General features: G+C 44.5%; 2 protein-coding genes across 2 annotated transcripts; both read right to left on the bottom strand.

Annotated features, from left to right (window-relative positions):
* Window positions 1-26,524: 26,524 nt before the first annotated feature.
* LOC125545661 (NAC domain-containing protein 48-like) lies at window positions 26,525-29,372 on the bottom strand. Its single transcript, XM_048709682.1, has one exon. The coding sequence runs from the start codon at window positions 29,203-29,205 to the stop codon at window positions 28,162-28,164; it is 1,044 nt and encodes a 347-aa protein (XP_048565639.1). The 5' UTR covers window positions 29,206-29,372; the 3' UTR covers window positions 26,525-28,161.
* A 9,336-nt stretch (window positions 29,373-38,708) lies between these two features.
* On the bottom strand, window positions 38,709-39,881 carry LOC125548968 (peroxidase 2-like). The gene has a single exon (XM_048712475.1). It carries the CDS (start codon window positions 39,803-39,805, stop codon window positions 38,834-38,836), a length of 972 nt encoding a protein of 323 aa, XP_048568432.1. The 5' UTR covers window positions 39,806-39,881; the 3' UTR covers window positions 38,709-38,833.
* Between the last annotated feature and the right edge of the window lie 32,208 nt (window positions 39,882-72,089).

Genomic DNA, 72,089 nt, shown 5'->3' with positions numbered 1-72,089 from the left:
AAGTATAACCTTGAGTATTCCGCGTGTGCAACTGTTTTGCACCCGTTGTATTTGAACGTAGAGCTTATCACACCCGATCATCACGTGGTGTCTCAGCACGAAGAACTTTCGCAACGGTGCATACTCAGGGAGAACACTTTTGTCTTGAAATTTAGTGAGAAATCATCTTATAATGCTACCGTCAATCAAAGCAAGATAAGATGCATAAAAGATAAACATCACATGCAATCAATATAAGTGATATGATATGGCCATCATCATCTTGTGCCTGTGATCTCCATCTCTGAAGCACCGTCATGATCACCATCGTTCACCGGCGCGACACCTTGATCTCCATCGTAGCATCGTTGTCGTCTCGCCAATCTTATGCTTCCACGACTATCGCTACCGCTTAGTGATAAAGTAAAGCATTACATCGCGATTGCATTGCATACAATAAAGCGACAACCATATGGCTCCTGCCAGTTGCCGATAACTCGGTTACAAAACATGATCATCTCATACAATAAAATTCAGCATCATGCCTTGACCATATCACATCACAACATGCCCTGCAAAAACAAGTTAGACGTCCTCTACTTTGTTGTTGCAAGTTTTACGTGGCTGCTACGGGCTTAAGTAAGAACCAATCTCACCTACGCATCAAAACCACAACGATAGTTTGTCAAATAGACTCCATTTTAACCTTCGCAAGGACCGGGCGTAGCCACACTTGGTTCAACTAAAGTTGGAGAGACTGTCGCCCGCAAGCCACCTATGTGCAAAGCACGTCGGGAACCGGTCTCGCGTAAGCGTACGCGTAATGTGGTCCAGGTCGTCTCGTCCAACAATACCGCCGAACCAAAGTATGACATGCTGGTAGGCAGTATGACTTATATCGCCCACAACTCACTTGTGTTCTACTCGTGCATATAACATCAAACCATAAAACCTAGGCTCGGATGCCACTGTTGGGGAACGTAGTAATTTCAAAAAAATTCCTACGCACACGCAAGATCATGGTGATGCATAGCAACGAGAGGGGAGAGTGTTGTCTACGTACCCACGCAGACCGACTGCGGAAGCGTTGACGCAACGTAGAGGAAGTAGTCGTACGTCTTCCCGATCCGACCGATCCAAGCACCGTTACTCCGGCACCTCCGAGTTCTTAGCACACGTACAGCTCGATGACGATCCCCGGGCTCCGATCCAGCAAAGCGTCGGGGAGGAGTTCCGTCAGCACGACGGCGTGGTGACGATCTTGATGTTCTACGCACGCAGGGCTTCGCCTAAGCACTACAACGATATGATCGAGGTGGAATATGGTGGCAGGGGGCACCGCACACGGCTAAGGAACGATCTCAATGGATCAACTTGTGTGTCTAGAGGTGCCCCTGCCTCCGTATATAAAGGAGCCAAGGGGGAGGGGGCCGGCCAGGAGGAGGGCGCAGGAGGAGTCCTACTCCCGCCGGGAGTAGGACTCCCCCCCCAATCCTATTTGGACTAGGATTCCCGAGGGGGAAAGAGAAGGAGGGGGGGCCGGCCACCTCTTCCTTAGTCCTAATAGGACTAGGGAAGGGGGGAGGCGTCGCGGCACCTTGGGCTGCCCCTTTCTCCTTTCCACTAAAGCCCATTAAGGCCCATATGGCTCCCGGGGGGTTCCGGTAACCTCCCGGTACTCCGGTAAAATCCCGATTTCACCCGGAACACTTCCGATATCCAAATATAGGCTTCCAATATATCAATCTTTATGTCTCGACCATTTCGAGACTCCTCGTCATGTCCGTGATCACATCCGGGACTCCGAACTCAACTTCGGTACATCAAAATGCATAAACTCATAATAACTGTCATCGTAACGTTAAGCGTGCGGACCCTACGGTTCGAGAACAATGTAGACATGACCGAGACACGTCTCCGGTCAATAACCAATAGCGGGACCTGGATGCCCATATTGGCTCCTACATATTCTACGAAGATCTTTATCGGTCAGACCGCATAACAACATACGTTGTTCCCTTTGTCATCGGTATGTTACTTGCCGAGATTCGATCGTCGGTATCCAATACCTAGTTCAATCTCGTTACCGGCAAGTCTCTTTACTCGTTCCGTAATACATCATCTCGCAACTAACTCATTAGTTGCAATGCTTGCAAGGCTTATGTGATGTGCATTACCGAGAGGGCCCAGAGATACCTCTCCGACAATCGGAGTGACAAATCCTAATCTCGAAATACGCCAACCCAACATGTACCTTTGGAGACACCTGTAGAGCTCCTTTATAATCACCCAGTTACGTTGTGACGTTTGGTAGCACACAAAGTGTTCCTCCGGTAAACGGGAGTTGCATAATCTCATAGTCATAGGAACATGTATAAGTCATGAAGAAAGCAATAGCAACATACTAAACGATCGGGTGCTAAGCTAATGAAATGGGTCATGTCAATCAGATCATTCAACTAATGATGTGACCTCGTTAATCAAATAACAACACCTTGTTCATGGTTAGGAAACATAACCATCTTTGATTAACGAGCTAGTCAAGTAGAGGCATACTAGTGACACTAAGTTTGTCTATGTATTCACACATGTATTATGTTTCCGGTTAATACAATTCTAGCATGAATAATAAACATTTATCATGATATAAGGAAATAAATAATAACTTTATTATTGCCTCTAGGGCATATTTCCTTCAGTCTTCCACTTGCACTAGAGTCAATAATCTAGATTACACAGTAATGATTCTAACACCCATGGAGCCTTGGTGCTGATCATGTTTTGCTCGTGGAAGAGGCTTAGTCAAACGGGTCTGCAACATTCAGATCCGTATGTATCTTGCAAATCTCTATGTCTCCCACCTGGACTAGATCCCGGATGGAATTGAAGCGTCTCTTGATGTGCTTGGTTCTCTTGTGAAATCTGGATTCCTTTGCCAAGGCAATTGCACCAGTATTGTCACAAAAGATTTTCATTGGACCCGATGCACTAGGTATGACACCTAGATCGGATATGAACTCCTTCATCCAGACTCCTTCGTTCGCTGCTTCCGAAGCAGCTATGTACTCCGCTTCACATGTAGATCCCGCTACGACGCTTTGTTTAGAACTGCACCAACTGACAGCTCCACCGTTTAATGTAAACACGTATCCGGTTTGCGATTTAGAATCGTCCGGATCAGTGTCAAAGCTTGCATCAACGTAACCTTTTACGGTGAGCTCTTTGTCACCTCCATATACGAGAAACATATCCTTAGTCCTTTTCAGGTATTTCAGGATGTTCTTGACCGCTGTCCAGTGATCCACTCCTGGATTACTTTGGTACCTCCCTGCTAACTTATAGCAAGGCACACATCAGGTCTGGTACACAGCATTGCATACATGATAGAGCCTATGGCTGAAGCATAGGGAACATCTTTCATTTTCTCTCTATCTTCTGCAGTGGTCGGGCATTGAGTCTGACTCAACTTCACACCTTGTAACACAGGCAAGAACCCTTTCTTTGCTTGATCCATTTTGAACTTCTTCAAAATCTTGTCAAGGTATGTGCTTTGTGAAAGTCCAATTAAGCGTCTTGATCTATCTCTATAGATCTTTATGCCTAATATGTAAGCAGCTTCACCGAGGTCTTTCATTGAAAAACTCTTATTCAAGTATCCCTTTATGCTATCCAGAAATTCTATATCATTTCCAATCAATATGTCATCCACATTATATTAGAAATGCTACAGAGCTCCCACTCACTTTCTGTAAATACAGGCTTCTCCAAAAGTCTGTATAAAACCAAATGCTTTGATCACACTATCAAAGCGTTTATTCCAACTCCGAGAGGCTTGCACCAGTCCATAAATGGATCGCTGGAGCTTGCACACTTTGTTAGCTCCTTTTGGAATCGACAAAAACCTTCCGGTTGCATCATATACAACTCTTCTTCCAGAACTCATTCAGGAATGCAGTTTTTGACATCCATCTGCCAAATTTCATAATCATACAACGGCAAATTGCTAACATGATTCGGGACAGACTTAAGCCATCGCTACGGGTGAGGTCTCATAGTCAACCCTTGAACTTGTCGAAAACTTTTGCCACAAGTCGAGCTTTATAGACAGTAACATTACCATCAGCGTCAGTCTTCTTCTTGAAGATCCATTTATTCTCGTTGGCTTTCCGATCAACGGGCAAGTCAACCAAAGTCCACACTTTGTTCTCATACATGGATCCCATCTCAGATTTCATAGCCTCAAGCCATTTTGCGGAATCTGGGCTCACCATCGCTTCTTCATAGTTCGTAGGTTCATCATGATCTAGCAGCATGATTTCCAGAACAGGATTACCGTACCACTCTGGTGCGGATCTCGCTCTGGTTGATCTACGAGGTTCAGTAGTATCTTGTCCTGAAGTTTCATGATCATCATCATTAGCTTCCTCACTAATTGGTATAGGTGTCGCAGAAACAGTTTTCTGTGATGTACTACTTTCCAATAAGGGAGTAGGTACAGTTACCTCGTCAAGTTCTACTTTCCTTCCACTCACTTCTTATGATCAAACACATGATCATCAATGTCTCACAGATAACGGCATAAGTATCTCAAGCACTCAAAAGCAAACAAAGTTCAAAAAACCACCAAATAAGCAAGAGAGAAAAAAGCAACACTCTCTCTCTCGAAGCCTATGATCTATACATTTTCTCCCCCTTTGGCAACAAGTTACCAAAAAGTTCCTAGAAAATGCATAGTGCTAAGTCGACACTCTCAGGCTTGATCTTCAGGTGGTGGTGGAGTCCGGAGCACTCCAAGGACGAAGCCTTCTGTAGACGTGGTTGGAGTTGAGGCTGAAGTAGATGCTGGAGCTGGTGGAACTGAGGCTGTAGCTGGTGCAGAAGTGGTGGCTCTGGTGTCAGCAACTGGCACTGCATGTGATCTCTGAGCTCTTGGCACTCTGGCAAATGCATCAGTTGTAGTCTTGCCTCTCCTCTCCTGCATGTCATCCTGAAGTTGTTCCACTGCAGACTGAATCTCTGCTTACTTTGACATCCAAGTCATAGAACTTTTGTTCCATGATTCTCTCTAAGCTCTGCTGATTCTGAGTGAGGGTGGCCAGTCCTTGCTCAATCCTCAGTGTGGATGCAATCAAGTAACCAAGCTGCTCTTGTTTGGTTTTCAGGAAATATTCAGATGCCTCCTCTTGAGTAGGCATCTTGGCAGCTTTCTCTCCTTCCTCGCCTTCTCCTTCTTTGGCTTGTGCTTGTGCAGATGGCTCATTCTCATTCATGACAACTTGATTATCTTCAAAATCTGGACGGATGGGCAGGTGTTCCTTGTCCAATAAGTATATGCCTGTGCCCATCTTGGAGTTGATTAACTCCTGAATTTGTGGGGCATATCCACAGCTCCTCTTCTGATCAGCTGCTGTCCTCTTAATGGTCTCTACCATGAGGCTCATCACTTTGAACTTCTGTGGCACATCAAATATATGAAGCAAATTGATCGCATGGCCTCTGATCATCTTGTGATCACCTGACTTGGGCAACAAGGTGTGCCTAAGGATCCAGTTGATAGTTGGCAGCCCTGACAGAAGATAATGCACTGAGCCAAACTTGAAAGTATCAAGTGCTTCATTTGGAATTTCCTTGTACATGTTGGACATAGAGTTGTGGTCCATCTTCTTCTTGGCATATACATCCAAGTCATCTTCCTGCTCTTCTGGGGCATTGATCAGCTGAGCCCATTCAGCAACTGTAGATTGGTACCTCGTACCTTCAGACATCCAAGTTATCCTACCATCTGGATAGAAGTGTGCCGTGGAGTAGAATTGCATATAAGTTCCTCGTTCCACTTTGTGAGCTTCTGCCCAACAAAGTCTGCTACTCCACAAGCATTGAAGCTGTCTTGCACTCCAGGATAGTGCTCTTCATTGTCCTTGATGTACTCCCAATCAACCCATCTCATGTCACAAACTATGGGCTTCTTGTCCAACAAAACTGTCTCATAGAAGTCCTGCTGTTCCTTAGTGTGAAACCTGTAATCAACAGCAGTTCTTCTCCTTGAAGCATACGGATCTGCTTCTCTCCACTTCCTCAGCCCTGAGTCTCTTCTGAGCTTCATGTCCTCAGCCACAGGATGAGCATCATTGTGGTCTGGGATCTTGGGCTTGAGCTTTCTCAGAACATGCTCTTCATCATCTTCTTCAGCAGCTTCAGGCACTGGGGCCTTGTTCTTTTCAGTTGCAGGTATGCTCCTCGTATTTCTCTTTGGAGCTGTCTTGACCTTTGATGCAGCCTTGGGTGCTTCCTTGGGCTTAGATGCAGTAGCCCCTGATTTGATAGCATCACCCATTAGCTTGGGTGCCTTAGGTGCTGGTGCAGCAACCTCTTCTTCTTCCTCTTCTTCCATGATGGAAGCCTTTCCAAGCACTCTGGCTACGGTCTTCTTGACCCTTTCCTTCCTTTTCTTTCCTTCAGCAGCAACTGGCTCTTTGGGTGCAGGCTTTTCAGGAATCTGAGTTGAGGCTCTGGCCTTTGGCATAGGCTGCCTACCTGCTGGCCTTTTGATTTTCAATCCTGGCTTTGTGCCTTGAGCAGCCATGTCTCTGGCCAACTCTCTTGGAAGTTGCTTCCTCTTCTGCCACATAATCCTCATCTTCTGAGTCTGAGGTTCTCTTCTTTCTCTGTCTTGTGGCAGCTTTAGGCAGATTGCTAGGGGTGCTCCTGCTGCCATCATCTGAGGAACTTGAGGGACTAGTGCCCTCACTCATCTGCACTTGCTGCTCTGACAAGTTCTGGCTATCACTTTGGTCTGACATGATGCAAACTCTGACTGCTGACCCTGTGAATAGGTTATAGATGAGATAGAGTGGATAAGCATCACAAAATGCAGAGATTTTTGCAAAAGAATAATTCAAAAACTTAGTTTTAGTTTCCCACTGAAAGCATCTCGGATCTACCGATTTCTAAACTCGGTGATACCGAAGCAGTTTTGGCACCTAAACTAGTGAACTCGGTCAGACCGAGTCACAGTTCGGTGGCACCGAGACTGCTAGGGTTTCACAGAGTTCCAAAATCGGTCACACCGATAAGTAATTCTCGGTCAGACCGAGTCTCACTTGTGCAATGGCATAAGCCAAATCGGTGGGACCGAGTTTTTCAACTCGGTGGGTCCGAGATGGTTTCGGCGGAAACCTAACCCTAAAATTTTCGAATTACCTAATCTACGAGTTCATTGACTGGATAGAAGTTTAACAAACGTGGCAAGAATCATGATATCACAATGTGCTAAGAATCGGATTGGGGAATAGCACAAAGATCGAGTCCATACCCTAGTTCGGTGGAGACTCGCTACGGCGGCAACGGCGGGGTTGAATTTCCCGTTACGGCGACGGAGATCCAGCGACTGGAGGCGGCTGGCGGCGAGGAGACGATCCGGAGACCAAGTTGGCAGAGCAGGGCTATCGCGCGGGCGAAGGGGTTCGGAGAAATTTCCAAATTTTTGCCCGTGACTATATATAGCCCGACCCTGTCGGTGTGACCGAGTGAAACAACTCGGTGGCACCGAGATGCAAAACTGTATACAGTTATTGCAAACTCGGTGTGACCGAATGGTTCAAATCGGTTGCACCGATCAAAAACTAGATCACTTAATGATCTCGGTAGGACCGAAAGTAGGGTATGGTCAGACGAGAATCATAAGAGAGGTTTTGGAAGTTTAAGTCTATGACGAATCGGGACCCCGAGCGCTCCTCACACAGAGTGGTTCGAATCTGACTTGATCAAATTTTGTGATGTAGCATGAATAGAGTTTGAGACGAGAAAAGCATAGATAGCTAGAGGAGGTTCTTAGGCATTCTTGTCCATCCACTTGGCAAAAGGAAATAAAACCAAACAATCAAAACAACAAGTGGATGTCCTCGAATGAGTAAAATATGCAACCAGCATGCTCACACAATAAGATGTCAAATGAAATATGTGACAAGGCATGCACAACAATTCTAGCATCTATCAAGCAATTTGCGATGACAAGGTCATCTATATATGAGTATATTGACTTAGGAGTCAAGTGAGAACACTTGATCATAGGTCATACTCATCGTTTAAGCTCAAGTGGGGTTACCACTTTTACATAAAGCATTGTTGTGTTCACATCTTTAGAGTTGCTTTAGCTCAAGTCTTAGAGTAAAGCTCCCCCTAGATGTGATATCCCCCCTTAGAGGGATGAACTAACCTCGGGTTTTGTCGATGATGACTTCATGTAGATGTTGAAGATGTGGATGCTCAATGTTGATGTAGATCACTTGGATCTATCCATTTGAGTGAATTGCACTTTCAATACCTACATGGGTTAGTCCCACAAGGAACAAACAAGGATATCCATAGACATAGAGTGATGCACACACAAGATGATGTCCATGAAAACTTTTAGGTTACCTTGTCCCTTGTCTTACCAACAAGAGGGTTTGTGACTCCTTGAACTAGTGCAAGATGTGGAAGTTGATTGCACTTGTTCTTGCCAAAATGATAAGAGTGAAGTATGTTGGCGGAGTCACCCTCAAGAACTCTCTAGTTCTTCTTCTTTTGGATCCACACCATCTTGATGGGAATCCTTGGAGTTGTAGTCGTACTTGATGAAGTGGAACTTGAAGTAGTCTTGGGAATCCACTTGACTAAGGTCTTAGGAGCTTCTTCAAATGCATCAATTTCCTCTTGAAGCTTGTCCTTGCCTTTTTTCTTGTAGTCTTGTGGTGGAAGATCATCTTGAGCTTGTGTCCCCTTGAAAGAAGTATCATACTTCTCTTGTTGAGGAACAAACTTTGTCTTGGGGTATTGATCTTCTTCCCACTCAACTCCATTGGCATTGAACTTTCGTTCAAAACCAACACCTTGATTCTTCCGGTGCATTCCTTGCTTGCGCACAATTTCCTCGAATTGCTTACTCCCGGCAAGGCTTTTGTACACTCCTTTCTCTATAATTCCCTTCAATAAGCTATTTTCTTGCTCAAGTGTAACTTGGCTAAGAGAATCATTAGTGGAATCAAGAGAACTACTAGAAGCAACAATATTGGATTTAGCATGATCATTGTTACTGCTAGAGGAAGAATCTTTCTTGTTCTTGTTACTAGACTTGACTTGAGGCATGTAAGTGGATAAGAGTAAACGCTTGGCAATGTAAGAAGAACTTTTCTTGCGGAGATCATCATTGATTGCTTTTAAGAACTCATGCTATTGCTCAAGATTGAGCTTTTCAAAGCGTAATTTCTCATGAGCTCTTAAAAGTTCTCGATGATCTTCGAAGATAGTTTCATGAGCTAACTTCAAGAGTGTTTAGTTCTTTAGTTAGAGCCTCAATCTTCTCCTTATCATTGTCATTCGTTTTATCTTGATTAGCATGATTAATTGATGTTTCATCATAGTATTCATCACTAGAGTTGTCAACAAGCAAATCATCACCTAACAAGTCATCTTCATCACTATTGAAATCAACATACTCGGGGTGTGTTACCTTAGGACCTTTCCATGAAGCATCTTCCAATTCCTTCATTTGGTGAAGTCAAATATGTCGTAGGAGTTGGTTGACACAAGTGCTAGACCGGCAACACCTTCATCTTGAGTATCTTCGGAGTCAGAGTGATAACTTCTCTCGGAGTGGCGTCGGAGTCGGAGCCGGATACCCATTCACCAACATGAGTTTGATGTCTTCGTTTTGTGTAGCTCCTTGATGATTTTTCCTTCCTTTCCGAATCCTTGCTTCTCCGTGAGTATCTTCGTTCATAACGATCATCTCTACTCCTTATCTCTCTTGGTGGTGATTCTTTGCTTCTTCTTTTTGGAGAATCTTCTCTTCTCTTGTAGGGAGCCGTACACTCATTGGAATAGTGTCCGGGTCTTCCACAACTGTCGCAGTTTCGCTCTCGACTAGAAGATCTTTTGTCATTGTAGGACCTTGACTTGAAGCTTCTATCTTTGCTTCTACTCTTGTAGAACTTGTTGAAGTTCTTCACCATTAAGCTCAATTCTTCATTGAAGTTTTGTTTCTCACTTGATGATGTAGGGGCTTCACATGAGGCTTTGTAGGCACCACTTGATTTGTTGTGAAGTTCCTCTTTATCCTTAAGTGACATCTCATGAGCAACAATCTTCCAATCACTTCCGTTGGCTTGAGATCTTTGTAATTGGGCATCATTTGGACCAATTGTGCACACGGTATCATATTTTCCATCCAAGGCTCTTAGAATCTTCTTGATGATGAATCTATCGGTCATCTCTTCACTTCCTAAGCCGCAATCTCATTTGTGATGAGAGCAAGCCTTAGAGTACATTTCAGCGACACCTTCACCATCCTTCCATTTTGAACTTGTCAAGTTGACTTTGTAAGCACATCCAACTTGGATTCCTTGACGGAGTCGGTACCTTCGTGGCATATCAATCAAAGTGTCCCAAATTTCCTTGCATCCTCAAGACGGCTGATTTATCCGTTGAAGAGAATATCACAAGCTTGAGCATTGTATTGCAACATCTTCAACTCATCCGCGGTAGCTTCACGGTTTGGTTCTTTCCCATCAAAGAAGTCACCTTGCAAACCAACACACACAATAGCCCAAACGGCGGGGTTATGTCCAAGAATATGCATTTTCATTTTATGCTTCCAACTAGCAAAATTAGTACCATCAAAGTAAGGACCTCTACGGTGATAATTTCCCTCGCTAGACGCCATACTCTCCTAGGTTGTGAAACCAAGGCTATGACCACCAAAAGCTATGGAGATCAAAGCAAATGGAGACCAAATCTCTAATACCACTTGTAGGATCGAAAGTATGTCTAGAGGGGGGGCGATTAGACTACTTGACCAAATAAAAACTTAACCTTTTCCCAATTTTAGTTCTTGGCTGATTTTAGCTATTGTAGGACAAGTCAAGCAATCATCACACAATTCAAGCAAGCATGCAAAGAGTATATTGGCAGCGGAAAGTAAAGCATGCAACTTGCAAGAATGTAAAGGGAAGGGTTTGGAGAATTCAAACGCAATTGGAGACACGGATGTTTTTCCCGTGGTTCGGATAGGTGGTGCTATCCTACATCCACGTTGATGGAGACTTCAACCCACGAAGGGTAACGGTTGCGCGAGTCCACGGAGGGCTCCACCCACGAAGGGTAATGGTTGCGCGAGTCCACGGAGGGTTCCACCCACGAAGGGTCCACGAAGAAGCAACCACCCACGAAGGGTCCACGAAGAAGCAACCTTGTCTATCCCACCATGGCCATCGCCCACGAAGGACTTGCCTCACTAGCGGTAGATCTTCACGAAGTAGGCGATCTCCTTGCCCTTACAAACTCCTTGGTTCAACTCCACAATCTTGTCGGAGGCTCCCAAGTGACACCTAGCCAATCTAGGAGACACCACTCTCCAAGAAGTAACAAATGGTGTGTTGATGATGAACTCCTTGCTCTTGTGCTTCAAATGATAGTCTCCCCAACACTCAACTCTCTCTCATAGGATTTGGATTTTGTGGAAAGAAGATTTGAGTGGAAAGCAACTTGGGGAAGGCTAGAGATCAAGATTCATATGGTAGGAATGGAATATCTTGGTCTCAACACATGAGTAGGTGGTTCTCTCTCAGAACATATGAGTTGGAATTGTGTATGTGTTCTGATGGCTCTCTCAACGAATGAAGAGGAGGTGGAGGGGTATATATAGCCTCCACACAAAATCCAATCGTTACACACAGTTTTCCAATCTCGGTGGGACCGAATCAACAAACTCGGTCGGACCGAAAAGGTAAACCTAGTGACCGTTAGAGATTTTCGGTGGGACTGACATGCAACTCGGTAGGACCGATATGGTTAGGGTTTGGGCATAACGTAATCTCGGTGAGACCGATTACACAAACTCGGTGAGACCGAGTTTGGTAATAAGCTAACCAGAGAGTTGGTCAGGCAAACTCGGTGGGACCGATTTGCTCTTTCGGTGAGACCGAAAAGTTACAAAAGGGAAACAAAGAGTTTACATTGCAATCTCGGTGGGACCGATTCTCTCTTTCGGTGAGACCGAAAAGTTACGAAAGGGAAACAGAGAGTTTGCAATCCCATCTCGGTGAGACCGAGATCCCTATCGGTAGAACCGAATTGCTAGGGTTTGGCAGTGGCTTATGACAAGTGAAACTTGGTGGCGCCGGATAGAAAGAATCGGTAGGACCGAGTTTGGCTTAGGGTTTAGGTCATATGTGGATATGGGAAAGTATTTGAGGGTTTTGGAGCATATCACTAAGCACATGAAGCAAGAGGCTCATTAAGCAACACCTCATCCCTCCTTGATAGTATTGGCTTTTCCTAAAGACTCAATGTGATCTTGGATCACTAAAATATAAAATGAAGAGTCTTGAGCTTTTGAGCTTGAGCCAATCCTTTGTCCTTAGCATTTTGAGGGTTCCACTTTCACATCCATGCCATGCCAATCATTGAGCTTTCCTGAAATAGTCATCTTGGAATAGCATTAGCTCAATGAGCTATATGTTGTTATGAATTACCAAAACCACCTAGGGATAGTTGCACTTTCAGTATGACACACTCAAAGACTTCCTGAAGAGCAAAGGCTTCAAATCTGGTTCCCTCGACCCCACTCTCTTCACGAAGACATATGGTGGTGAACTGTTTGTGTGCCAAATATATGTGGATGACATTATCTTCGGCTGCACCAATCAGAAATACAGTGAAGAGTTTGGATATATGATGCAAGAGCAATATCAGATGTCCATGATGGGTGAGCTGAAGTTCTTCCTTGGTCTTCAAATACGTCAGCAACGCAACGGCATCTTTATATCTCAAGAGAAGTATCTCAAAGATTGCCTGAAGAAGTTTGGTATGCAAGACTGCAAAGGCTTCACGACGCCAATGCCAGCCAAACATCATCTGGGTCCCGACGACAATGGTAAAGAGTTCGATCAAAAGGTATACCGCTCCATGATTGGTTCTTTACTTTATCTATGTGCATCTAGGCCAGATATTATGCTTAGTGTGCATGTGTGCTCGATTCCAAGCGGCACCAAAGGAATCGCATCACTTAGCTGTGAAGCGAATTCTTCAATATTTGGCTTACACCCCAACTCTAGGATTATGGTATCCAAAGGGCTCAGAGTTTGATCTGGTTGGATTCTCGGATGCTGATTATGCTGGTGACAAGGTGGATCGCAAGTCTACATCAGGCACATGTCATTTTCTGGGACGATCACTTGTATGTTGGTCTTCAAAGAAGCAGAACTGTGTATCTCTCTCCACTGCTAAATCTGAATACATTGCTGCTGGATCTTGATGCGCTCAGCTTCTGTGGATGAAGCAAACACTCAAAGACTATGGCATTCATCTGAAGCAAGTGCCACTCTACTGCGACAACGAAAGCGCCATCAAGATTGCCAACAACCCAGTTCAGCACTCGAAGACAAAGCACATTGAAATTCGTCATCACTTTCTCAGAGATCATGTTGTGAAGGAAGATATTGATATCATACACGTCAACACTGAAGAGCAATTGGCAGATATCTTCACCAAGCCCTTGGATGAGAAGAGATTTTGCAAGTTACGGTGTGAGCTAAATATCTTGGAATCCTCAAATGTCCTGTGATCAGGCACACATCCTAACACTTATACATATTGATGACTTAGATGTGCAACACACGAAGTAAAGTATATCTTCAATCAATGAAGACATACATTCTAAGTGTGAATACATTAATGTGGAATTTGACTTCGGAGCGCCACGATAATTGTGCGCCGTGTCTGGGTCTAATACTTCCTATACGGTGGGTAACGCCACCACAAAATTCGTCCGTTTGAAGTGTTTTACCCATGGTGTTACATTTGTTGTGTCTTCACATTTGGTTTGTCTTCAATCTCAACATGTCTTCATGATTATCTTCATTATGTTGATCATATATATATATATATACTAGTGTTCTGTCCTCTACAACATTCACTTATAGCTATGTCTTCTTGTTGAATCTTTTGAACTAAGTGAATGTGATCGGACCCTAACCTCTCTATGCTTTCTATCTCAAACTCTATCTCTCCAAATCATATGCATTCTATTGAAACTGTCGAATGTCTTCTCTGTGTCCTTGTCAGCAGAAGAAACAGAGACAAACATTAAGTCCATTTTCAATGCTAATTCCTTCACCTGAAACCCGGAGAAGTGGGAACGACCACCCGACAATCCAGGCGTGCGTGGGAACGTGGAACAACCTCCGATATGTTGCATGATGGCCACGTGTTCTTTAGATGTGAATCTCCAGGGGCACCTGTGTAATAACGTTGTGCCGTCCCTGTCCCTATAAATACACGCCTCACCACAGTCATTATCCTTTCTTCCACTCTCGCACGAACCCTAGCGCCACCGCTAGCCCTCGACGACGCCGGCGACGAAGCGCTTAGCTGCCGCGACCTCTCCGACGCCGTCTTCAAGACAGCATAACTTCAACATGCTAGACGCCACACACGGACAATAAAACCGATCACCGAAAGAATACATCCAGTGCATACACATACGTCCTACTCTACCGACACCAATTACGTAGGCCAGTACTAAGGTGTCACCCCTCCTACACGCTCAACCAATTAAAACCAGATTATTCGGCAGCGGGACGATCCGAAACGGTGCAACAGTAAAGCGCCGAGCCTGAACCTCTTTCCACCTCTCCGTCTTAGCACCGTTCCCCTTCCGGGCACTGGGTCAAATAATAAACAAACATAAATCCTCTTTTCCAATTAATCAGGAACACACTCGGCCTCCTTACTATAGATGCTCCGTAACTTATAGATTATCACTATCTGACTATCATCCTACAACCACACAATATCACCAGAGTTGTCTGTCTCAACACAATCACAAGTTGCGAATCCACTTCCCTAGCCGTATATAACGCAAACAATAGCTACAATAAATTGACATGCCTACAAGTAATATTCATTAGAAGTGCCTACCACTGTTCCATACACACAGTCAGATTAAAATCATTAATAGAAAATTCTCCACTCACATTCATACTGCTACCCTACAGAAGATTCACGTGAAGGAATATACTCATATCAACAAAATATGGAAACACAAAACATGCATAATCATTTTCAATTCTACAGTACTGATAGCTGACAAACTATGTTTAAATAAACCGCCACGATTGAGTTCCAGAAATCCGTCCTATCCTAAGAACTCGATTCAACTATCATTCCACAACCACTCATTCCAATGAGAAATGCCATACTAACCTCTTCCCCTTCCTCGCCCAACCTTAATGCTTGTCAAGGTACATGTCCGGTGGGGAGAATCCCCGATATTGGTTCTCAATACTCTATCAGTCATTCCATATATGAATATTGACCACCGAATTCTTACGAACAGCCCCACTCCTACCAATAATAGAATTCTCTCCCGAAGCCCCACCACATCGACTTCTCCATAAGCTTTGCTCAAAGACAAACGCGAACGAACCCTTGTACCAGCCCTTTGGAAACGTATTGAAAAGCCATTTCAGTTTACACAAGGTTCACCGGCGAAAAGAGAACATACCAATCCAGACACAAGGGAAGAGGGTGAGCAGACGAAAGAGCCGGTCCGATGGGATGTTGAGACACACCCATACAAGTTGATCCTGCCCGATGACCTCCTCAGCAAACTAGTACAGACAGATCCCAGAAGAGGATACAATCAGCCGCAAGACAAGAGAACTCCCCAATGGACTCTCGACCGATACTCAAAGAGGAAGCCAGTAACAGTGATAGTTCTGTTCACTAGAATTATAGGAGCCACAGAAGGAATATATGCAGATTGAAAAGACAATACCATCAAGCCGACCATCCCATAGAGCGGGGAAGACATTCACCTAAACTCCAAAAAATTCCATTTCACAAACCCCAGAAAAAGGTCTAGACAACCGCACTAAAGACCCATTGACCAACGAGGCACTTACTTAATACAACTGTTATAATGGCTCAAATACGGACCACAGGCCTGCCAAGAATGACCTAAAAAATACCGACACACCATCAATACCTGCTTATCCTGAGTGGACTCGTGTACCGACCCATCCAACAACCTGTTCAACCCAAGGCGCAAACTCTACATTGTTGACCAACCAGAAATTCAGGAAAGAAAGTAAGAAAAAGAAGTAACAGATCATAAACTTGGGGACTACTCCTCAGACTTCAACCTCTGAAGACGATCTTCCCATACTGATCCACCACCGTCGCAGATGGCACCCAGCACGTTTGAAGCACTGCTATGAACAACACCACAATGGAGCTTCACACAGTTCGGCTCATACACCGTTATTAACACTCTGGAATGGCCTCCAAAATCAATCACGACTCATAAGTACGTTCAAGGCTGACCCAAAGTGGACCATCAGGTCAATCGACTGGAAATGAATGCCATATCGACATACCCAACATACTGATAGAACGACCACCCAAAACCAGAGCCTCAACATCCAATAAAGATCTCCCCGAAGCGCAGAACCAAAGCTGCCCTAAGACAGCCTCTCTTAAATGCCTTTGCCTGCAGAGCACACAAAAAAAATCTCCACGGGCGAAGCCACTGACTACTGCACCTCCTGAAGACAGTGTGCAGTCTGAAGATCTTTCACGTATCTCCAAGACCCCGAGAGTCAAGATGCCTCTGCCACACACCAGCCAAGAACTGACTATTGCTGCCATTCTGCGCAATGATGCCATTGATCTGTCTAGTGATGAATATCTGGCAGATGACGCTCTTGAGCGACTGATCAAGAGCAAAGAAGAAGCAGAAATCTTCAACAATTTGCCTCTGTTTGATGTGGCAATCATCCACGACTTCATCGATGAGTGGTTTGAAACACGCCCAACCTCAGCTTTGAAGATCTGCAACTTCCCATTGGCCTCAGTGTCGCTTTCAATGGCGCCATTGCTTCAGAGTTAGCTATAGCCCAACGCATCGTTGAACTGAAGCAGAAGATTGACTTTGAGAAAGCTCAGTTCAAGAAGCATATGGCCAAGCTCAGCGTGCAAGAGGTCAAGAACTTCAAGATCATGCTGCACGAGCTCAAAGAAGCCTTTCTCAAGAAGCGTGAAGAAGCTCAAGGTTCTCGTGAGCGCATGAAGAGCCTGGCTGACAAGTGTGTGCAAGGCTACAATGAGGCTGAGAAGCGCAAGGCCCTTGGGCGTCCGGGCATTGATCCCAGGATGGCTGCTAAGAAGAAGAAGAAGCCCACTATGGCCGAACCCGACGCACCAAGGCAGGAAGCAGATCCCATTGTCTTCCCAACTAGCATGACTGGCTCGAAGCCAAAAGCCAAGTCTACCGCTTTAGAACTAAAGAAGACGAGGACTGATGAGGCTGAAGCCAGAAAGAGGAAATATCCTGAAGCCTCTGATGTTGCTCCCTCCAAAAAGAAGCGGAAGAGCAAGAAGGAACGGGCTGCTCCCATAGAGCCCTTAATTGTTGAACCTATCTCCATGGTTCTCCCTGCCGCTGAACATCAAGAGCGCCAACTGACTGTCCATGAGCCTGCTTCCACAAAGGCTTATGAAGCTGAAGACATTCCAGCAGCTAATCCCACCGCTGCTGAAGACATGCTGATCACCGACATTGGACCATGACCATGTTGAAGATGATGTAGTTCTTCCTCAGATCGAGCACCAACAGGTATCATCGCCTGTGCTTACGCACAGCGAACTCATCAGCATTGGTCGTCCTCTGACGCCAATTGCTCAGGATGCAATGGGCTGATCACCCACAACAACAACAAGTCACACCACCCCGGCAAGAAGAAGAAGATGACTTTGAGGCCCAGCCAACTCCATCTCCAAAGGCGTCGCCTGCGTTACGCAGGCTTCGCAAAGGACCAAGGTCTCAAGTCTCCGAGTCTGAAGCTAAAACTGCTGAAGACATTCCGGCTGCATCAGCCGATGACACTCAAGAAGAAGAATGTGTCCCTACTCCCCCAACTACTGAAGAAGCTGTTCTCGAGGAGAACGTGTTTGTGCCCGACCCTCTAGCTCATCAAGTGGAGGTAGAAAATCTTGAGGCTGCCACCACCAACACCAATGAAGCCACTGACGCTGTCATGGCTGAAGCAAATGTGGAGCCTACACCAACCTAAGAACCAGAAGTCAGCGAAGCCAATGATGCTACTGCTTCTGTTCCTGCGCCTACTGCTGGTCCTCAGTTTGACTAGCATATTGAGCATAGGCCTCAGGTACAGAAGCCCATGCCACGGTTGCCCAGGTTTCCAGGTCCTGCATCAGCACCTGGATCCTTTAATGTCAATGGCTTCAAAGCAGACAACACCTTCTTCAATAGCTCCAAGAACCCCTACTCAAGGGAACGAATATCTTCTGATCGGTTCTGGAGCTATCCGCAGCGAAGCTATTACTCCTGCATTCTGTACAATCAAGGTCGCATCTTCCCACATATGCGTCTTGACACCGAAGCAATAGCTGGTCTGCCCTGTCTGGAAGAAGCTCTGGATTGCTTCAAAGAGGTTGGATTGTTGCCTTTCGTCACCGACCAAAAGAAATGGAACGAAGAGTTGCTGCTCCAATTTTATGCCACACTTCACATACGTGGTTACAACAGAGATCCAAAGACTTGGGTCCTGGAGTGGATGACAGGAAATGTTCATCACGAAGCCAAAGCCTTTGATGTCATTGAGCTCACTGGTCTGCCCACTCCTGGAGATCTCTATGAACCTGGATGTCAACTTCACAGTGAAGCTATGGAAAGAGCATCTTTCAGAAGCCTGAAACCGCACATGAGTCAGATGCTCAGTATGATGAAGCCTTTGCCACAAGATGCTGCATATCCTAAGGAGTTCTTTGTTGAAGACCTTGAGTATCTGCCAAGGATCTATCACATATAAGGCGAACTCTCTGGCCCATCAAAGGACATTCTCCACATGCAAAGCTGGAAGGTGCAATGAAGACTTTGGTCTTCTATATTCTTCATGGCAAATGCTTCAATGCACAAGACTTCTTCATCCGCCAACTTGCTGCATCAGGATCTGATCTTTTTGGCTTGAAGTTCTACGCTCCATGGATAATGCGGCTGATTAAACTCCACTCCAGCTATCTCATATCAGCCATCTGCTCGCAATCATCGGATCTTTCTGCCTGATGTGGATATGTCCGTTGAAGCCATTTATCCAGAGCCTGCCAAGGAACCTCTTAGTCTTCAGAATGCGGAGCATCAAAGTTTCACTCAGAACATTGAAGGAGTTGAAGCAGTCACTCGTGTTTATCCTCTGGCTGGTACTACACGTGCACCTCATCGTGCCTTACTGAAGCCACTGAAAGCACTATTGCCCAACGACCCAAGAAGCGATCTCGTGTTCTCAATGACCGAGAGCTTCTGGTTGCTCTTCATCAGAAACAGGATAGGCATCATGACTGGCTGAAGCGCCAAATGCAAGCCTCTTGGTGGATGTCAACCGCATTCGCAATCTTGCCACCAAGAATGCCTTTGTTGCCCATGAAACCTGTCGGCGTACATGGAAAGGGCTGACGCTTATGTGTTCTGAGGATGATCTTCAAGAGGATGGCTTCTCTGAACGTTTCAAGTTTGACTCCACACCTCCCCGAAGGACTGTGCTGCGACGAACTCCATCTCTTGAAGACTCTGAGTTCTCTTCCTCTGCGGCAACTGTGAATGCCAGAGTGATCGAGGACGAAGATGATGCCACTTCACCGCCCCCTACTTCTGCACGCCTCGACACTGCCCCAAGTTCTTCTGCACCGCCGAACACCACCGACGACCCTGCTGCTTCACCTACTCTTCATGGGAACGAGTAGATGCTCTATGTCTTCAAACCTTTTTGGTCCTCTGACAAAAGGGGGAGAAGCATATGAGTTTGATAGTCTTCAAGCGGGTCCATATGGGCGTTACTTTATGTTTTGCCTAGTGTTTACAACTCTCGTTTTGATACATTTGGTTCTTTGAGTTGTAACACTTAAACTCGATGGTCGTCTGCTACTTATTTGCTATTTTGTGATGCGATGATAAATTCCGCATGTGCGACGATAAATTCCGCACTTAGATCATTTTGCAGACGTCCATTTTCATTATGCATGTCATTATCTTCACATACCTTTCATGCATGATGAATTGTCATCATAAGTTGAAGAGGATCTCCACAAGTACAACCTGCCATGTGCATTTGCATTCCAAAAGCAAATTACTTATATGCACATCTTCAGGGGGAGCCCTTGCAACTTATGAAGACAATTCCTTATCCTTTACAATTTCACATTTATATTCCCCGTTGAAAACTTCAACTAGTTTGTCATCAATCACCAAAAAGGGGGAGATTGTAAGTGCATCTAGTGCCACCCCTAGTTGGTTTTGGAGTATTGACGACAAACCTAGTTGAGGAGACTAATGTGTTTGTGAGAATTGCAGGATAACACAGGTAGAAGTCCCTCATTGATTCGGTTTTCCTACCAGAGATGACCCCTAAAAATGTATGAAGACATTGAAGTCAAAGGTGGTATGTGAAGACATTCACCTTGAAGACTATGACAAGAGAAGACATCGCATGAAGACTATGGAGCGCGAAGACTTAGATCTTTCGTAGTTCTTTTTCTTCTTTGTTGAGTCATAGGAACCACCGTACTGTTAAGTGGGGTCCAAGAAAACCAGTCAGAACGACTGAAGTGATGTTTAACCAAAATCCTATGTCTTCGAGTGAAGACTATGAGAGCGAATCTTGTTCAGAGTTGGACAAGTCAGCTTTGCTTGTAGCCCAAGTAAAGTTGCCGTGTGTGTTTGAAATCTGACCGTTGGAACCCATGTCAGTTCCTTAGTGACCCAGGGTCATTTCGGACAAATCAGGTCGGGTTGCCTAGTGGCTATAAATAGCCCACCCCCTATAACCATAAACAGTTGGATGCTCAGAGTTAAAGTACGGCTTTTGTCGTTTGAGAGCAACCCACCTCGAAGCCTTTGAGAGAGAATTCCTTGAGAGGATAAAGCCCTAACCACCCAGAGCCAAAGAGTGTTAGGCATCACTTAAGTCTTCTTGTCTGTGTGATCTGAAGACTTATTACACTTGAGGACTGTGAATCCTCCAGACGGTTAGGCGTCGCGTTCTGAGCATCCAAGAGTCATTGTGGATCGCCGGTGAACGAAGTCTGTGAAGGTTTGGAAGTTTACCTTGAAGACTTACCAGAGTGATTGGGCGAGGTCTGTGTGACCTTAGCTCAAGGGGAATACAGAGAGGACTAAGTGTTCTGAGCTGCGTGCTCAGGACTAAGTGTCCGGGACTGAGTGTCCTCAGGTTTAAATACCTATCCTCCCTAACCAGACGTACAACTGTCACAGCAGTTGGAACTGGTCTACCAAACCTTTATCTTCGTCACGCACACTGGTTCTATCCTTCTCATCTCTTTATTTACAGTTGGCTCTTGTAAAGTCAGTGCCTATTTGCTTTATCTATTTGTCTTCACTGTGTACCTGATCCTTACTGCCTAGCTACTATTAGTCATTGTGGTTTCACTTCATTGAATGCTTGACTATTGTCTGTCTAGTGTAGTCTATCTTCCGCTGCATGGAAATAGGTTCATTTCTATCATTTGTCTTTGAAACTTCCATGTTTTGAAGACTTTCATAAAAATTGCCTATTCACCCCCTCTCTAGTCGATATAACACACTTTCAGTACCCACCGAAAACCAATCTAGACCCGTTCCGACACCCTGCCGGAGGGGGCAATCCCTCTCCGGTGGCCATCTTCATCATCCCGGTACTCTCCATGACGAGGAGGGAGTAGTTCTCCCTCGGGGCTGAGGGTATGTACCAGTAGCTATGTGTTTGATCTCTCTCTCGTGTTCTTCAGGTGATACGATCTTGATGTATCACGAGCTTTGCTATTATAGTTGGATCCTATGTTTCTCCTCCCCCTCTTCTCTCTTGTAATGAATTGAGTTTTCCCTTTGGAGTTATCTTATCGGATTGAGTCTTTAAAGATTTGAGAACACTTGATGTATGTCTTGCTGTGCGTATCTGTGGTGACAATGGGATATCACGTGATTCACTTGATGTATGTTTTGGTGATCAACTTGCGGGTTCCGCCCATGAACCTATGCATAGGGGTTGGCACACATTTTCGTCGTGATTCTCCGGTAGAAACTTTGGGGCACTCTTTGAGGTCCTTTGTGTTGGTTGAATAGATGAATCTGAAATTGTGTGATGCATATCGTATAATCATACCCATAGATACTTGAGGTGACATTGGAGTATCTAGGTGACATTAGGGTTTTGGTTGATTTGTGTCTTAAGGTGTTATTCTAGTACGAACTCTAGGGTTGTTTGTGACACTTATAGGAATAGCCCAACGGATTGATTGGAAAGAATAACTTTGAGGTGGTTTCGTACCCTACCATAATCTCTTCGTTTGTTCTCCGCTATTAGTGAGTTTGGAGTGACTCTTTGTTGCATGTTGAGGGATAGTTATGTGATCCAATTATGTTATCATTGTTGAGGGAACTTACACTAGCGAAAGTATGAACCCTAGGCCTTGTTTCCACACATTGCAATACCGTTTACGCTCACTTTTATCACTTGTTACCTTGCTGTTTTTATAATTTCAGATTACAAATATCTTTATCTACCATCCATATACCACTTGTATCACCATCTCTTCGCCGAACTAGTGCACCTATACAATTTACCATTGTATTTGGGTGTGTTGGGGACACAAGAGACTCTTTGTTATTTGGTTGCAGGGTTGCTTGAGAGAGACCATCTTCATCCTACGCCTCCTACGGATTGATAAACCTTAGGTCATCCACTTGAGGGAAATTTGCTACTGTCCTACAAACCTCTGCACTTGGAGGCCCAACAACGTCTACAAGAAGAAGGTTGTGTAGTAGACATCAGTGATGCAAACAATTGTCCCGCGATCCAAACTGATAAAAGTTCGCCGTATGGAGTATCTTCAACCTTGTCGACGTTCAGCGAGCGAAAATAAGCACACATGGCCTAATTCTGTCGAAATTAGTTTGTATGCTTTATTGATACAATTTTACAATGTTCGTTGTTGTTTGTTGAGTTTTGTGGCAGCAAGATTCTCTTGCTTAGGGATTTCCTGCGCGAGTTGCTCCTCTTATTTGTTTCAAATATTCAATTTAAGATATGAATTTCACCAATATATGTCTTTGTGTACGTTCCCTATTGTGTTTTTAGCTGAACCAAATCAGTTATGTTTATATGAATACTAGCTCCTTTTACTTGAGCAAGATCACAAAGAAAGGAATCTATATGAAATTTTAGAAAGCATTCTATATAAGCAACTTCATATTTTGGGATGCCTTTTTACATTTCTTATTAATTTGTAATGGATATGAGCTAACATATCCTATTGTCGGGTATCTGGACTACCATCACTTAATGAAATTGATTTGATCAAACTTTTACTGATGTCAAGTTTTCCACATACATGAGAGTACCATCAGGCATCATACCAAGCATGTTCTTTTCTGTGCAATGCCTACTTGATTAACTGAACTTTTCTTTTCTCATTTCTACCATTTAGTGACATGGATGTTTTTGATGGGGAACGTAGTAATTTCAAAAAAATTCCTACACACACGCAAGATCATGGTGATGCATAGCAACGAGAGGGGAGAGTGTGTCTATGTACCCTCGTAGACCGAAAGCGGAAGCGTTAGCACAACACGGTTGATGTAGTCATACGTCTTCACGATCCGACCGATCAAGTACCGAACGCACGGCGCCTCCGAGTTCTGCACACACTAGTAGAAAAAGGGCCTAATGTGAGACACATTAGTCCCGGTTCAATTTTGGCCCGGTACTAATGGTACCATTAGTGCCGGTTTGAACGGCTATGCATTAATGCCAGTTCGTGTTGAACCTTTAGTACCGGTTCGTGCCACGAACCGGTACTAAAGGGGTGGTGGCAGGCTGGCGTCAGGTCGGTGCCCCACGATCACCTTTAGTACCGGTTCGTGGCACAAACCGGTACTAAAGGGCTAACCTTTAGTACCGGTTCGTGCCATGAACCGGGACTAAAGGGGTCTGACCTATAGTCCCGGTTGGAGAAACAAACCGGGACTATAGGGCAATTTTCAAACTCTACCCCCCCCCCCCCCTACCCCCCCCCCCCCCCCCCCCGCGTGTATAGCCATTTCAGTTTTGAAAAATCAAAAAAAAATGATAAAAACTTTCAAAAAAATAATCCTTCCCTTCGAGAGGTAGTTATATGTTGTGAACGCTAAGCCTTTCATCTGATCTAATAGCTTTGAGTGATGTGGTACTTCTGAACAGGTCAGCGTGGCCCGCAATACCAAGTTTGACCTGTAGGCTTCTCTGTTGATGTATATCAAGTTGTGATCAAGAAGCTCTTGCTGTCATGTGGTTGTATGGAATTTATGCTTGTTTGATACCAAAACTACCAAGTCATTTTGTTGTGCGTTTGAAATATATGCCAGCTACCCATGTCTCTATTTTCTTGAACTGGAGAACTCTTTTGCAATCTACCTGCCTCATGTGTCTATTTCTTGAACTGAAAATTTGACTTTGCCTTTTTTATCTATGTCCCGTTTTTATCCCGAGAGGTTATCTGGTGCTCTTCTCAATATGCTGAATACTCATTTAGCAATCCACATGTGTTTTCTGTTTGTGAGTTTTGACAATAAATGTGGCAGATTATCCTCTCAATTTGGTCACTTGCTAGTTTCACCTGATTGTTAGTAGTGCTTGGAGCAGAACCTGTTACATTGGATGAAACGCTTTATCTGCCATACGAAGTTTATCTGAAGTGTTAGCCATGCTGAGGTTGATTTGGATAATATCCATTTCTTGTACAGAAGATTAAGCATTCTACATAAAACGTGTTCCTGTTGCCTCATGGGTAGATAGCAAGTTATCATTCGTACTAAATTCTATATGCATCAATATATGAGCCTTTCTTCAATACCAGAGTCCGGCATGGCTATGTGGTACCACTTGGTTAGTCCTGCAGTAACATACACATGCTCAGGTTTTTTCATTTGATCTGATATTTCAATCCCACTTCTTGTCTTTTTACAGCTACATCAGGATCTTTTCCCAGTTTTGCATCTTTCTGCATTGTATCATGTGCTAGCTTCCACAAATCTTTGAGAAGTCAAACTTCTCTTTGGCAGTTTCATGTGCCTCCTATGGTGTAAATGTTTTTATGGTTGTTGTTTCATAATTAACTGCTAGCTGGGGATAATAACTTGGCTAAAAGACAAGAGTTGTCTGCTTTGCAGTGAAGATGAAACCTGATAACATATGTTCTTTGATTGTGATGTCACCAAGCTAGTTTGGCAAGATTTGGCTGGCGTTGTTTCTGGGCCTGATTTCGTCAATTATGGATCTTCTGCTAGAATTTGGATCAGTAATAGGAGTAAGAAAATGCTGCTGTGAATATGATTACATCATATTGGTTGTAACAACATCTTATATCATGGGACGTAGGGAGTATAATCTTTGCTTGCATTGTGTCAGACTGGTTTATCAGGTACCCTGCCAGAGGCTGCTACATTTCCTAAAATGTTGGCGAGCAGTGTTTGCTGCTCCAGGAAGGCAAAGCTCTGGTGACTCCCCAGCCCGGCTTAAACTATAGAACGGCGTCCTTGATGGCCCCAGGACACAAGAAATCAGGGAGCTGCGACCGTCGCTGTAGTTTCTATTCTGGCGCATTTTCAGTTTTGCTGATGTGATGCTGGCTGTAAGAATAATAATTCATGACTACTAGATGTTGATGTTTTGAGATGTGGCCTGTTTAAAAGGTCTGTAATGGTCTAAATGTTGTGACACTGTTTTCATTTCGTTTGAAATGGAACAGGGCGAAGAGCCTTTTGATTTTAAAAAAAATCTTGACTCGCTGGAAGAATTGTCGGGCATCTTAGATTTATAAGAATACATTCGAGATCTTTTCAGTTACACTGGATTTACTTTCTTTATTTGGATGACAATTGTGTTGCTGCTGTGGTAAAAATAATGAGCTGTGACAAAAAAACGAAGTTGCTATTTCTATCTGAAAAATTTATCAGGCCATGTTTTCTGCTGTACTTATTACTTATAAATTTATAATGGAAGAAAACTAAATCCAGTTGTTACTGAATGTATATTATGTGTGGTTGCAAGATAACTGGCCATTTGTTACTGCAGTTGCAGCCAATCGCTCAGCTTCTCAGATTTAGGCTACTGATCAGCAGCCACTTGTGTACCGCATGACCCTTTTGGAGTTCCTGGTTACATTTGACCCCATCTATATTAAGTCTACAAGTTCAGCATCTAGATTACCAAAAAAAATCCAGTGTGTTTGCGACACGATACTGGTGATCGAAAGGTCTCGTTGGTCATCTTGAACTTAGTTGTGTGCCTTGGGTGCATAGTTGCAGTTCTACCAGAGCTAAGCATCGTCGACGTAGCACCGCATCGAAACAGTGGCTGTGCATACAGTAATTCAGAACCACCACAATTTTGGGCAGAGTCTTCACAAGACCTACCTAACCAGACACAATAGATGCATGAAGAAAACTGAATTTACAGCCCAAAATTTGTCCTGCGGTAACATACGCATGCTAATGTTTTTTTCATTTGTCTTTACCAGCTACATCAGGATCAAACTGTAGCATCATACATAATTGCAATCCTGAGTAAGAATTTACAGCCCAATCTTCTAAACCAACTGCAACTTGCTAGCATCCCTAATCCCTCCATGATTCCTGAGGTTTCCATCACAGGGCCTCCCCAACCCGATCCTCCGGCCACATGTATATCCATGTCGGCAGGAGAAACAGCTGGTAATGATAAACTGTTGCTACACAAGAGCTCAACTGAAGCACCATTTCGTATTCAGAGAACAAATCGAACAACAAGTCCCACGATCGTATCAGCGGGTTCGAGCCATGGTGAAGAAGAATTTATATGCCCACGCTGAGAGCAGAGAACTAGCAGCTGTGCATGTAAAGTACCTGTCACCCCCTGGTCAGTCTGGTCTATCTTCTTCCAAGTTCCAGCAAATTTATTACACCTGTCCAGCAAAATATGTAATCATCTGACTCATTTAGAAATAGCAACTGCATATCGTGTGACAAAGTTACTATGTGCAACTGTGCTACAGATTGTGTTAGATCATTCTGGATATCCTCAGAGATCATACAATGAGCAACACCTGCATCCTCAGAACAAAATATGGTGTATATGTTATCTCAAAGTAAAGCCTTGTCAGGCAAAAACAACTGAAACTATAAAACCCATCTAGAAACAGAAGCCACAAATTGTGTCAGGATCTTTTTTGTAAGCAAAGCACATCTTAAGTTCTTAGGAGCCATGGTGAGCTGCCAAAGCACATCTTCAGTTCATGACGGCAATCGTGACCATTCTGCAGTAATGCAACAACGAACAAGTTAAAAAAGGAAGGAGTGAAAGGTGTGAATCATAGACGACAAGGGAGCATTACAAAAAACAGATGGACATTCATAAGTTCGGCTGCAGCCTAGAGTACTTCCAGACCCCCGGTAAGAAAATCTAAGCCTGTTTCCAGCCTAGAACAAAGATCTTGCAGGATTAACAAAACTTATGGAGAACAACAGGATACAGCATATATTCAAGGATTCAGTTGCAGTGCTAAATTCAGATAAGATGAAACAAAAGATAGCATCAAACTTAAGAACCACATTATCCACTGCAGAAATTAAGAACCACATTGTGAAACACAAGATAGCATCAAACTTAAGAACCACATTATCTCTGCTGCAGAAATTAAGAACCACATTGTGCAACACAAGATAACATCAAATCAAACTTAAGAACCACATTATCTACTGCAGAAATTAAGAATCACATTTGTGCAACACAAGATAGCATCAAATCAAACTTAAGAATCACATTGCACAACACAACATAGCACCAAATCAAACTTAAGAATCACATTGCTCCCAAACTTGAGCCGTGATATATTGTCATGGAGTATACGCTGTAGAGTTATAATGGCCAGGGTTTGATTTTAGCAAACAATAACCATAATAACAGTAAAGGTAATGACTAGTTTAACTAGAGCGACTTAATCAAAGCGGTTGGTGAGATCTCAGCCGTTGAGAGTAGTCACTATCAGCCCCTGGGTAACTGAACAAGTAGAGGAGAGGAACATCTTCAGAGATGGCCGCTGTATGTAGGAGCTCTGTTAAGCGCACTGACTTCCATGGCCGGATCCTAGCAGAGACGGCGCCGCTGCCGTCATTGAGCAGGGCCAGGGAGCGGTGAACTCTTCCAAGCTAAAGTTCAATTCCGGGTCCGCACCAATGTGCGCCCAGACGTCGTCTTCGGCCGACAGATTTGGTGCGGGAGGAGGGGGCGGGGGAAACAGGACGGGCAGCAACGGAATTGGTGGGGGAGGGGGCGCCGGAAACAGGAGCTGCCGCTTGACGGCGGGTGATTCGTCCGCGGCGGACTTCCTCTTGCGCGCGGACGCCGAGTTCTTGGAGGCGGACTTGAGGAAGCGCGGGCTCTGGTAGATCTTGCAGAGGCAAAGAACCGGCCTCGGCTGGCCGCCGTCGTCGTGCTGGTCGACGCTGAACTCCGTCATGAGCCACTCCGGCGGCTTCTTGTCCTCCTTGGGGTTGGGCGTGTACGTGAACCTCTCCAGGCGCCCGACGGCGCGGCCCTCGGCGCCGACGACGCCGTTCCCTCGCTCTTGCTTCCATGTGCCCTTGCCCCCTCCGACGATCCGGCACTTGCGGCTGTCCTGGGCGCTCCTGGGCTTCACGAGGCTGAAGAAGTACCAGTTCTTGCTCTCCCCCTGAGCCCTCGCCGGGCCCGGCAGGCGGCCAGCGACGAGGGAAGCCGGGTCCGTGGCGTACACGTCTGCCTCGTGGAAGAACTGCTTGGCGGCGTCCGGGAGCGGCTGGCCGGAGATTCTTGGGCGGAGGTAGAAGGAGACGAGCTCGCGGTCGGTCGGGCAGAAGGCGAAGCCGGGCGCGGGCTGAGGAGGCGGAGGCGGAGGCGGAGGAGGCGACGCGACGGGCGGAGGCGTGGTGGGTGAGGGGGCAGGGGCCAGGAGGGGGGCGGCGGCGACGCCATGGGCTAGGGTTTGCGGCGGTGGCGGCGAGTGGTAGGGGGAGAGGAGGCGGTGGCCGGTTCCCTCCCATTCGAACCACGGGTTCGGGAAGGAGGCAGGCTCGCCCTCGCCTGAGTAGAAGGAGGAAGAGCCTGCCGGCGGCGACGCCATGGGCGGGCTAGGGTTTGAGGCGAGGAGGAGGGGGGCGCGCCGGAGGCAGAGAGAGGCGGCGGCGGCGGGTCCCGATCTTAAAAGGACGCGCGAGCTGTGTTGTGCTCGGAGTCCTGGCCTCGATCGCGCGTTTGCTGTCACGCGCGCCGCTCGTGACGCGTGGCCCTCCCCAAACCCAACCCAAGTTTCTCCAGCGTGCGCTTGGTGATATTGTCCACCTCAAACCCACAGATCAATCTGTCATTGACATGGACCTGCTTTTCAATTCCGATCATCAGGAGGTCTTTGTCCAGCTAAAGTGAGCCATCAAAGCCCTTGACAAAGTATTCATGGAAGTGGAGACAAATGAGGCTGGCTGGGATGCGCACATCAGCGAGGCGGGTGTTCTAAATAATGCATCGACAATGTCACACACACTAGGGCACTAGTCATCATAGAAGGGTGAGCTTAACCTGGCATAGACATCACCATGACTATGGGTTCCGTGACTCGGCGCTAGGACTAGTGTTGCCATGAGCAAGAGGCTGTTGTGAGCAGCTAATGGCATCCAAGAGGAAGCGATGTGCACGACCCTTTCTATAGAGCGCATAGGTCGCTGGCAAGCGACATAGCGTATACTCCCTCACGCGCTACTATTTCTATGGGCCGGCCCATTTCGGGGTTCACCCCAACCGGTTTTGGGAAGGGAACCGTTTTTTCCTGTTTTTTTTCTTTCTTTCCTTTTTCATTTTCATTTTTCTTTTTTACCTCTTTACTGCTTTATTTTTGTTTTTTATTTTCTCTATTTTCATTTTTATTCTTGTTTTTCAATTTGCGAAAATCATTTAAATTCGTGATATTTTTCAAATGATGAACATTTTTTAAATACGTGAATATTTTTGTCGAAATCACGGTTTTGATTTTACAAATTTGTGAACATTCTCTTAAATCATGAACATTTTTTAAAACTCACGAACATTTTTTTGAAATCATGAAATTGTTTTAGAATTTTTTTGAAATCATGAACATTTTTTGAAATCAATACATTTTTAGAAATCATGAACATTTTTCTAAAATTCATGAACATTTTCTAAATTTGTGAACATTTTTTACAAATTCGTGAACATTTTTTGAATTCCCGAGCATCTTCTTGAAACCATGAATATTTTTTTGAATTCATGATTGTTTGATTCAAAATTAGCAACTTTTTGAAATATAGAACCTTTTGATATCCTAAATTATTGAAGAAAGAAAAAAAGAAAAAGGAAAAGAAGAACAAAAAACAGGCGGCGTCCTGGCCGCAGATGGGCCTGCCCAGAAGGGCGCGAAGGGGAGAGCGGGGGGGGGGGGGCTTGTTTCCTTTGCAGCACGTTAGGGTGTGTTTGGTAGCATTGCCAACCTAGCATGGTTGTTCCCCTATGATATATGATCAGTGTAGACATGCTGAGTGCAAGCATTTGCTGTTGTTTGGTTGCGGTGTATGTGCTGAGACATGCTAAGCTCAGACTCTGTTTGGCAGCTTGCATTTGTTTAGACATGTCAGTTGGTACTGTAGCAACTGGTATTTTCAAATAAGTGAACAAAACATTAAAAAAATGTGAATAATTTTTTGAAACATGAAAAAACAACATTTTTGAAAATGTATACATTTTTTGAAATTCTATTTTTTAAATTTTTTTTGAAAGTTTAATCTTTTTAAAAAAATTTAAAATTGGAACTTTTTTTGAAAATCTTACCAAAATTTGAAAATCAGAACATTTTTTGAAAATTTTAACATATTTTGAAAATCTGGAGATTTTTCAAAAATTTGAAAAACTTTTGGTATTCTGAAGATTAAATTATTTTTTAGAAATTCTGAACATTTTCTAAAACACGTTGTGGCTCGCTTTGCTCATGCATGCTGACCAGTGAACGGCTGTTGGGGTGTTCTCTCTTCGTGCATGCTAAGAGCGTATTTGGGCTGAGCTCGTGCATGCCGAGGAGACCCATGCAGGCTACCAAACACCCAAAAGTGGTCGAGGAGGAAACTCTTGAGCTCATATACTCTCCATGCACTCTACCAAACACACCCTATGTGCTGTATAGCAGTTGTCCATGTGCTCTACTACTGAAGGAGGGGTAGGGAGGCGGGCTGGGGTTTGAGAGGAGGAGGGGGGGCACCGGAGGCAGGGAGCGGCGGCGGTGGCGAGTCCTGATCTTAAAGGACACGCGAGCTGTGTTGCGCTCGGAGTCCTGGTCTCGATCGTGCGTTTGCACGCCTCTCGTGATGTGTGCCCCTCCCCCCAAACCCAACCCAACCCAATTGGCGGTAGCACGGTTTTGACTTTTTTTTGAAGCGTGTATGGAAGGCCAAGGTTCGCGTTTTTTTTGGAGTTACATACGCATCTAGTATTGCTAGTAGTATTTGCTTGGGCCGTTTTTCTCCCTAAGAAAAAAGAGTCATTTGTTCATGTGAATCACCCCTCCATTTTTTTGTTCATGTGGATCATAGTTGTCTATTGATAGGTTTTAAGATACAATCTCAAGATCCCCACTCGGTCTCTTTGACGTGCTCATAGGTAGTGGGGGAGCTACAAAAGGGAAGTTGGGCGGGCTGGAGAGCATAAAATAAGCCAAGACATTCGACCATGGTGGTGGGCAGTTGCCGGACACTGAGCTCCTCTGCTGAGTGCTTTTATCGAGGAACTACAGAACGAATGCTTCAGTGAGGCTGTTGCGTTCCTGCTCTGCATGTACGCACCCCATTGAGCCTTGCTGAAGCTCCGCCAGTGTTCATAGGGGTAAGGATGCATGCGCGCGGTCATAAAGATGTGTGTATGTACGTGTTCGTATGTGTCTGCGTCTGTATTGTGTTTCTCAAAGAAAAAAGATTAGCTTATGCAAGTCTTGGCTGATCCTCGGCCTCGCTGCTCCTACTGTGACTAATCACATTTGGAACACCCGGTTGGCCTCAACATCAACAACTGGCCCACCATTGCCCTTGCCATCTTGTAAAAAATCTGGGACTCTTGCAATGCCCATGTTTTCTGCAATGAGCACCTCTCTGCGTTCGGCACTCTTAGAAACATCATTTCAGACTATTCTCTTTGGATTTTTCGGGTTTAAGGACCATGTTAGTATAGAGGCCACTATGTATTGGCACCTTTATCTCTCCTCTCGTTGTGTAAACTTATGTAATTAACACTGCCTACCTGCTCTTTGAGTAATGCATTCATGAGGGGATCCTCCCCCACCAAGTGATCACTCAATGAAAAAAGATTTCCTAGCGTGCAGGCCGTGGTGAAAAGAGTTATTGTTCAACAAAGAATACGTGTTCTCTACCGCAATGGTACATGTTATGTCATTCAAGCCATCCTGATGTGAGAGTGCCACACGGATTAGAATTCTTCCACACAATCTTGAAGGTATTGTGTACTTTTTGTCCAAACAAACAAAAACTCAAAATGTTAGAAGAATAGTGAGGGTGACCATTTGAAATCTTATTAATATGTGTCTAGGGCACTACATTTTGATCATAAGAGATGTAGTTGACCTTCAAACTTTTTAACTAGTCGATTAGTTGATTAATGTGTGTTTGGAAATAGCACTGATCTATCTTGGATGATGGCGGGGCCATGTATATAAGGAGTTGATATCTGTGTTTGTTTCATGATGTTGTATCAAAGGGAGCTAGGAACTGTAAAGATAAGAAGGGAGCATAACTTGGGGGTATTGCGCATGTGTAAGGAGAGCATTGAGTGAAGGAAGGGTGTGGGACATGTTTAGAGTGAAAGAAGGGTGTGGGACATCTTGAGTTGGAGGAATAGGCAATATATAGTTGCTCAATTAATTGGTGTGTTAAAAGAATTAACCCCTTAGTTGTTCGATTAGATGTTCGTTTGTTGTTGTTTGCTTTGGGTGCCTCTTCTCATGTTCATCTACGAACGGTAGATAGTCGTGTCTCCAGTATTAGCCGGTGGTGTTGAGTCGATTCTTAGTACATGTAGGGATGCTTGTCTCGTGGATTTGGTTTCTTCCCCTAGATCACATCGCCCATGATGGGTGATATATAACTAACATCAACGAGGAAGTTTCCTCCACAAATCCTTGAAAATGCCATTCTCTTTGTTGCTCATGCCCATGTTCAAGGTTCTGACTTTGTAATTGTTTTTTGTGGGGGCCTCGATACTATAATCTCGTGGGTGACTTTTTGTCCGTCATCTTCAGAAATTATTCTTGGGTGCATCATTCAACAACTGATTATAATAAGTCAAGTGTCAACTTATTATACTAGATTATAGCATGAGAGTTAAATACAAACCCCAGATCTTAAGGAAATGATTATAATTTGTTGTAATTATTCTTAGTATTTATGGATGCATGCTAAGGCTTTAATCCCATGTATATGTGAGCCAATGTCTTTACAACATATAAGCTTAGGCTCTATCCACATGAGAAAAATCAAGCAATAAAAAAATCAATGCAAATACTTATTGAGTCACTTGTTGCACTCATTTACTTTCATTTGATTCTTCTTTATATATTTACAACCATCCAACCACACAATTGTCACTTTGGCTTTTTGAGTGATTTGTTTTGTGTTCGACACTCTACTTATCAAACACGCCCACCCCCTACCTTCTACACTATGCCTGTTAAATGTAGTGGCAAGCCACCATATCCCTTTTGCACACTCTCCAATGCGTCTACAATAAACTGAATGGTTTCAAAGCATAGTGAAATAAACTGAATGGTTTCAAAGCATAGTGAATATGTGTATCAAAACACACACATATACATGCAGTAGGTTAGCGGGGGCTAGCTATCTTTTTACGACTAGGGGGCTAGCTACTTAGATATAGAATATGAATCAAAACAATGATTTACACAAGCATCATGAGTTCACAAGTCGTAATAGCAATCTCGTTTATCAATAGGGTTTTATACCCTCCCTCCAATAGTTGGTTCTAATCTCCCAACCTCTTCCTGTCAGAGGGCTTATGTTCCCCATTTCAATCATCGAGGTAGCGGAATTCTTGACGAAGTCCTTGTCGCTATTGGGGAACATGTGAACAATTGGTGTGAGGGTCACCGCAGCAGTGAGGTTAGATGGCATTATCGGTCCAGAGGGAATGGGGCGCGGCCGCACAAGAGTTTGTCGTAGTACTTGATGCCAAAGATGTTGTGTCAAGGTTCACCAACATTGTTTGCCCTACATGCCGCCGCAGTTCCGCTGAGTGAGCCGGGACTGCACCCACCCAATGGTGTGGCTTCCTTGGAGGGCGACGAGGTTAGTGTAATTGGGGTCCAAGTTTCTGAACTACTCCTATGGCGTCTCCAGAGAGTCCTCGAGCCAGCTCAACAGAGACCGGGGTGACCACGGCTTGGATGTTGGCGCAAGACACAATGCCAGGGGAATGCATTCTCTAGCGTGCGTTTGGTGATATCGGCCACCTCAATGCCAAGGGAATTCATGGACCTGCTTTTCAATTTTGATCATCAAGAGGTCTTTGACCAACCAATGCGAGCCATCAAAGCCCTTGACAAAGTATTCATGGAAGTCGAGACATATGATTCGCATGTCGACAAGGCGGGCGTTCTGGATAATGCATCGACAATGTCATGCATGCTAGGGCACTAGTCATCATAGAAGGATGAGCTCAAGTCGGCATGGACACTGCCATGACTATGAGTTCCGTGACACGGCGCTAGGACTAGTGTTGCCATGAGCAGGATGTTGTCATGAGAAGCTAACAACACAAGAGGAAGCGGCCATGTGCACTACTACACATTGAAAACGAGGGTAGGGAGGCGGTGCTGTTGGAAATATGCCCTAGAGGCAATAATAAAAGCTTTATTATTATATTTCCTTGTTCATGATAATTGTCTTTATTCATGCTATAATTGTGTTATCCGGAAATCGTAATACATGTGTGAATAACAGACACCAACATGTCCCTAGTAAGCCTCTAGTTGACTAGCTCGTTGATCAACAGATAGTCATGGTTTCCTGACTATGGACATTGGATGTCATTGATAACGAGGTCACATCATTAGGAGAATTATGTGATGGACAAGACCCAATCCTAAACATATCACAAGATCGTATAGTTCGTTTGCTAGAGTTTTCCAATGTCAAAGTATCCTTTCCTTAGACCATGAGATCGTGTAACTCCCGGATACCGTAGGAGTGCTTTGGGTATGACAAACGTCACAACGTAACTGGGTGACTTTAAAGGTAGACTACGGGTATCTCCGAAAGTGTCTGTTGGGTGACATGGATCAAGACTGGGATTTGTCACTCCGTATGACGGAGAGGTATCACTGGGCCCACTCGGTAATGCATCATCATAATGAGCTCAAAGTGTCCAAGTGTATGGTCACGGGATCATGCATTACGGTACGAGTAAAGTGACTTGCCGGTAACGAGATTGAACGAGGTATTGGGATACCGACGATCGAATCTCGGGCAAGTAACATATCGATAGACAAAGGGAATTGTGTACAGGGTTGATTGAATCCTCGACATCGTGGTTCATCCGATGAAATCATCGTGGAGCATGTGGGAGCCAACATGGATATCCAGATCTCGCTGTTGGTTATTGACCTGAGAGTCGTCTCGGTCATGTCTGCTTGTCTCCCGAACCCGTAGGGTCTACACACTTAAGGTTCGGTGACGCTAGGGTTGTGAAGATATGTATATGCAGAAACCCGAATGTTGTTCGGAGTCCCGGATGAGATCCCGGACGTCACGAGGAGTTCCGGAATGGTCCGGAGGTAAAGAATTATATATAGGAAGTGCTGTTTCGGGCATCGGGACAAGTTTCGGGGTTATCGGTATTGTACCGGGACCACCGGAGGGGTCCCGTGGGCCCACCGGGTGGGGCCACCTGTCCCGGGGGGCCACATGGGCTGAAATAGGAGGGAACCCAGCCCATAGTGGGCTGGGGCGCCAACCCCTATAGGCCCATGCGCCTAGGGTTCCACCATGGAAGAGTCCATGTGGTGGAAGGCACCCCTAGGTGCCTTGGGGGGGAGGGAATCCTCCCCTTGGCCGCCGCCCCCCTAGTAGATCTCATCTACTAGGGCCGGCGCCCCCCCCATGGCACCCCTATATATAGTGGGGGGAAGAGGAGGGATTTCACACCAGCCCCTGGCACCTCCCTCTCTCCCCGTTACGTCTCTCCCTCGTAGTCTTGGCGAAGCCCTGCTTCTGTGACGCCCTGCATCCACCACCACGCCGTCGTGCTGCTGGATCTTCATCAACCTCTCCTCCCCCTTGCTGGATCAAGAAGGAGGATACGTCTCCCATTCCGTACGTGTGTTGAACGCGGAGGTGCCGTCCGTTCGGCGCTGGTCATCGGTGATTTGGATCACGTCGAGTACGACTACATCATCACCGTTCTTTTGAACGCTTCCGTGCGCAATCTACAAAGGTATGTAGATGCATTAGATGACTCGTTGCTAGATGAACTCCTAGATGATCTTGGTGAAACGAGTAGGAAAATTTTTGTTTTCTTCAACGTTCTCCAACAGGACAATGCCAGGGGAATGCATTCTCTAGCGTGCGTTTGGTGATATCGGCCACCTCAATGCCAAGGGAATGCATGGACCTGCTTTTCAATTTTGATCATCAAGAGGTCTTTGACCAACCAATGCGAGCCATCAAAGCCCTTGACAAAGTATTCATGGAAGTCGAGACATATGATTCGCATGTCGACGAGGCAGGCGTTCTGGATAATGCATCGACAATGTCATGCACGCCAGGGCACTAGTCATCATAGAAGGATGAGCTCAAGTCGGCATGGACACTGCCATGACTATGAGTTCCGTGACACGGCGCTAGGACTAGTGTTGCCATGAGCAGGATGTTGTCATGAGAAGCTAACAACACAAGAGGAAGCGGCCATGTGCACTACTACACATTGAAAACGAGGGTAGGGAGGCGGTGCACAGGCCCATGCACACACCCCACAGGCAAGAAGGAGGGGATGTGGGCCCACGTGGCTCCCCTCTAGCCCTCCTTTGGCTAGTGTGTTGTCTCCAATGTTATTCATTAATGTATTTTTCTTTTATTTTTCAAAGTCCGGAAAATCCTGAAGGACTACTACACATTTAGAAGGATGGTAGGGAGGCGGTGCATGGGCACATGCACACACACCACGGGCCAGAAGGAGGGGGTGTGGGCCAACGTGGCTCCTCTAGGGGCCTACTTTGCCAGTTGTGTTGTCTCCAGCGTTATTCATTACTGTAATTTTCTTTTATTTTTCAGAGTCCGGAAAATCTTGAAATCGGAGACACAAAAACTTGCCTCCTTCCTGTCAATTTGTTAATAGGCTATTCCAAATCTTTACCTAATAATAAAGTAATTTGGGTTTATTTCGTCCGCCATGGCATTTTTTAGAAAAGTCCCTCTATTTCAGAGAATTCAACCCGCAGTCCTGTTTTAAGTTAATAAGAATCGTTATTTTCGTATTTTACACAAAAGTCCCTATCTTTTCTTAAAATCAACACGCCATCCAGATTTAAGTCATACCCGAACCGTTATTTTACATTTTTTGAAACCCCCCCTGATGTTTTAGGTAATTCATCCGCGGATCATATTTAAGTCAAACAAATGCTTTTTAAAATCATCCATATCTTTTAAACCGTTACTCCGATTTAAACATGTTATATATGAAATTTGATTAGAAAAATATGTAGAATATGAATATGAGATTATTTTTACCTGTTAAGTATTTTTAAATATCATTTCAGAATATATTTGAGTCAAACCAAATGATTTTCTAAATTATCTATGTCTTTTAAACTGTAACTTCGATTTTAACATATTATATATGAAATTTTATTAGAAAAATATGTGCAATCTAAATATGATGTTAATTTTACCTTTTAAATATCTTTAAAATATTGTTATGGAAGCAAACTTATAATTTATAGCGCAAGATTCGGATTTTTTTCATACCGGCGGCGATCCGGACTGCAAATAAACACCCCACTATAACCATATACGGAAAAAACATCGATAACTACAAATGCATACCTTTGAAAAATGTCGCAGGGGAAAACAACAGATTTCTCATCGCGAGAGTGAGAGAAAGCGAGCGAGAGAGAGAGAGAGGGAGAGAGAGGGAGAGGGAGGAGAGAGGGAGAGAGAGACGCCTCGCAAATTTAACCATATTCAACACATATTTTTTGTTATTTTGTGTGAACATCGAGGGCATCGCCGGCGAGGGTGAGAAGGAGGATAAGCGGCAACACAAATATGATGCCTCGCAAAAATAAAGGAGATGGACCTATTATGGTCTTGAGTGATGGTTGTTGAGTTAAGAGCGTGTGTTATGTTTTCCCTCCCGTTGCAACGCACGGGCTCTTTTGCTAGTAGATATAAAACCATGAAAATTTTGATAAGGCAATGTCATAAATTCAAAATACATAGATATATAGTCCCATGACATGTCATTTTGTAGCAGTGGTAAAGCGATATGAATATGTTTATCGAAGACAAGTCATTTGATATACAAATATTGGTTTGCGAAAATCACATACTGAACATTTACATTTGTATCCAAAACAAAATAATAAGGGAACACTTTACAGTTGGAATGAATTAAAAGAATGATTTACACAAAGACAACAAGTTCACAACTCATAACATCAATCTCATTCGTCAATAGGGTTTTCTGTTCACCCTCCTACAGTTGTTCCTAATCTCCCCGGCCCTTTCGGTCAACGGGCTTATGTTCCCCATTTTGACCATCGAGGCCACGAAATTCTTGAAGAAGTCCTTCTGGCTTCCGGAGAACCTGCGAACGATCCGTGCGGTGGTCGCGGCGGCAACGGGATCAGACAACATTACCTGGTCGGAAGGGAGAGGGGCGCGGCCACGCAAGAGGTTGCCGTAATACTTGTTGTCGAAGACGTCAGGGGTGACTGTGTCGAGATTCACGAGCGTCTCGTCGTCCTGCCCGGCGCTGCAGTTCCGCTGCGTGAACTGGCATTGCGCCCGCCCAAAGGTGTGTGCTCCTTGGAGGGCGACAAGGTCAGTGTCGTCGAGGCCCAAGTTTTTGAACTTTTCCTGGAGCGTCTCCAGAGAGTCGAAGGGGCTCGGGAGATTGTTGGCGCTCTCGATGTTGGTGGTCGTGCCATCACGGCGGCCCAGCGGCACACTCCAGCGCGGCCCTCCAGCCAGCTCGACGGAAATCTCGGAGGCGAGGGCAAGGATGTCGGCGCAAGACACGATGCCGGGGCATGCGTTCTCCAGTGCACGCTTGATGTTGTCGACCACTTTGAACCCGCGTGCTGACCTGTCGTTGGCAGGGACCTCCTTCTCGGTCATGATCGCCGGGAGGTCGTTGTCCAACAAAAGCGAGCCGTCACAACCCTGAACAAAGCAATCGTGGAAGTGAAGGCGGATGAGACTGGCCGGGATGCGCGCGTCGGCGACGCGGGCTTTCTGGACGACGCGCCGGACAATGTCGCCCGCACCGGGGCACAAGTCGTCGTAGAAGGACGAGCTTAACCCGGCACCAGCATCGGCACCTGCATGACCGTGGGCTCCAAGGCTCAGCGCTAGGACCAGCGCTGCCGTGAGCAAGAGGCTGCAGCGAGCAGCTAACGGGAAGCGAGAGGAAGCCGCCATGTGCACCACTGCACGTTCAGAAGGAGAAGGCTAGAATTAATTTGCAAGCTAGCTGCTAGAAGGGAATGAAGGAATATCGCAGCGATGGATGTGAGTGAAACCAGAACGGTATGGAAGCTATATATAGTCTCTCCATTTTGCTTGATGTTGAACTTCTTGGTAGGATTTCATGGACGCGTGTTTGACATGTTCCACATGCCGTTGTCAACTTGAGTATTAGCGCTGCCGTACGTCGCCTATGGCCTACCGCAGCTTTCCTTTGCTGCACGAGGCTGCTCATATTATTTTACTACTGTATATGATTAGCGCCAACAAATTGGAAGATGTCGTTCTGATCTAAGAGAAGAAGTCCTCCGCATGAAATATTGTGCTGTACTCCAGCCGTTCCATAATATAAGACCTTATTATATCTGATGATTTGGGTCGGAAAAGGTTTAATTTTTCTTATTCAATGTGATATGTGGACGACTTTGTATGTAGTTGCCACTTGCCAGGAATGGGCCGATAAATTAAGACCGGATCAGCCACAACGTGTAATCCTTACATTTCTTCTATCCTTCTCCCATTTCTTTATTTTCTTTATACAATGAGAGACGTTTTGCTTCTATTTGTATACACGGGAAGTCTTCAACAAGCAACGCTTTTGGTTTAGAATACTACTAGCCATTCCGCGGAAAGTCTTTTAAGATTTGTAGAAGGTGGGAAAAGGAAGCATGTGCGCATTTTGTGACTAATTATTTATGTAGAAAGTCTCCTTTGACTTTGAGTGGTGTGTGTTAAATATAAAAAAGTTTGAAGAGTAAAATGTAAAAGAAATTGTGTTCTATATCAATTCCACACTAACTGTTTGAAACCCTGATACTTCGTCAGAGAGTGTTCGGTTTGTACACGAAGTGCATTCAGTTTTTCTCGTAATAATTTCAAATTTTTACCACATCCTATCAGGGTCATATAATGACACCATGCCAAGTTTCATCCTTTTCTTAAATCGACTGCATGTTATTTTGAACCGAGTGTTTTTTCTTTTTAATGGTCAGAAAATCAATTAATGCTTTAAGAATAGCAAATCAACCCAGAATAGCCCCAAATTTGATCATGAGACTTTTCACTATGTATAATAAAAATAGAAAAAGTTTGAATGCGAAATGTTGTAAAAAAAACGAGTTCTCTATGAAGTCCTAGGCTTCTGTTCGTAACCCTGATACTTTGTCTCAAAGTTATCAGTTTGTATACAAGGTGCATCAATTTTTTTTCGTAAGGACATCTCCAACACCGATCCTCAAAACGTCTGCATACGTCCGGACCGCGTTGTCCGGATGTGTTCTGCTATCCAACACAGGCCTGTAACTGTCTGTCGAGCGGTCCACCCGTGTTCTCTCCCGCAAAACGGAGACAAACGTGTGTGTGTGTGTGTGTGTGGGGGGGGGGGGGGGGGGGGGGGGTGGAGGGGGGCCTTGCGGGCGTCCGGACCGCTGCCACGCCCACGTCTGACCGCCCTGGCCCACCCAAATCCCCTCCCTGACCGCACGCGCTTCCCATCGAGAACGGCCAGCGCCGCTGCAGAGCGTCAGTGTCGCATTCGTGCCCGGCCAGAGCAGACACAACCTCTCACTAGCGTCGGCATCAAGGCGGCATGCCGGCCGAGACAGCGCCATTTGCGCCTCTTCCCAGTGCAGGCAACTGTTCCATGTTCAAACGACATGACGGCCATTTGTTCGTCCATCTATCGCCCACATTAATGACACGCAGTTGCCGAGGCGGCTACTCCGACACCACCTGTTCGTCCCTCTGTCGCCCACGATTGCTATACAAACTAATGCGTCGGTCATAGCCGCTGTCATCCGCCTCTGATCCCTTTCTCCTCTCTGCACCACTCCCACCATTGCTTCGTTGCGCTCCAATGCTCTCTTGGACGGGCTAACGGCGAAGCAGAAGGAGCTGCCGGTTGGCTGCTCGGTAGACAGCCGAAGGACGATCCTAATGAAGAACATGGGCGGTGGCCCCTCGTCGACGCCACCATCGTCGAGGCATGGGCCCACTACATGGACATGGTGCGGGATGAGCGGGAGGAGCAGTTCCGGGAGGCGCGGGCCGACGCCGCCTACGACCCCTAGCTCCTCCAAGAGCACCAGCAACCGGAGGAGAAGCTCACCGCCGCTAGGGCCATCGCGCCGGACACGAACCTAGCGGAGCAGGCAGCGCTGCTTGAGTCCTACCACTCCGCCCATGAGATCTGCCTCGTTCGCTGGTGGTACTTCTAGCATAAAAAGGAACTGGAGAACGTAGTAATTTCAAAAAAATTCCTTCGCACACGCAAGATCATGGTGATGCATAGCAACGAGAGGGGAGAGTGTGTCCATGTACCCTCGTAGACCGAAAGCGGAAGCGTTAGCACAACGCGGTTGATGTAGTCATACGTCTTCACGATCCGACCGATCCAAGTACCGAACATACGGCACCTCCGAGTTCAGCACACGTTCAGCTCGATGACGTCCCACGAACTCCGATCTAGCAGAGCTTCGAGGGAGAGTTCCGTCAGCACGACGGCGTGATGACGGTGATGATGATGCTACCTATGTAGGGCTTCGCCTAAGCACCGCTACGATATGATCGAGGTGGATTATGGTGGAGGGGGGCACCGCACACGGCTGAGAGAGATCAACAGATCAACTTGTGTGTCTTGGGGTGCCCCCTGCCCCGTATATAAAGGAGCAAGGGAGGAGGAGGCCGGCCCTAGGAGGTGCACACCAAGGGAGTAGGATTCCTACTCCTAGTAGGAGTAGGTTTCCTCCTTTCCTAATCCAACTAGGAGAAGGGGGGAAAGGAGGGGAGTGGAGAAGGAAGGGAGAGGGGGGCCGCGCCCCAAACCCCTTGTCCAATTCGGACTGGGCTTGGGAGGGGCGCGCGCCACCTCCTGGCTGCTGCCTCTCCTTCCCACTAAGGCCCATTAAGGCCCGATACTACTTCCCCGTATTCCCGTAACTCCACGATACTCCGAAAAATACCCGAATCACTCGGAACCTTTCCGATGTCCGAATATAGTCGTCCAATATATCGATCTTTACGTCTCGACCATTTCAAGACTCCTCATAATGTCCCCGATCTCATCCAGGACTCCGAACTACCTTCGGTACATCAAATCACATAACTCATAATACAAATCCTCACCGAAACTTTAAGCGTGCGGACCCTACGGGTTCGAGAACTATGTAGACATGACCGAGACATGTCTCTGATCAATAACCAATAGCGGAACCTGGATGCTCATATTGGTTCCTACATATTCTACGAAGATCTTTATCGGTCAAACCGCATAACAACATACGTTGTTCCCTTTGTCATCGGTATGTTACTTGCCCGGGATTCGATCGTCGGTATCTCAATACCTAGTTCAATCTTCGTTACCGGCAAGTCTCTTTACTCGTTCCGTAATACATCATCCCGCAACTAACTCATTAGTTCAATGCTTGCAAGGCTTATAGTGATGTGCATTACCGAGAGGGCCCAGAGATACCTCTCCGACAATCGGAGTGACAAATCCTAATCTCGAAATACGCCAACTCAACAAGTACCTTCGGAGACACCTGTAGAGCACCTTTATAATCACCCAGTTACGTTGTGACGTTTGGTAGCACACAAAGTGTTCCTCCGGTAAACGGGAGTTGCATAATCTCATAGTCATAGGAACATGTATAAGTCATGAAGAAAGCAATAGCAACAAACTAAACGATCAAGTGCTAAGCTAACGGAATGGGTCAAGTCAATCACATCATTCTCCTAATGATGTGATCCTGTTAATCAAATGACAACTCATGTCTATGGTTAGGAAACATAACCATCTTTGATCAACAAGCTAGTCAAGTAGAGGCATACTAGTGACACTCTGTTTGTCTATGTATTCACACATGTATTATGTTTCCGGTCAATACAATTCTAGCATGAATAATAACATTTATCATGATATAAGGAAATAAATAATAACTTTATTATTGCCTCTAGGGCATATTTCCTTCAGTGTCCCACTTGCACTAGAGTCAATAATCTAGTTCACATCACCATGTGATTTAATACCAATAGTTCACATCACCATGTGATTAACACCCATAGTTCACATCGTCATGTGACCAACACCCAAAGGGTTTAATAGAGTCAATAATCTAGTTCACATCGCTATGTGATTAATACCCAAAGAGTACTAAGGTGTGATCATGTTTTGCTTATGAGGGAAGTTTAGTCAACGGGTCTGCCACATTTAGATCCGTATGTATTTTGCAAATTTCTATGTCAACAATGCTCTGCACGGAGCTACTCTAGCTAATTGCTCCCACTTTCAATATGTATCCAGATTGAGACTTTGAGTCATCTGGATCAGTGTCAAAACTTGCATCGACGTAACCCTTTACGACGAACCTTTTTGTCACCTCCATAATCGAGAAACATATCCTTATTCTACTAAGGATAATTTTGACCAATGTCCAGTGATCTACTCCTAGATCACTATTGTACTCCCTTGCCAAACTCAGTGTAGGGTATACAATAGATCTGGTACACAGCATGGCATATTTTATAGAACCTATGGCCAAGGCATAGGGAATGACTTTCATTCTTTTTCTATCTTCTGCCGTGGCCGGGCTTTGAGTCTTACTCAGTTTCACACCTTGTAACACAGGCAAGTACTCTTTCTTTGACTGTTCCATTTTGAACCACTTCAAAATCTTATCAAGGTATGTACTCATTGAAAAACTTATCAAGCGTCTTGATCTATCTCTATAGATCTTGATGCTCAATATGTAAGCAGCTTCACTGAGGTCTTTCTTTGAAAAACTCCTTTCAAACACTCCTTTATGCTTTGCAGAATAATTCTACATTATCTCTGATCAACAATATGTCATTCACATATACTTATCAGAAATGATGTAGTGCTCCCACTCACTTTCTTGTAAATACAGACTTCACCGCAAGTTTGTATAAAACTATATGCTTTGGTCAACTTATCAAAGCGTATATTCCAACTCCGAGATGTTTGCACCAGTCCATAGATGGATCACTGGAGCTTGCATATTTTGTTAACACCTTTAGGATCGACAAAACCTTTCTGGTTGCATCATATACAACTCTTCTTTAATAAATCCATTAAGGAATGCAGTTTTGTTTATCCATTTGCCAGATTTCATAAAATGCGGCAATTGCTAACATGATTCGGACAGACTTAAGCATAGATACGAGTGAGAAACTCTCATCGTAGTCAACACCTTGAACTTGTCGAAAACCTTTTGCGACAATTCTAGCTTTGTAGATAGTAACACTACTATTAGCGTCCGTCTTCCTCTTGAAGATCCATTTAATGTCAATGGCTCGCCGATCATTGGGCAAGTCAATCAAAGTCCATACTTTGTTCTCATACATGGATCTCATCTCAGATTTCATGACCTCAAGCCGTTTTGCGGAATCTGGGCTCATCATCGCTTCCTCATAGTTCGTAGGTTCGTCATGGTCAAGTAACATGACCTCCAGAACAGGATTACCGCACCACTCTGGTGCAGATCTTACTCTGGTTTACCTACGAGGTTCGGTAGTAACTTGATCTGAAGATACATGATCATCATCATTATCTTCCTCACTAATTGGTGTAGGAGTCACATGAACAGATTTCTGTGATGAGCTACTTTCCAATAAGGGAGCAGGTACAATTACCTCATCAAGTTCTACTTTCCTCCCACTCACTTCTTTCGAGAGAAACTCCTTCTCTAGAAAGGATCCATTCTTAGCAACGAATATCTTGCCTTCGGATCTGTGATAGAAGGTGTACCCAATAGTCTCTTTTGGGTATCCTATGAAGACACACTTCTCCGATTTGGGTTTGAGCTTATCATGCTGAAACTTTTTCACATAAGCATCGCAACCCCAAACTTTAATAAACGACAACTTAGGTTTCTTGCTAAACCACAGTTCATACTATGTTGTCTCAACAGATTTTGATGGTGCCCTATTTAATGTGAATGCAGATGTGTCTAATGCATAACCCCAAAATGATAGTGGTATATCGGTAAGAGACATCATAGATCGCACCATATCTAATAAAGTACGGTTACGACGTTCGGACACACCATTACGTTGTGGTGTTCCGGGTGGCGTGAGTTGTGAAACTATTCCGCATTGTTTCAAATGAAGACCAAACTCGTAACTCAAATATTCTCCTCCACGATCAGATCGTAGAAACTTTATTTTCTTGTTACGATGATTTTCCACTTCACTCTGAAATTATATGAACTTTTCAAATGTTTCAGACTTCATGTTTCATCAAGTAGATATACCCATATATGCTCAAATCATCTGTGAAGGTCAGAAAATAACGATACCCGCCGCGAGCCTCAACACTCATCGGACCGCATACATCAGTATGTATTATTTCCAATAAGTCAGTTGCTCGCTCCATTGTTCCGGAGAACAGAGTCTTAGTCATCTTGCCCATGAGGCATGGTTCGCAAGCATCAAGTGATTCGTAATCAAGTGATTCCAAAAGCCCATGAACATGGAGTTTCTTCATGCGCTTTACACCAATATGACCTAAAGGGCAGTGCCACAAATAAGTTGCATTATCATTATTAACTTTGCATATTTGGCTTCAATATTATGAATATGTGTATCACTACGATCGAGATCCAGCGAACCATTTTCATTGGGTGTGTAACCATATAAGGTTTTATTCATTTAAACAGAACAACAATTATTCTCTAACTTAAATGAATAACCGTATTGCAATAAACATGATCAAATCATATTCATGCTCAACGCAAACACCAAATAACACTTATTTAGGTTCAACACTAATTCCGAAAGTATAGGGAGTGTGCGATGATGATCATATCAATCTTGGAACCACTTCCAATACACATCGTCACTTCACCCTTAACTAGTTTCTATTCATTCTGCAACTCCCGTTTCGAGTTACTACTCATAGCAACTGAACTAGTATCAAATACTGAGGGGTTGCTATAAACAGTAGTAAGGTACATATCAATAAAATGTATATCAAATATACCTTTGTTCACTTTGCCATACTTCTTACCCGCCAAATACTTGGGGCAGTTCCACTTCTAGTGACCAGTCCTTTTGCAGTAGAAGCACTTAGTCTCGGGCTTAGGTCCAGACTTGGGCTTCTTCACTTGAGCAGCGACTTGCTTGCCGTTCTAATTGAAGTTCCCCTTCTTCCCTTTGCCCTTTTCCTTGAAACTAATGGTCTTGTCAACCATCAACATTTGATGCTCTTTCTTGATTTCTACCTTCATCGATTTCATCATCATGAAAAGCTCAGGAATCATTTTCGTCATCCCTTGCATACTATAGTTCATCACAAAGTTCTACTAACTTGGTGATGGTGACTAGAGAATTCTGTCAATCACTATCTTATCTGGAAGATTAACTCTCACTTGATTCAAGCGATTGTAGTACCCAGACAATCTGAGCACATGCTCACTGCTTGAGCTATTCTCCTCCATCTTTTAGCTATAGAACTTGATGGAGACTTCATATCTCTCAACTCGGGTATTTGCTTGAAATATTAACTTCAACTCCTGGAACATCTCATATGGTCCATGACGTTCAAAACGTCTTTGAAGTCCCGATTCTAAACCGTTAAGCATGGTGCACTAAACTATCAAGTAGTCATCATATTGAGCTAGCCAAACATTCATAACGTCTGTATTTGCTCCTGCAATAGATCTGTCACCTAACGGTGCATCAAGGACATAATTCTTCTGTGCAGCAATGAGGGTAATCCTCAGATCACGGATCCAATCCGCATCATTGGTACTAACATCTTTCAACATAGTTTTTCTCTAGGAACATATAAAAATTAAACGGGGAGCAACATCGCGAGCTATTGATCTACAACATAGATATGCTAATACTACCAGGACTAAATTCATGATAAATTAAAGTTCAATTAATCATATTACTTAAGAACTCCCACTTAGATAGACATCCCTCTAATCTTCTAAGTGATCATGTGATCCATATCAACTAAACCATGTCCGATCATCACGTGAGATGGAGTAGTTTCAATGGTGAACACCACTATGTTGATCATATCTACTATATGGTTCACGCTCGACCTTTCGGTCTCAGTGTTCCAAGGCCATATCTGTTATATGCTAGGCACGTCAAGTTTAAGCTGAGTATTCCGCGTGTGCAACTGTTTTGCACCCGTTGTATTTGAACGTAGAGCCTATCACACCCGATCATCACGTGGTGTCTCAGCACGAAGAACTTTCGCAACGGTGCATACTCAGGGAGAACACTTATACCTTGATAATTTAGTGAGAGATCATCTTATAAAGCTACCGCCGAACTAAGCAAAATAAGATGTATAAAAGATAAACATCACATGCAATCATAATATGTGACATGATATGGCCTTCATCATCTTGTGCCTTTGATCTCCATCTCCAAAGCATCGTCATGATCTCCATCGTCACTGGCATGACACCATGATCTCCATCATCTTGATCTATATCAATGTGTCGTCATATGGTCGTCTCGCCAACTATTGCTCTTGCAACTATTGCTATCGCATAGGGATAAATTAAAGCAATTATTTGGCGCTTGCATCTTATGCAATAGAGAGACAACCATAAGGCTTTTGCCAGTTGCCAATAACTTCAACAAAACATGATCATCTCATACGACAACTTATATCTCATCACTTCTTGACCATATCACATCACAACATGCCCTGCAAAAACAAGTTAGACGTCCTCTACTTTGTTGTTGCAAGTTTTACGTGGCTGCTAAGGGCTGAGCAAGAACCGTTCTTAACCTACGCATCAAAACCACAATGATAGTTTGTCAAGTTGGTGCTGTTTTAACCTTCGCAAGGACCGGGCGTAGCCACACTCGGTTCAACTAAAGTTGGAGAAACTGACACCCGCTAGTCACCTGTGTGCATAGCACGGCGGTAAAACCAGTCTCGCGTAAGCGTACGCGTAATGTCGGTCCGGGCCGCTTCATCCAACAATACTGCCAAACCAAAGTGTGACATGCTGGTAAGTAGTATGACTCATATCGCCCACAACTCACTTGTGTTCTACTCGTGCATATGACATCAACGCATAAAACTTGGCTCGGATGCCACTATTGGGGAACGTAGTAATTTCAAAAAAATTCCTTTGCACACGCAAGATCATGGTGATGCATAGCAACGAGAGGGGAGAGTGTGTCCACGTACCCTCGTAGACCGAAAGCGGAAGCGTTAGCACAACACGGTTGATGTAGTCGTACGTCTTCACGATCCGACCGATCCAAGTACCGAACGTACGGCACCTCCGAGTTCAGCACACGTTTAGCTCGATGACGTCCCACGAACTCCGATCCAGCAGAGTTTCGAGGGAGAGTTCCGTCAACACGACAGCGTGATGACGGTGATGATGATGCTACCGACGCAGGGCTTCGCCTAAGCACCGCTACGATATGATCGAGGTGGATTATGGTGGAGGGGGGCACCGCACACGGCTGGGAAAGATCAACAGATCAACTTGTGTGTCTTGGGGTGCCCCCTGCCCCCGTATATAAAGGAGCAAGGGAGGAGGAGGCCGGCCCTAGGAGGGGCGCGCCAAGGGAGTAGGATTCCTACTCCTAGTAGGAGTAGGTTTCCTCCTTTCCTAGTCCAACTAGGAGAAGGGGGGAAAGGAGAGGGGAGTGCAGAAGGAAGGGAGAGGGGGCCGCGCCCCAAACCCCTTATCCAATTCGGACTGGGCTTGTGAGGGGCGCGCGCCACCTCCTGGCTGCTGCCTCTCCTTCCCACTAAGGCCCATTAAGGCCCAATACTACTTCCCCGTATTCCCGTAACTCCCCGGTACTCCGAAAAATACCCGAATCACTCGGAACCTTTTCGATGTCCGAATATAGTCGTCAAATATATCGATCTTTATGTCTCGACCATTTCGAGACTCCTCGTCATGTCCCCGATCTCATCCGGGACTCCGAACTACCTTCGGTACATCAAATCACATAACTCATAATACAAATCCTCACCGAAACTTTAAGCGTGCGGACCCTACGGGTTCGAGAACTATGTAGACATGACCGAGACATGTCTCCGGTCAATAACCAATAGTGGAACCTGGATGCTCATATTGGTTCCTACATATTCTACGAAGATCTTTATCGGTCAAACCGCATAACAACATACGTTGTTCCCTTTGTCATCGGTATGTTACTTGCCCGGGATTCGATCGTCGGTATCTCAATACCTAGTTCAATCTCGTTACCGGCAAGTCTCTTTACTCGTTCCGTAATACATCATCCCACAACTAACTCATTAGTTGCAATGCTTGCAAGGCTTATAGTGATGTGCATTACCGAGTGGGCCCAGAGATACCTCTCCGATAATCGAAGTGACAAATCCTAATCTCGAAATACGCCAACCCAACAAGTACCTTTGGAGACACCTGTAGAGCACCTTTATAATCACCCAGTTACGTTGTGACGTTTGGTGGCACACAAAGTGTTCCTCTGGTAAACGGGAGTTGCATAATCTCATAGTCATAGGAACATGTATAAGTCATGAAGAAAGCAATAGCAACAAACTAAACGATCAAGTGCTAAGCTAACGGAATGGGTCAAGTCAATCACATCATTCTCCTAATGATGTGATCCTGTTAATCAAATGACAACTCATGTCTATGGTTAGGAAACATAACCATCTTTGATCAACAAGCTAGTCAAGTAGAGGCATACTAGTGACACTCTGTTTGTCTATGTATTCACACATGTATTATGTTTCCGGTCAATACAATTCTAGCATGAATAATAACATTTATCATGATATAAGGAAATAAATAATAACTTTATTATTGCCTCTAGGGCATATTTCCTTCAAGACCAGCTACAAGGAGTTCGACGAGGCGGCGGACGAGGTGTGGGGAAAGACCGACGAAGAGGCGAAGGATATCTCCAGCTCCGCCAACCCCGTGCCCCTGCGCCCCGACCATGAAGCAGACACGTCCGCGGGCACCGCCGTCCACGAGGAAGAGTATAGCACGGTAGGTCGCCGCTGCTTGGGTCCCAAGAAGGCCAACGCTCCTCCCCTCCCATTGAAGCCAAGCTTGGTGGGCTCAACATTGTCGGCCAATTAGCCGCTTGGTGGCAATGTAGAGGCAGACAACTTCACTTCCCGTGGCTCCGAAGGTGGAAGCTGCGGAGGCGTAGCTTGAGAGCACTGGGGCAGAAATCGAGGCGAATCTTCAGTTCTCAGGGATCATGGCCGGACACGGGGAACGGGCGTCGACGATCATATATTACATAAATTAATTATACCTCCAGAGCTGGACGAGCACCGCTTTTCGTTGATGTGTGTCCAAAATATAATGAAATCCTACATGTTTATATGAAATCCGACCGTGTTTGAACCAATTTTGCCTGGTTAGTTCAAATTTTTGTCCTAATGTATGCGGGAAGCGTTGGATGGCCACCCCCGCATCTGTGTCCGTGGACTGATCCATCCTACCTGCGGGTGGATGCGGGAGGAAATTTACGGGTTGTCGTTGGACATGCCCTAAGACTCTCACATTTTTACTACACCCTATGAGGGTCATATGATGACATCATAACAAGTTTCATCCTTTCTTGAGATCGTTTTTATATTATTTTGAACCAAATAGTGTTTTTCCATTTCAATGGTCAAAAAATCAATTAATATTCTAAAAATAGTTAATCAAACCAGAATAGTCCCCAATTTGATCAAGAGACTTTTAACAATGCATATTAAACAAAGAAAAAGTTTAAACATGAAATGATGTAAATACATTGAGTTCTCTGTGGCAACTCTGATACTTCGTTTGAGAGTGGAAAATTTGAAAACTTAAATTTGGACATGTTTTGCAAAGTGTAGGGAAAATGTAAAACGGCTATAACTTTTGCATACGATGTCGGAAAAAACGTATAATATATCAAAAAATTCAGCACGAAAATCCGCATCCGATTTTGACGACCTACGGCCTGTTTGCAATTTTTTAGAATCCTCAAATTCCAAAAGGAAAAAAAGATATGCTCAAATTTCAGTTTTTTTTAATTTTGGTTAAATCTGGTCAAACTACTTATTGAAGAAGTATTAATGTTGCTACATAATTATTCAAGAATATTAGTGTTCCTAAATAATTATTCCAATTTTTTGAATTTTGGTCAAATCTGGTCCAACTATGGTCAAACTGTGGTCAAACTATGGTCAAACTTATTCAAGAAATATTAGTGCTACTAAATAATTACTGTTTTTTAGAATAATAGTTTCAAACTCAAACGGTGAAATGTGTGACCTAATGCTCAAGCTAAACTGCTGAGGGTTAATAGGATTGACAGCTTACATTTGTCAGGAAAACAACAAGTGCAGACTTGGAAAGTGGGAGAATAGAACTCCGAAGTTAAGCGTGCTCACGCTGGGGGAGTGGGAGGATGGGTGACCGGCCGGGAAGTTAGACGATTTGGAATGAGTGATCCACACATGAGCAGTTTAGAGGGGTGATTAGAGACTAAATCATCAAATAATTCAGAAAATTGAAAACCGAAAAAAATCGAAAATTTTCAAAAAAAATTCAAAATAATACCTTTAGTACCGGTTGGTAACACCAACCGGTACTAAAGGTCCCCCATACCACGGTGCGAGTTCACGCCACGTGGTGGGCCTTTAGTGGCGGTTCGTGCCGAACCGGTACTAAAGGGGGGGCCTTTAGTCTCCACCCTTTAGTGCCGGCACTAAAGGCCCTTACGAACCGGTTTTAAAGCTCCGTTTCTAAGCACCGCTACGATATTATCGAGGTGGATTATGGTGGAGGGGGGCACCGCACACGGCTAAGAGACCAAGAGATCAATTGTTGTGTCTATGGGGTGCCCCCTGCCCCCGTATATAAAGGAGCAAGGGGGGAGAGGCGGATGGCCAGGAGGAGGCGCGCCAGGGAGGAGTCCTACTCCCACCGGGAGTAGGACTCCCTCCTTTCCTAGTTCGAGTAGGAGAAGGGGGAAGGAGGAGGGAGAGAGGAAGGAAAGGGGGGCGCCGCCCCCCCTCCTTGTCCAATTCGGACTAGAGGGGGAGGGGGCGCGCGGCCTGCCCTGGCCGCCCCTCCTCTTCTCCACTAAGCCCCCGGGGGGGGGGGGTTCCGGTAACCCCCGGTACTCCGGTAAAATCCCGATTTCACCCGGAACACTTCCGATATCCAAATATAGGCTTCCAATATATCAATCTTTTATGTCTCGACCATTTCGAGACTCCTCGTCATGTCCGTGATCACATCCGGGACTCCGAACTATCTTCGGTACATCAAAACACATAAACTCATAATATAACCGTCATCGAACTTTAAGCATGCGGACCCTACGGGTTCGAGAACTATGTAGACATGACCGAGACATGTCTCCGGTCAATAACCAATAGCGGAACCTGGATGCTCATATTGGGTCCCACATATTTTACGAAGATCTTTATTGGTCAAACCGCATAACAACATACGTTGTTCCCTTTGTCATCGACATGTTACTTGCCCGAGATTCGATCGTCGGTATCTCAATACCTAGTTCAATCTCGTTACCGGCATGTCTCTTTACTCGTTCCGTAATACATCATACCATAACTAACTCATTAGTTGCATTTCTTGCAAGGCTTATAGTGATGTGCATTACTGAGTGGGCCTAGAGATACCTCTCCGGCAATCGGAGTGACAAATCCTAATCTCGAAATACGCCAACCCAACAAGTACCTTCGGAGACACCTGTAGAGCACCTTTATAATCACCTAGTTACGTTGTGACGTTGGGTAGCACACAAAGTGTTCCTCCGGTAAACGGGAGTTGCATAATCTCATAGTCATAGGAACATGTATAAGTCATGAAGAAAGCAATAGCAGAATACTAAACGATCGAGTGCTAAGCTAACGGAATGGGTCAAGTCAATTACATCATTCTCCTAATGATGTGATCCCGTTAATCAAATGACAACTCTTTGTCCATGGCTAGGAAACATAACCATCTTTGATTAACGAGCTAGTCAAGTAGAGGCATACTAGTGACACTCTGTTTGTCCATGTATTCACACATGTATCATGTTTCCAGTTAATACAATTCTAGCATGAATAATAAACATTTATCATGATATAAGGAAATAAATAATAACTTTATTATTGCGTCCAGGGCATATTTCCTTCAGTCTCCCACTTGCACTAGAGTCAATAATCTAGATTACACAGTAATGAATCTAACACCCATGCAGTCTTGGTGCTGATCATGTTTTGCTCGTGGAAGAGGCTTAGTCAATGGGTCTGCAACATTCAAATCCGTATGTATCTTGCAAATCTCTATGTCTCCCACCTGGACTTGATCCCGGATGGAGTAGAAGTGTCTCTTGATGTGCTTGGTTCTCTTGTGAAATCTGGATTCCTTTGCCAGGGCAATTGCACCAGTATTGTCACAAAAGATTTTCATTGGACCCGATGAACTAGGTATGACACCTAGATCGGATATGAACTCCTTCATCTAGACTCCTTCATTTGCTGCTTCCGAAGCAGCAATGTACTCTGCTTCACACGTAGATCCCGCCACGACGCTTTGTTTAGAACTGCACCAACTGACAGCTCCACCATTCAATATAAATATGTTGTATCCGGTTTGCGATAATGCGATTTAGAATCATCCAGATCAGTGTCAAAGCTTGCATCGACGTAACCATTTATGATGAGCTCTTTGTCACCTCCATAAATGAGAAATATATCCTTAGTCCTTTTCAGGTATTTCAGGATGTTCTTGACCGCTGTCCAGTGATCCACTCCTGGATTACTTTGGTACCTCCCCGCTAAACTAATAGCAAGGCACACATCAGGTCTGGTACACAGCATTGCATACATGATAGAGCCTATGGCTGAAGCATAGGGAACATCTTTCATTTTCTCTCTATCTTCTGCATTGGTCGGGCATTGAGTCTTACTCAACTTCACACCTTGTAACACAGGCAAGAACCCTTTCTTTGCTTGATCCATTTTGAACTTCTTCAAAAACTTGTCAAGGTATGTGCTTTGTGAAAGTCCAATTAAGCGTCTTGATCTATCTCTATAGATCTTGATGCCCAATATTATAGGCCAGCTTCATCGAGGTCCTTCATAGAAAAACTCTTATTCAAGTATCCCTTTATGCTATCCAGAAATTCAATATCATTTCCAATTAGCAATATATCATCCACATAGCTCCCACTCACTTTCTTGTAAATACAGGCTTCTCCAAAAGTCTATAAAAACCATATGCTTTGATCACACTATCAAGCGTTTATTCCAACTCCGAGAGGCTTGCAACAGTCCATAAATGGATGGTTGGAGCTTGCACACTTTGTTAGCTCCCTTTGGATCAACAAAACCTTCCTGGTTGCATCATACAACTCTTCATTCCTAGAATCCATTCAGGAATGCAGTTTTGACAATCCATTTGCCAAATTTCATAATCATAAAATGCGGCAATGGCTTAACATGATCGGACAGACTTTAAGCATCGCTACGGTGAGAAGGTCTCATCATAGTCAATCCCTTGAACTTGTCGAAAACCTTTTGCAACAAGTCGAGCTTTATAGACAGTAATATTACCGTCAGCGTCAGTCTTCTTCTTGAAGTATCCATTTATTCTCAATGGCTTGCCGCTCATACGGGCAAGTCAACCAAAGTCCACACTTTGTTCTCATACATGGATCCCATCTCAGATTTCATGGCCTCAAGCAATTTTGCGGAATTTAGGCTCACCATTGCTTCTTCATAGTTCGTAGGTTCATCATGGTCTAGTAACATGACTTCCAGAACAGGATTACCGTACCACTCTGGTGCGGATCTTACTCTGGTTGTTCTACGAGGTTCGGTAGTAACTTGATCTGAAGCTTCATGATCATCATCATTAGCTTCCTCGGTGATTGGTGTAGGTGTCACAGAAACCGGTTTCTATGATGAACTACTTTCCAATAAGGGAGCAGGTACAATTACCTCATCAAGTTCTACTTTCGTCCCACTCACTTCTTTCGAGAGAAATTCCTTCTCTAGAAAGATTCCAAATTTAGCAACAAAAGTCTTGCCTTCGGATCTGTGATAGAAGGTGTACCCAACAGTCTCTTTTGGGCATACTATGAAGACACATTTCTCCTATTTGGGTTTGAGCTTATCAGGTTGAAGCTTTTTCACGTAATCATCGCAACCCCAAACTTTAAGAAACGACAACTTTGGTTTCTTGCCAAACCATAGTTCATAAGGCGTCGTCTCAACGGATTTTGATGGTGCCCCATTTAATGTGAATGAGGCCATCTCTAAAGCATAACCCCAAAATGATAGCGGTAAATCAGTAAGAGACACCATAGATCGCACCATATCCAGTAAAGTATGATTACGACGTTCGGACACACCATTACGCTGTGGTGTTCCGGGTGGCGTGAGTTGCAAAACTATTCCGCATTGTTTCAAATGAATACCAAACTCATAACTCAAATATTCTCCTCCATGATCAGATCATAGAAACTTTATTTTCTTATTACGATGATTTTCAACTTCACTCTGAAATTATTTGAACTTTTCAAATGTTTCAAACTTATGTTTCATTAATTAGATATACCCATATCTGCTTAAATCATCTATGAAGGTGAGAAAATAACGATACCCGTCGCGAGCCTCAACATTCATCGGACCACATACATCAGTATGTATGATTTCCAACAAATCTGTTGCTCGCTCCATAGTTCCGGAGAACGGCGTTTTAGTCATCTTGCCCATGAGGCATGGTTCGCAAGTACCAAGTGATTCCAAAAGTCCATCAGAATGGAGTTTCTTCATGCGCTTTACACCAATATGACCTAAACGGCAGTGCCACAAATAAGTTGCACTATCATTATCAACTCTGCATCTTTTGGCTTCAATATTATGAATATGTGTATCACTACTATCGAGATTTAATAAAATAGACCACTCTTCAAGGGTGCATGACCATAAAAGATATTACTCATATAAATAGAACAACCATTATTCTCTGATTTAAATGAATAACCGTCTCGCATCAAACAAGATCCAGATATAATGTTCATGCTCAACGCTGGCACCAAATAACAATTATTAGGTCTAAAACTAATCCCGAAGGTAGATGTAGAGGTAGCGTGCCGACGGCGATCACATCGACTTTGGAACCATTTCCCTACGCGCATCGTCATATCGTCCTTAGCCAATCTTCGCTTAATCCGTAGCCCCTGTTTCGAGTTACAATATTAGCAACAGAACCAGTATCAAATACCCAGGTGCTACTGCGAGCTTTAGTAAGGTACACATCAATAACATGTATATCACATATACCTTTGTTCACCTTGCCATCCTTCTTATCCGCCAAATACTTGGGGCAGTTCCGCTTCTTGTGACCAGTCTGCTTGCAGTAGAAGCACTTAGTCTCAGGCTTAGGTCCAGACTTGGGTTTCTTCTCCTAAGCAGCAACTTGTTTGCTGTTCTTGTTGAAGTTCCCCTTCTTCTTCCCTTTGCCCTTTTTCTTGAAACTGGTGGTCTTGTTGACCATCAACACTTGATGCTCCTTCTTGATTTCTACCTCCGTAGCCTTTAGCATTGCGAAGAGCTCGGGAATCGTCTTATCCATCCCTTGCATGTTATAGTTCACCATGAAGCTCTTGTAGCTTGGTGGCAGTGATTGAAGAATTTGTCAATGACGCTATCATCCGAAAGATTAACTCCCAGTTGAATCAAGTGATTGTTATACCCAAACATTATGAGTATATGCTCACTGACAGAACTATTCTCCTCCATCTTGCAGCTGCAGAACTTATTGGAGACTTCATATCTCTCAATCCGGGCATTTGCTTGAAATATTAACTTCAACTCCTGGAACATCTCATATGCTCCATGACGTTCAAAACGTCGTTGAAGTCCCAGTTCTAAGCCGTAAAGCATGGCACACTAAACTATCGAGTAGTCATCAGCTTTGCTCTGCCAGACGTTCATAACATCTGGTGTTGCTCCTGCAGCAGGTTTGGCACCTAGCGGTGCTTCCAGGACGTAATTCTTCTGTGCAGCAATGAGGATAATCCTGAAGTTACGGACCCAGTCCAGGTAATTGCCACCATCATCTTTCAACTTTGCTTTCTCAAGGAACGCATTAAAATTCAACGGAACAACAGCACGGGCCATCTATCTACAATCAACATAGACAAGCAAGATACTATTAGGTACTAAGTACATGATAAATTTAAGTTCAATTAATCATATTACTTAAGAACTCCCACTTAGATAGACATCCCTCTAATCCTCTAAGTGATCACGTGATCCATATCAACTAAACCATGTCTGATAATCACGTGAGATAGAGAAGTTTTCAATGGTGAACATCACTATGTTGATCATATCTACTATATGATTCACGTTCGACCTTTCGGTCCCAGTGTTCCGAGGCCATATCTATATTCTAGGCTCGTCAAGTTTAACCTGAGTATTCCGCGTGTGCAACTGTTTTGCACCCGTTGTATTTGAACGTAGAGCCTATCACACCCGATCATCACGTGGTGTCTCAGCACGAAGAACTTTCGCAACGGTGCATACTCAGGGAGAACACTTACTTGATAATTTAGTGAGAGATCATCTTATAATGCTACCGTCAATCAAAGCAAGATAAGATGCATAAAAGATAAACATCACATGCAATCAATATAAGTGATATGATATGGCCATCATCATCTTGTGCTTGTGATCTCCATCTCCGAAGCACCGTCATGATCACCATCGTGCGCGACACCTTGATCTCCATCGTAGCATCGTTGTCGTCTCTCCAACATGCAATCAATATAAGTGATGAAGTAAAGCATTACAGGGCGATTGCATTGCATACAATAAAGCGACAACCATATGGCTCCTGCCAGTTGCCGATAACTCGGTTACAAAACATGATCATCTCATACAATAAAATATAGCATCATGCCTTGACCATATCACATCACAACATGCCCTGCAAAAAAAAGTTAGACGTCCTCTACTTTGTTGTTGCAAGTTTTACGTGGCTGCTATGGGCTGAGCAAGAACTGTACTTACCTACACATCAAAACCACAATGATAGTTCGTCAAGTTAGTGCTGCTTTAACCTTCTCAAGGACCGGGCGTAGCCACACTCAGTTCAACTAAAGTTGGAGAAACTGACACCCGGTAGTCACCTGTGTGCATAGCACGGTGGTAAAACCAGTCTCGCGTAAGCGTACACGTAATGTCGGTCCGGGCCGTTTCATCCAACAATACCGCCGAACTAAAGTGCGACATGCTGGTAAGCAGTATGACTTGTATCGCCCACAACTCACTTGTGTTCTACTCGTGCATATAACATCAACGCACAAAACCAGGCTCGGATGCCACTGATGGGGAACGTAGTAATTTCAAAAAAAATCCTCCGCACACGCAAGATCATGGTGATTACTACCTCTTGAGCACTGCGTTGGATTTCCTTGAAGAGGAAAGGATGATGCAGCAAAGTAGCGTAAGTATTTCCCTCAGTTTTTGAGAACCAATGTATCAATCCAGTAGGAGGCTACGCGCGAGTCCCTCGTACCTACACAAAACAAATAAATCCTCGCAACCAACGCGATAAGGGGTTGTCAATCGCTTCACAGTCACTTACGAGAGTGAGATCTGATAGATATGATAGGATAATATTTTTCGTATTTTTGTGATAAAGATGCAAAGTAAAATAAAAGCAAAGTAAAAAAGCAAAGGAAATAACAAAGTGGTGGAAGATTAATATGATGAAGATAGACCCCGGGGCCATAGGTTTCACTAGTGGCTTCTCTCAAGAGCATACGTATTCTATGGTGGGTGAACGAATTAGTGTTGAGCAATTGACAGAATTGAGCATAGTTATGAGAATATCTAGGTATGATCATGTATATAGGCATCACGTCCGAGACAAGTAGACCGACTCCTGCCTGCATCTACTACTATTACTCCACTCATCGACCGCTATCCAGCATGCATCTAGAGTATTAAGTTCAAGAAAACAGAGTAACGCCTTAAGCAAGATGACATGATGTAGAGGAATAAATTCATGCAATATGATAAAAAACCATCTTGTTATCCTCGATGCCAACACTACAATACGTGCCTTGCTGCCTCTACTGTCACTGGGAAAGGACACCACAAGATTGAACCCAAAGCTAAGCACTTCTCCCATTGCAAGAAAAACCAATCTAGTAGGCCAAACCAAACTGATAATTCGAAGAGACTTGCAGAGATAACCAATCATACATAAAAGAATTCAGAGAAGATTCAAATATTGTTCATAGATAATCTTGATCATAAACCCACAATTCATCGGTCTCAACAAACACACCACAAAAAGAAGATTACATCAAATAGATCTCCACGAGAGAGGGGCAGAACATTGTATTGAGATCCAAAAAGAGAGAAGAAGCCATCTAGCTACTAACTATGGACCCTAAGGTCTGAGGTAAACTACTCACACTTCATCGAAGAGGCTATGGTGATGATGTAGAAGCCCTTCGTGATGGATGACCCCTCCGGCGGAGCTCCGAAACAGGCCCCAAGATGGGATCTCGTGGGTACAGAAGGTTGCGACAGTGGAATTAGGTTTTTGGCTCCGTATTTGATCGTTTGGGGGTACGTAGGTATATATAGGAGGAAAGAGTACGTCGGTGGAGCAACAGGGGGCCCACGAGGGTGGAGGGTGCACCCCCTACCTCGTGGCTTCCTTCTTTGTTTCTTGACGTAGGGTCCAAGTCTCCTGGATCATAATCTTCCTAAAAATCACATTCCCGAAGGTTTCATTCCGTTTGGACTCCGTTTGATATTCCTTTTCTGCGAAATTCTGAAATAGGCAAAAAACAACAATTCTGGGCTAGGCCTCCGGTTAATAGGTTAGTCCCAAAAATAATATAAAAGTGGATAATAAAGCCCAATAATGTCCAAAACAGTAAATAATATAGCATGGAGCAATAAAAAATTATAGATACGTTGGAGACGTATCAGTGATGCATAGCAACGAGAGGGGAGAGTGTGTCCACGTACCCTCGTAGACCGAAAGCGGAAGCGTTAGCACAACGCAGTTGATGTAGTCGTACGTCTTCATGATCCGACCGATCAAGTACCGAACGCACGACACCTCCGAGTTTTGCACACGTTCAACTCGTTGATGTCCCTCGAACTCCGATCCATCCGAGTGTTGAGGGAGAGTTTCGTCAGCACGACGGCGTGGTGATGATGATAATGTTCTACCGACGCAGGGCTTCGCCTAAGCATTGCTACGATATTATCGAGGTGGATTATGGTGGAGGGGGGCACCGCACACGGCTAAGAGATCAAGAGATCAATTGTTGTGTCTATGGGGTGCCCCCTGCCCCGTATATAAAGGAGCAAGGGGGAGAGGTGGCCGGCCAGGAGGAGGCGCGCCAGGGAGGAGTCCTACTCCCACCCTCCTTTCCTAGTTCGAGTAGGAGAAGGGGAAGGAGGAGGGAGAGAGGAAGGAAAGGGGGGCGCCCCCCCTCCTTGTCCAATTCGGACTAGAGGGGGAGGGGGAGCGCGGCCTGCCCTGGCCGCCCCTCCTCTTCTCCACTAAGGCCCATCTTGGCCCATTAAGCCCCCCCCCGGGGGGGGGGGGGGGGGGTTCCGGTAACCCCCGGTACTCCGGTAAAATCCCGATTTCACCCGGAACACTTCCGATATCCAAATATAGGCTTCCAATATATCGATCTTTATGTCTCGACCATTTCGAGACTCCTCGTCATGTCTGTGATCACATCCAGGACTCCGAGCTATCTTCGGTACATCAAAACACATAAACTCATAATATAACCGTCATCGAACTTTAAGCGTGCGGACCCTACGTGTTCGAGAACTATGTAGACATGACCGAGACATGTCTCCGGTCAATAACCAATAGCGGAACCTGGATGCTCATATTGTCTCCCACATATTCTACGAAGATCTTTATCGGTCAAACCGCATAACAACATACGTTGTTCCCTTTGTCATCGGTATGTTACTTGCCCGAGATTCGATCGTCGGTATCTCAATACCTAGTTCAATCTCGTTACCGGAAAGTCTCTTTACTCGTTCCGTAATACATCATCCCGTAACTAACTCATTAGTTGCATTGCTTGCAAGGCTTATAGTGATGTGCATTACCGAGTGGGCCCAGAGATACCTCTCCGACAATCGGAGTGACAAATCCTAATCTCGAAATACGCCAACCCAACAAGTACCTTCGGAGACACCTGTAGAGCACCTTTATAATCAGCCAGTTACGTTGTGACGTTTGGTAGCACACAAAGTGTTCCTCCAGTAAACGGGAGTTGCATAATCTCATAGTCATAGGAACATGTATAAGTCATGAAGAAAGCAATAGCAGAATACTAAATGATCGAGTGCTAAGCTAACGGAATGGGTCAAGTCAATTACATCATTCTTCTAACGATGTGATCCCATTAATCAAATGACAACTCTTTGTCTATGGCTAGGAAACATAACCATCTTTGAGTAACGAGCTAGTCAAGTAGAGGCATACTAGTGACACTCTGTTTGTCTATGTATTCACACATGTATCATGTTTCCGATTAATACAATTCTAGCATGAATAATAAACATTTATCATGATATAAATAAATAAATAATAACTTTATTATTGCCTCTAGGGCATATTTCCTTCAGCTTTCTATGAAACGATGCATGTTTTCCAATCTTCTTGGTTAAATGAACTTCTCTTTCTTCATGTTTGGTCACAATGAATATTTATCCATGCTGAATTATAATTACAAATGCTTTGCACATGATCGAGAAGAAGCTGCACATGACAAATACATCCACCAAGATGATGATACCTGCCCATTCAAGCTTGGAGACAGCACCATGGGTTGGGGCAGCCACTTCATGCTTGGAACCAACAAGAGGGCCGCCATCATGATGAATTGGTTATGGTTTCACAACCACGCGAACATCCAGGGATGTGACATTGTGCCTTCCATTTCAAGCGCAAGGTTATGCGCCGCCTCTCTCTCTCTCTCATTGTGCATCGTCTCTAGACGCACCACCGTCAATTGTGGCTACCGTCTATACATATGATACATGCATTCTGTTTAGTTTCTCTCTAAGACTTGATATACCTGTGTTCTGATGATCCGACGAACTCTGCATCTCTTTGGAGACCGCCCACCTTTTGGAGGATGTTAGACTTTGATTTCAACCACTCGCTGTGCTCTTTATTAGTCATCCACCTTGTAAGATAATCACCTCTCTATTAATGTAGACCTACTAGCTGGCTCTGCTCGCTCTGCTAGATGAATAAATAATTTGTTGCTACAGTTCTATTGCATGTGTTCTTTAAAAAATTGGCGCTCATTTGGACTGCATATACACGTTAACAAATGCGCTAGTTAGATTAGTACGCATAATCACGCGCATGAGGCACCCCAGCCACTATGTAAGTACCATGAAGCAAGTTTTCTAGTGGTATATATTTCACGTTCAACAACCTGACAACCAAGTTAATTTCTTCCCCTCCACCTCCCTCCAGATCCCCTCCGCCTCCCGTCCACATCCCCTTCAGATCACATCCACCTCCCTCCCGATCCCCTCCGCCTCCCGTCGGCCTCCCATCCCGCTGCCGCCGGATCCCGGCTGGGCAAAGCCCATGCGAGGGGATGATGGCGGCGGCGAGGCGTCCCTCCGTCACGGTTATGACGGTGGATCTTGAGTGGGCGCCTCGACACGACGTGTGTGTGGCCATGGCGCCGGTCACACATCGATGAGACCTCCTCTACCTTTGGCTGTCTTCATCGTCGGTCCAAAGAGATCTAGTCGGTGGGTGTTGCTGATAATCCCCAAGTGCAAGGAATCATCGTAGCAATTTCCCAAGGTGGAAGTAATAAGTATGGAGTGTCGAACCCACAAGGAGCTAAAGTTAAGATCAATATTCTCTCAAGTCCTATCTGCCACTGATATGACTCTATGTACACCGAACATTTGCTTCCATCTAGAAACGAGAAATAAAACTATGTTGTGGGTATGAAGAGGATAACTTTGCATGATATCGGAGAACTAAAATATAAAAGTAGGTGCTATTAACATAAAGTTAGAATATATTATAATATATTATAAATAGCGAGTGTGGAATAATGATGGTTCAGTGTGCGAAATTGTCCTAGCCAATTGTTAACAAGATCGGTAGTCGTCATTGAAATTTCATATGAGGGAGAGGCATAAGCTAACATACTTTCTCTTCTTGGATCATATGCATTTATGATTGGAACTCTAGCAAGCATCCGCAACTACTAAAGATCATTAAGGTAAAACCCAACCATAGCATTAAAGTATCAGGTCCCCTTTATCCCATACACAACAACCCCTTTACTCGGGTTTAAACTTCTGTCACTCTACCAACCCACTATAAGCGAATCATAAACGTATTGCAACACCCTACAGCGGGAATCCTTCACGTGTGCGTGGCACGTAAGGCACCATAGGACAGCACCAAAATAAAACATACAACTCAAACCAATCTAGATCATCAATCAACCCAAAGGACAAAATAAATCTACTCAAAACATCATAGGATGGCAACACATCATTGGATCATAATATGTGGCATAAAGCACCATGTTCAAGTAGGGGATTACAGCAGGGTGCGGGAGAGTGGACCGCGTAAAAGAGATGAGGATGGTGATGAAGATGGTGATGTTGATGAAGATGATCACCGCGGTGATGGTTCCCCCGATGGCACTCCGGCGGCACCGAGAGAGAGGGGAAGAGGTTCTCCCCCTTGTGCTTCCTCCTTCATGGCCTCCTCCCTAGATGGGGAGAGGTTCTCCCTCTGGTCCTTGGCCTCCATGGAGATGGTGGCTCCCTCCGGAATCCTCCTCCATAGCCTTCGATGATGATGGCCCCCTTCGGCAGGGTGCCAGAGAGGGCCTAGATTGGTTTTTCATGGCTATAGAGGCTTACGGCGGCAGAACTCCCAATCTAGGTTTTGTTCTGGATTTTTTGGGATTTATAGGAGTGTTTGGCGTCAGGGACAAGTCAAGAGGACCCACGAGGTGATGAAAAGGACGGGAGGCGTGCCCTAGGGGCGTGGGGGCGCCCCCACCCTTGTGGTTACCACGGGACTCCTCTCTGATATATTTTTGCTCCAGTATTTTTTATATTTTCTAGAAACATTCTCCGTAAATTTTCAGTCCATTGAGAGAACTTTTATTTCTGCACAAAAAACAACACCACGTTAGTTCTATAGAAAACAACGTCAGTCTGGGTTAGTTCTAATCGAATCATACCAAAATCATATAAAATTATTATAAACATGGCATGAATACTTCATAAATTATAGATACGTTGGAGACGTATCAGTTGCCTCGTGGTGGCTTCCCGGCGATGGATCAAGTGGAGGAGGAGATGGTGGCCTAGCTGCTAAAGCGGGTGAGGATGCCACCGTCAGCGGTGGCGCCCGCGGGTGTCGTTTTCCTCGTTGGAGGCGATGGTGGGGGCGTCTCTCGCTCCATTGTTTTCGGGGGGAAACCTCAGATCCGGAGGAGGCTATCATTGACGGCGGTGCCCGTGGGCGTCGTAGCCCTCGTTGGAGGCGTTGAGGGGCCTCCTGGATCGGATGATGGCGACGTCTTCGTTGTCATCCCCATGGGGGCACCATCTTTGGAGACATTCATCGGCTGGACGGACATGTGGACGACATGGTGGTTGGGTGTCGGTAGGTGGTGGAGCGGTGCTTCATTCTGTTGGAAATATGCCCTAGAGGCAATAATAAAATGGTTATTATTATATTTCCTTGTTCATGATAATTGTCTATTGTTCATGCTATAATTGTGTTATCCGGAAATCGTAATACATGTGTGAATACATAGACCACAACATGTCCCTAGTGAGCCTCTAGTTGACTAGCTCATTGATCAATAGATGGTTACGGTTTCCTGACCATGGACATTGGATGTCATTGATAACGGGATCGCATCATTAGGAGAATGATGTGATGGACAAGACCCAATCCTAAGCATAGCGCAAGATCGTGTAGTTCGTCTGCTAAAGCTTTTCTAATGTCAAGTATCTTTTCCTTAGACCATGAGATTGTGCAACTCCCGGATACTGTAGGAATACTTTGGGTGTGCCAAACGTCACAATGTAACTGGGTGGCTATAAAGGTGCACTACGGGTATCTTTGAAAGTGTCTGTTGGGTTGGCACGAATCGAGACTAGGATTTGTCACTCCGTATGACGGAGAGGTATCTCTGGGCCCACTCGGTAAGACATCATCGTTATGAGATCAATGTGACTAAGGGTTGGTCACGGGATGATGTGTTACGGAACGAGTAAAGTGACTTGCCGGTAACAAGATTGAACGAGGTATTGGGATACTCACGATCGAATCTCGGGCAAGTAACGTACCGATTGACAAAGGGAATTGTATACGGGATTGCTTGAATCCTCGACATCGTGGTTCATCCGATAAGATCATCATGGAACATGTGGGAGCAACATGGGTATCCAGATCCCCCTGTTGGTTATTGGCCGGAGAGTTGTCTCGGTCATGTCTGCATGGTTCCCGAACCCGTAGGGTCTACACACTTAAGGTTCGATGATGCTAGGGTTATTAGGAAGACTTGTATGTGATTGCCGAATGTTGTTCGAAGTCCCGGATGAGATCCCGGACGTCACGAGGAGTTCCGGAATGGTCCGGAGGTGAAGATTTATATGTGGGAAGTTGGCACACGGTCACCGGAAAAGTTCGGGGGCATATCGGTATTGTACCGGGGCTACCGGAGGGGTTCAGGGGGTCCACCGGGAGGGGCCACCTCTCTCGGAGGGCCTCATGGGCCGTAGAGGAAAGAGAACCAGCCCTTGGAGGGCTGGGCGCATCCCCCCTTGGGCCCATGCGCCTAGGGTTGGGGGGGGAAACCCTAGAGGGGGCGCCCCCCTTGCTTGGGGGGCAAGCCCTTCCCCTTGGCCGCCGCCCCCCTCTAGATCTCATCTAGAGGGGGCCGGCCCCCTTCCCCCTTCCCCTATAAATAGAGGGGCAAGGGGAGGGCTGCACACCACATCAAAGGCGCAGCCCCTCCCCTCCCCAACACCTCTCCTCCTCCGTTAAGAGCTTGGCGAAGCCCTGCCGGAGTACTGCTGCTCCACCACCACCACGCCGTCGTGCTGCTGTTGGAGCTCTCTTCCTCAACCTCTCCCTCCTCCTTGCTGGATCAAGGCGCGGGAGACATCTCCTCTCCGTACGTGTGTTGAACGTGGAGGTGCGGTCCGTTCGGCGCTAGGATCATCAATGATTTGGATCACGACGAGTACGACTCCATCAACCCCGTTCTCTTGAATGCTTCCACTCGCGACCTACAAGGGTATGTAGATGCACTCATCTCCCTCTCGTTGCTAGATGACTCCATAGATTGATCTTGGTGATGCGTAGAAAATTTTAATTTTCTCCTACGGTCTCCAACATTGGCATCATGAGCTAGGTCTATGCGTAGTTTCTATGCACAAGTAGAACACAAGTTGTTGTGGGCGTCGATTTTGTCAATTTACTTGTCGTTACTAGTCTTATCTTGATTCGGCGACATCGTGGGATGAAGTGGCCCGGATTAACCTTACACGTACGCTTACGTGAGACTGGTTCCACCGACTAACATGCACTAGTTGCTGATGTCTACTACACAACCTTCTTCTTGTAGACGTTGTTGGGCCTCCAAGTGCAGAGGTTTGTAGGACAGTAGCAAATTTCCCTCAAGTGGATGACCTAAGGTTTATCAATCCGTAGGAGGCGTAGGATGACGATGGTCTCTCTCAAGCAACCCTGCAACCGAATAACAAAGAGTCTCTTGTGTCCCCAACACACCCAATACAATGGTAAATTGTATAGGTGCACTAGTTCGGCGAAGAGATGATGATACAAGTGGTATATGGATGGTAGATGATAGTATTTGTAATCTGAAATAATAAAAACAGCAAGGTAGCAAGTGATAAAAGTGAGCGTAAACGGTATTGCAATGTGTGGAAACAAGGCCTGGGGTTCATACTTTCGCTAGTGTAAGTTCCCTCAACAATGATAACATAATTGGATCACATAACTATCCCTCAACATGCAACAAAGAGTCACTCCAAAGTCACTAATAGCGGAGAACGAACAAAGAGATTACGGTAGGGTATGAAACCACCTCAAAGTTATTCTTTCCAATCAATCTGTTGGGGTATTCCTACAATTGTCACAAACAGCCCTAGAGTTCGTACTAGAATAACACATTAAGACACAAATCAACCAAAACCCTAATGTCACCTAGATACTCCATTGTCACCTCAAGTATCCGTGGGCATGATTATACGATATGCATCACACAATCTCAATTCATCTATTCAACCAACACATAGGACCTCAAAGAGTGCCCCAAAGTTTCTACCGGAGAATCACGATGAAAATGTGTGCCAACCCCTATGCATAGGTTCATGAACCCGCAAGTTGTTCACCAAAACATACATCAAGTGGCACGCGGTATCCCATTGTCACCACAGATATCCACGACAAGACATACATCAAGTGTTCTCAAATCTTTAAAGACTCAATCCGATAAGATTACTTCAAAGGGGAAACTCGATTCATTACAAGAGAGAAGAGGGGGAGGAGAAACATAAACTATTTTACTAGCCATAGATTCATCAAAATAAGCAAACAACACATAGAAAACAGGATCTGTCAAAAACAGAACAGTCTGTAGTAATCTGAATCAAACGTATACTTCTGGAGCTCATAAAATTCTCAAATAAATTGCTGGACCTTAGGAATTTATCTATTAATCATATGCAAAAATAATTAACTAAATAGCACTCTCCCAAATAAAAATGGAACTAATTCTCGTGAGAGCTAAAGTTTCTGTTTTTTACAGCATGATCGCAAAGACTTTCCCCAAGTCTTCCGAAAGGTTCTACTTGGCACAAACACTAATTAAAAGCATAAAACCACATCTAAGAAGAGGCTAGATGAATTATTTATTACTAAACAGGAGCAAAAAGTAAGAAACAAAAATAAAATTGGGTTGCCTCCCAACAAGAGCTATCGTTTAATGCCCCTAGCTAGGCATGATGATTTCAACGATGCTCACATAAAGGATAAGAATTGAAATATAAAGAGAGCATCATGAAGAATATGACTAGAATATTTAAGTCTAACATACTTCCTATGCATAGGGATTTTGTGAGCAAACAACTTATGGGAACAATAATCAACTAGCATAGGAGAGCAAAACAAGCATAATTTCAAGATTTTAAGCACATAGAGAGGAAACTTGATATTATTGCAACTCCTACAAGCATATATTCCTCCCTAATAATAATCTTCAGTAGCATCATGAATGAATTCAACAATATAACCAGCACCTAAAGCATTCTTTTCATGATCTACAAGCATAGAAATTTTACTACTCTCCACATAAGCAAAATTCTTCTCTTGAATAGTAGTGGGAGCAAACTCAACAAAGTAACTATCATGTGATTGAAAATTAAGATAAAAATGACAAGTTTCATGGTTATAATTATTCTTTAAAGCATACGTGTCATCACAATAATCATCATAGATAGGAGGCATGCTTTCATCATAATAAATTTGCTCATCAAAACTTGAGGGACAAAAAATATCATCTTCATCAAACATAGCTTCCCCAAGCTTGTGGCTTTGCATATCATTAGCATCATGGATATTCAAGGAATTCATACTAACAACATTGCAATCATGCTCATCATTCAAATATTTAGTGCCAAACATTTTATAGATTTCTTCTTCTAGCACTTGAGCACAATTTTCCTTTCCATCATACTCACGAAAGATATTAAAAAGGTGAAGCGTATGAGACAAACTCAATTCCATTTTTTATAGTTTTCTTTTATAAACTAAACTAGTGATAAAACAAGAAACTAAAAGACTCGATTGCAAGATCTAAAGATATACCTTCAAGCACTCACCTCCCCGGCAGCGGCACCAGAAAAGAGCTTGATGTCTACTATACAACCTTGTTCTTGTAGACGTTGTTGGGCCTCCAAGTGCAGAGGTTTGTAGGACAGTAGCAAATTTCCCTCAAGTGGATGAACTAAGGTTTATCAATCCGTCGGAGGCGTAGGATGAAGATGGTCTCTCTCAAGCAACACTGCAACCGAATAACAAAGAGTCTCTTGTGTCCCCAACACACCCAATACAATGGTAAATTATATAGGTGCACTAGTTCGGCGAAGAGATGATGATACAAGTGGTATATGGATGGTAGATAATAGTATTTGTAATCTGAAATAATAAAAACAGCAAGGTAGCAAGTTATAAAAGTGAGCGTAAACGATATTGCAATGTGTGGAAACAAGGCCTAGGGTTCATACTTTCGCTAGTGTAAGTTCCCTCAACAATGATAACATAATTGGATCACATAACTATCCCTCAACATGCAACAAAGAGTCACTCCAAAGTCACTAATAGCGGAGAACGGACGAAGAGATTATGGTAGGGTACGAAACCACCTCAAAGTTATTCTTTCCAATCAATCCGTTGGGCTATTCATATAATTGTCACAAACAGCCCTAGAGTTCGTACTAGAATAACACCTTAAGACACAAATCAACCAAAACCCTAATGTCACCTAGATACTCCATTGTCAACTCAAGTATCCGTGGGCATGATTATACGATATGCATCACACAATCTCAATTCATCTATTCAACCAACACATAGGACCTCAAAGAGTGCCCCAAAGTTTCTACCGGAGAATCACGACGAAAACGTGTGCCAACCCCTATGCATAGGTTCATGAACCCGCAAGTTGGTCACCAAAACATACATCAAGTGGCACGCGGTATCCCATTGTCACCACAGATATCCACGGCAAGACATACATCAAGTGTTCTCAAATCTTTAAAGACTCAATCTGATAAGATTACTTCAAAGGGGTAACTCGATTCATTACAAGAGAGAAGAGGGGGAGGAGAAACATAAGATCCAACTATAATAGCAAAGCTCGCGATACAACACGAGAGAGAGAGATCAAACACATAGCTACTGGTACATACCCTCAGCCACGAGGGAGAACTTCTCCCTCCTCATCATGGAGAGCACCGGGATGATGAAGATGGCCACCGGTGAGGGTTCTCCCCCCTCCGGCAGGGTGCCGGAACGGGTCTAGATTGGTTTTCGGTGGCTACGGAGGCTTCTGGCGGCACAACTCCCGATCTATTGTGTGTTCTGGAAGTTTTAGGGTATATGGAGTTATATAGGCAGAATAAGCACGTCAGGGGAGCCACGAGGGCCCCACGAGGCAGGGGGCACGCCCCCCACCCTCGTGAGCACCTCGTTTCTTCCTTGACGTGGGGTCCAAGTCCATCAGGTGTGTTTCCTTCCAAAATTAACTTCTCCAGTTGATTTCGTTCCGTTTCGACTTCGTCTGATATTCCTTTTCTTCAAAACACTGAAATAGGCATAAAACAGCAAATCTGGGCTGGGCCTCCGGTTAACAGGTTAGTCCCAAAAATATTATAAAAGTGGATAATAAAGCCCAATATTTCCCAAAACAGTAGATAATATAGCATGGAGCAATCAAAAATTATAGATACGTTGGAGACGTATCAAGCATCCCCAAGCTTAATTCCTGCTCGTCCTCGAGTAGGTAAATGATAAAAACAAAATTTTTGATGCGGAGTGCTACTTGGCATAATTTCAATGTAATTCTTCTTAATTGTGGCATGAATATTCAGATCCATAAGATTAAAGACAAAAGTTTAATATTTACATAAAAACAATAATACTTCAAGCATACCAACTAAGCAATTATGTCTTCTCAAAATAACATGGCCAAAGAGAGCTATCCCTACAAAATCATATATTCTGGCTATGATCCATCTTCACCACACAAAATATTTAAATCATGCACAACCCCGATGACAAGCCAAGCAATTGTTTCATACTTTTAATGTTCTCAAACTTTTTCAATCTTCACTCAATACATGAGCGTGAGCCATGGACATAGCACTATAGGTGGAATAGAATGGTGGTTGTGGAGAAGAAAAAAAGGGAGAAGATAGTCTCACATTGACTAGGCGTATCAATGGGCTATGGAGATGCCCATTAATAGATATCAATGTGAGTGAGTATGGATTGCCATGCAACGGATGCACTAGAGCTATAAGTATATGAAAGCTCAACAAAAGAAACTAGTGGGTGCGCATCCAACTTGCTTGCTCACGAAGACCTAGGGCATTTTGAGGAAGCCCATCATT

This window comes from Triticum urartu, chromosome 3, assembly GCF_003073215.2.
Source record: "Triticum urartu cultivar G1812 chromosome 3, Tu2.1, whole genome shotgun sequence".
NCBI classification, from domain to species: Eukaryota; Viridiplantae; Streptophyta; class Magnoliopsida; order Poales; family Poaceae; genus Triticum; species Triticum urartu.
This window is presented reverse-complemented; position numbering and strand designations above follow the sequence as displayed.

What these genes read in the sequence shown, in the direction of transcription:
- LOC125548968 (XM_048712475.1), bottom strand. Translation starts at nt 39,805, where the DNA reads ATGGCGGCTTCCTCTCGCTTCCCGTTAGCTGCTCGCTGCAGCCTCTTG.
- LOC125545661 (XM_048709682.1), bottom strand. Translation starts at nt 29,205, where the DNA reads ATGGCGTCGCCGCCGGCAGGCTCTTCCTCCTTCTACTCAGGCGAGGGC.